We start from the raw sequence: 65305 nt of genomic DNA on the forward strand, positions 1-65305 counted from the left end.
CCAGGGACAGTGACCTTGGCTCATGTTGTAGATGCTTTCCAAAATGGGCCTTTGTCCTTCTCAGAACTGTGTTGACTTCCAGTCAGATCTGTGAACCTTCTGGATCACCACAGGGAAGTCCTCCGTTCCCTGAGAACCTCGCCTCATTCTCTTGCCCCAACACTTGGCCCTTTACCCTTTCAGGAGAACCTCCGTTCCTGAGCCATAAGGGCAAGGGACTCTTGAGTCATCTGTCAGCACGTCCTGGAGGAGAGGGGTGCAGACCGAGGAGCCCGCCCGAAGCACGTGGAGAGTCAATGTGTTCTCTGGCCCCTACAAAAGGCTGCAGGCCTTGGACCTGGGGACAAGAGAAAGACTGGGGCATGCTGACTGGGTGGAAACTGCGTGTCAAGAAAAACTACAATGGCGGAGGGTAGGGTAAGGGAAACCTGGAAAGTCTGGCTCACATGGGGATGTCCCCCCATAAACTGATGGCTCAGAAGAAGGTGAGGGGTGGGCAAGTAGCTGACTATGCCTTCCTGGGCCTCTGCCTTCCTAGGGTTTGAAGCAGCGATCAGAGAGACCAGCTGGCCTGACGCATACAGTTTGGGGGTGTGTGGGGGGCGGGCGGTGAAGCCAGAGGAACCAAGTGGCCTCCTCTGATACTCGGCAGGGGCAGGAATGGCAACTTTCCAGACGGAAGTGCTGGCGTCCCTCGCCCAGGGCCAACTGCACCCCTGTCTCAGTTAAAAATAGCCCTTCCTCTGCCCTGCCCTTTCCATTCTCCGTCCTTCAACTTTCCATTCTCCGTCCTTCAACTTTCCAGCCTCCGGTCAGATACTTCCGCTCTGGAGGCCCCATCCCAGATAACAAACACGCCCTCCCATATCCATCCGCTTGCAACAGAAGACACTTCTGCTTCTCCAGCACCGCTGGTCAACAAGGCTAAAATCACGTCTCACGTGTCCCTCCGGATGTTCTGGGTGATTACTCTCTCTCTCAATCTCTCTCTCTCTCTCTCTCAATCTCTCTCAGAAGATTCTTGTCACTGGGGTCTGCCCCAGCAACCACTAGGATTCCTGGGTCCCCGACTCAAGCTTGACCATCATCCTGCCCCACGGATAGGGGTGGGGGAGACCGAGCCTAGACCATCACCTTCTCCCAGGGACTAGCTCTGCCACTGCCTTGCTGAGTGACTGCAGGGAGGGAGGGCTTGACCTCTCTGGGCCTCAGGAAGTTCGTCCATCATGGGATTAGGGACTGGACTTGGTGATTCCTTTTTAAAGGTTTTATTTGTGTATTTATTTGAGAGCGGGAGAGAGCAAGAGAGCACAAGTCGGGTTAGGACAGAGGGCAGAAGCAGAGGGAGAGGGAGAAGCAGACTCTCCGCTGAGCAGGGAGTCCGATGTGGAGCTTGATCCCAGGACCCTGAGATCATGACCTGAGCTGAAGGCAGAGCCCCTGGACTTGGGGATTTCTGAAGGCTTTTTTCATATGTAATAGTCCATGTGTCGGATCTCCCAGAAAAGGCTCCCAGTGAGGTAGGGACCAGTGGCAGACAGTGTGGCAGGGTTGAGAGACAACGGCTACACAGGTAAGGCTACTTCTTACCAGCTGCACCGCCTGCCACCCACCTGGCCTCCAGCAAGACTTTTCTCTCCCCCAGCCTGTAGGGCTGCTGAATACCCAGGGGCCCAGCCCCATGCCTGGATGCAGCCCCCGCTGTCAGGCACCACCCCCCCCACCACAGTCCTAGACCCCTGTTTCCAGGACTCCTTACCTGCCCAGCCCAGGAGCCCCTGGCCCCATTCACATGGTCCTCCTGGCCTAGCCTGGCAGCTCACACACAGCTTCAGCTCCCTTCGTTAAGGTAGCCACCGCCTGTCTTAGCCCGCCCACGTCCCACCCTGACTTCCTGCCTCCTCCTGAGGGCTCCGCAGCCAACTGGGCCCCAGCAACCCAACCACAAGCCTCCAGCACCCCAAGCTTCCTGCTGCCATAGCCCCCCACTCATCAGCCCCTGGGGGGGTCCTAGAGATCTCCAGGCCACCCTCAGGGTGGCACTTGGAGCTGAAGAGAGGATCTTTTTTTTGAGAGGATCTTTGATGGAACCTCCCTCCTGTCCCCCAGGGAGCACCTGGAGAAGAGATTCAAGGGCAGCCTTTATACCCCAGTGAACAAGGGGCAAGCAGGCAAGTGGCACTGCTGTCACAGTCTGAAAGCGGGGTGACCCTCTCATCACAGTCTAGAGGAGGCAAAGGTAACCCCACTCCAGAGTCAGAGGAGAGAACACTATCTCTGCTAATCAGCTGGGGAGCTGAACACCCCATGGTAGGGTCAGAGGTCAGGCTAGGACGGCTGCCCAGCGATAGTCATGTCATCTCAGGGCAAGAGTCAGAGGGTAGCTAACACCCTTCTGAGAGACAGAATGCTGGACAGCAAGCTGTTTAAGGAAGCAGGCAGGACAACCCTGTGGCTTCAAGACAACCGAGTAACAGCCCCTGTTGGGGGCAGGAGGCAGGATAACACCCACTCATCAGGGCGAGACTTCTCATTCAGGGAGAGGCAAGCCACAGCCCCTGCTAGAAATGTCAGGCCTGCCATCATCTCCTGCAACAGGTGGGAGACAGACAAACACTCCTGCCCGGGCACCCAGGTGCAGGCAGCTGGCTGGCAGGACTTTCAGTCAGAGACAGGAGACAGGAACCTTGTCACAAGCAGTGAGCAGGCCAAGAATCTTCCCTTCCCCTGGGACCAGGCTGACGGGGTGGGGCCATCAAAGGCCAGGTTCCAGGTCACCGGTGTTATGAGGAACCCTGCATGGCTCTATGAGGCACCAGAGCTGGGCCTGCCCCCACCCCCCCACCTCCTCACCACCCCAGGAAAGTATAAATGTGTCACAGTCCCCACCGCTGGAACTTACACTTAGTGTGCAGGCTGGGGGAGGGGAGCCCACAGAGCATTGTTGGGGTTTGTGAGGGGGAAGCTGATGCTCTGTGTACCTCAGCTGCAGAGGGAAGGGGGAGACAGGAAGTGGGTGGAGGGAAGAGGAAGCCCGAGCTGGAAAGTCAGACAAAGCCTGTACTACAGAAACAAAGGCTGAGGAGGTGCAGTGTTTAAAAACCTACAGAGTGACCCAGAGCCCTAGCAAGGTCCATCTCTGGGCCTCCACACAACAGTACTAATACCACTCGTGATGGCAAGGATAAGCAAGAAAGAGTTCATGGGTTTTGAGTGTTTGTTTTAAAGATTTTATTTATGTATTTGTCAGAGAGAGAACATGAGAGAGAGCACAAGCAGGGGGAGCAGCAGGCAGAGGAAGAAGCAGACTCCCCACTGAGCAGGGAGCCCAGATGCAGGGCTCAATCCCAGGACACTGGGATCATGACTGGAGCTGAAGGCAGACGCTTAACCAACTGAGCCACCCAGGCTGCCCAGTTTTTTTGTTTGTTTGTTTTTGTTTTTGTTTTTGTTTTTTTAAAGATTTTTATTTATTTATTTGACAGAGAGAAATCACAAGTAAGCAGAGAGGCAGGCAGAGAGAGAGGAGGAGGCAGGCTCCCTGCTGAGCAGAAAGCCCGATGTGGGGCTCGAACCCAGGACCTGGGATCATGACCTGAGCCGAAGGCAGCGGCTTAACCCACTGAGCCACCCAGGCGCCCCCAGGCTGCCCAGTTTTGAGTGTGGTCTTATTTAAGACATCCCCAACTACTGTGGAGTAGAAGTAGCATTGTAGCATTTTCAGTTGAGAGGTAAACAAACAGCTTCAGGCTTAAGGGGCCTTCTCAAGGTCTGGTGGAAATGCGTGATGGAGGGGTGCCTGGGTGGCTCAGTGACCCTGGCTGCCTTCAGCTCAGGTCGTGATCCCAGCGTCCTGGGATAGAGCCCCACAGCCAGCTCCCTGCTCAGAGGGCGTCTGTTTCTCCCTTGGCCTCTCCCCCTGCTCGTGCTTTCTATTTGTCTCTCTCTCTCTCTCTGACTCTCAAATAAGAAAAAAGAAAAGAAATGCACAGTGGAGCTGGCTTGGAACCCCGGTTTCCGGGTCCTGCATTCTTTAGCTGCCTGTGGAGCTGTCACCTTCCGTAGGGGTGATTCAGGACTTCAAGTTCTTGCCCAGTTCTGAACTTGCTAAGAGAGGGAGACAGAGCTGGAGCTGGGAAAGAGATGGGATCCATCTGTTCGCCTCTACCCCCAGCCCAGGACTTCTCTCCTGTAGTGGAAGCCCTGGCCCCAGCTACAGACAACAAACACACAGCAACCTTGGGCCCGAGTAAATAACTGTGGAAACCTTGATGGGAAGCACAGAGGGCCTTTATTGAAGAGCCTGGGGGTGCGTGAGCTTCTCCCCTTCCTCCAACCGCCCCTCCCCTAGGGCAGCAGGGGTGACAGGATGCTGGGGCTTTATGCTCCCAACGGAGTGACAGCCCCCCAACCCTCCCATCACCCCTTGCCAGGTGCTAGGGCCTTTGAGGTCTCAGGAGGCCCGCAGGTGCCCCTCAGCAGAGGGTGAAGCGCCGGGCACTGATGTTCATGCGCGTGAGGCCGAGGTGCCGCAGCGGGGGCGCCAAGGCTAGGCCGGCCCCCGGCTCCAGCTCCAGCTCCAGCTCCGCCTCGTCCAGCAGCTCTCGGTGCAGGTGACAGGCTTGGTCCACCTTCAGCCGGTGCAGCTGGGCCCGCAGCTGAAGCAGCTGCCCGGCCAGCTGCTGGTCCTGAGCCCGCATCTCCTGCTGTGGCCGAGAGGGGGCGTAAGACCGCTGTACCGGTCCACAGCTGCTCGCGTCAGTCTTCCCTTCCTGTCAACACCCTGGGTCTTTGCACAGGCTGTGTCCTCCCTACCCCCTCTCGTCCCAGCTTGATCCCTCCCCGTGGGTCAGATCCTGCTCTAAAACTAAGGGGCGATTGTTAGACAAATACAGGTGCCTGGGGGCCTCACCCCAAGTCGACTAAACTCCAGTCTCTAATTTAGAGGCTAGACATCTTTTTGTTGGCACATATGGGGTTAAGAGCCACCTGCATAATGCTGGCCTCCTCAGCTTCTGCCTACAGTGTGGTCAGTGCCTCATTTTGTCCTTCACTGCATCTTGGAGGTATAGCAATTCTCAGGTTCTCAGGGTAGGGGAGGCCATGCCCCCCAAAGGGCAAGGATCTGTCCCCCCAGCCTACAGAGCTGACTACAGGAGTAGTCGGCAGTAGGTAGATTGGATGGAAACTGCTTCAGCAAGTCTCCCTGAATAAATGATTGGACAAGTCCTTTCATGACTCCTTAGCCTCCAGAGCCACAGGAGTGGGGCGGTTGCTGGAGGTGAGGGCTGTCCTTGTCCCTTCCCCAAGCCCACGGTTCCTGGGTCCCAAGGATGACTGTCCACCCCACCCGACTCACCAGCTCCCGTCGGAGCCACTCAAGGGCAGAATCCATTGAGTCGAAGCCGCAGAGGGCACCGGGACCCCCCATCCCAGGTCTGGTTTGGGCCCTGCGCCACGCCTGGCTCTGGACCCGGGCCGTCCACTCCAGGTATGAGGGCCGCCGCGTCTGCAGCCGCAGCTTGGCCGTCAGAGCCTTGACAGAGTCCAGGCTCTCTTCCTCCTCGTCCTCTTCAGTTTCTTCACCTACTGCCTGGAATTTCAGCGGCCCTAGGGACATGCTGGCTTTGGGGTGAGTGACGGGGCAAAGCTACAGCTCTGGGAAAGGCTGGCAGTATGGCTGGGGGGTGGCGGCGGGAGCTGAGGGGGACAGAACTGTGCCAGGGAGTATGTGATGGGGACTGTCCAAGGTGGGTCAGGGAAGCCGAGTGTGTCAGGGTGGGTGAAGAAGAGGTATATGAGGCCGACTGTGCAAGGGCTGGGATTTTCCTGGCCTGCTAACCCGGGAGCCACGTGATGCCATCCGGATGGGGGCAGGAGGAGTCCTGCTTCTCCTGCCCCTTGGATGAATTTTATTGTCTTTGCCCAAATCGGAGACACCCAGTTCCCAGAAAGGAAGTTGCTCCAGGATGAGAAAGGCATCATCCACGCTAGAGTCTTGGCCTTCTTCCCAAGACCCAAGTTAAGGGGGGGTGGGGAGTGGATAGAAGGTTGATGAGCTGCCCTCTGTCCTCATGACATTTGGACAAGTCACTGACTCTCTGTTGGGACAGATCAGTGATTTCGAGCTGTACTCTAAGGACCTTAGGTTCCCTTGGAAATCCCTCAAGGACTGTGTGTGGGTTAAAGGCAGAGCTGTAGATGGGCTCCTAGACCCTCCCTCTCCCTGCCCTTCCCAGGGCTTCAACCAGAGCTCTTCCCTTTTTTAAACTTTGTATTGAAATATAACAGATCCACAGAAAACTTTGCACATCATAAATAATGACATGCCTTGCTGAATTCTCCTGAACTAAGCCCACTTGCTTACCCAGCACCCAGATGGAACAACAGAACATTCCCAGTGTCCAGGAGGTGCCCCTGGCCTGTCACTGCTCTCCCAATCTCTGACAGCAGTGATTAGTTTTGCCTTTTTGTGTACTTTCCAATGGTTCTCAAACTTTAGTGTGCATGGGCATCTCCTGGAAAATGTATTTAAGGCGATACATGGGGGTGGGGCTGACAATTTGCATTTCTAACGAATTCCCATCCCAGCTGGTCTGGAATTTTACAATTTGTACTCCTTTATGTGTGGCTACTTTCACAGCTCATTCCGATTTTATGTTTGTATTATGGGTGTCCACCTATGATTTCTTTTCTTTGTGTGTGTGTGTGTTTTAAAAGAAGGACTTTGCATACATGCATGTGCATGTACACACACACACACACACACACACACACACACGCAAGCAAGCCTGCAACCTAGTGGACCAAACGGCCCTTTGAAGGCAGGTGTCGGTCTTATTCTACTTAGTAATCACTGCTTAACACAGTGTAGGCATCAGTGTTTAAGGAATGAAAGAATTAAAAAAACAAATGAAAGCGTAATTGAATGGATTCATAGATGGATGGATGGGTCCTCCAGTAAATCCTTTCACCTCTTGTGGTTTACCAGCTTAGGTGTGTCTCTTGCCAGCCTGAAAATCCTAATGAACAGAACCTTCCTCAGTCATCCTTGGGTCCCCTCACCAAATACAGGGCCCAGCTCCGTGTGTGGGCAATTCATATTTGGTTGAAGGATGGAGTGGTAGAAGACGGGGCTTCCGAGGGCAGGACTAAGCCAGAAGCAGCCCCCATAGAGGGCGCCTTCAGGCAGGGACTTCCAGCTGTGGTGGGGGAGGGGCGCCAGCTACACAGCTGCTTGCTTTTAAGGTGGACTAAGGGATTTCCCCCACCCAGTCTCAGCGGTAGGGGGAGGAAGCAGACAGTTTCCAGTTTCACGCCCACCCTTTCCACCCTTTCCACCAGGGTACAAAAGAAGAAATGGTAATATTTCTTTTTTAAGTCAGCGAGAGTGAAGGCACCTAGGTTAAAAAAACGTGTTGAATGCCACCTGAGACCGAGGCATGAGGTAAAGGGCTTTAAGCAAGATTATTCTCCCCATTTCACAGATGGATGAAATTGAGTTTTCCTCAACAGGGTCTGGCTGGGGTCCTCGCTCAGAGGTGCTGGCAGTAGGATGGGGAAATTCCTGTGAAACTGTTCAATGGCTTCTTCCAAGGGGCCTCCTTAACAGCTGTCCTGCCGGCGTCGCCAGCTGCCCCGCCAGTTCCTGTCCCTTTCCGAGCCCGCGCTCGCCCCGCCTGACGCTCCTGGAGTCCGCCCTTCTGCTGGGCCCCAGGCCCACCACAGGCGGAATGGAGTTCTCGGAACTGATCCGCACCGGCCGGGCCCAAGCCAAGCTGCTGCGGGGTCCGGAGGCGCCCCCACTGCGTGGCACGCTATGCGTCACCGGCCACCACCTGCTGCTGTCGCCAGGGCCTCCGGGGGCTTCAGACCTGTGGCTTCTGCTGTTGCGTAGTGTAGACTCCATCGAGAAGCGGTGAGACGTGGCGGGGGCGTCCCCGTAGTTGCGAAGCTCGCGGCTCCGCAGAGGAGGGGGAAGGGCAAGCGCAGCTGGAACTGGTGCCCCCTTGCATCACGTCCAATCCTGATAAACTCGTTTCTCCTCCCCTCGTGGGGGGCGGGGGATTCTAAGCCGAAGCCCGTCCATCCCCAGGGTCTCCGGTGACTCCGGCACCATCACGCTGCGCTGTAAGGACCTGCGAGTGTTGCAGCTGGACATAGAGGGCGTGGAAGCCACGCTGGACATCGCCCGTTCCATCGAGGTGCGCCAACGGTGCTCGCGAAGCCCTTAAGTGATCCCTATTTGGTAATGACGGGAGTAAACGGGCTCCTGCGCGAGGAAACTCAGCATCCGGTGTTATCCTGGCACACAGCTAACAGCGAGGGATGCAGGGTGGTCTGGAGTACGCGCAGAGGAAGGAGCTGCGGAGCGGAGGGGCTGGGAGGGCGCGCGTGAGACGATTCCGACTTGGCCCAGATCCCCCGACTTCCTCCCCCAGGCGCTGTCGTCCTTGGAATCGGTCATCACTTCCTTTCCGTTCTTCTACCGTCCCAAGGGCTTGAGATTGGGCGACGCCTGGCACTTCCACCCACCCGAACGCTACTACAAGCGGGTAGCTCGCGAGGTGGGTGCGGTCGTGGGGGCCAGCGGTTGTGCGAGCACCGCGCCTGGAAGGGGCGTGAGGTCCGGGCGCTCACGGAGTGCCCTAACCCGGCCTTCCCCTCTTTCTGCACCGCAGACCAACGCCTGGAGGCTGAGCGAGGTGAACGAGGACTTCAGCTTGTGCCCCAGTTACCCCCGCGCCGTGATCGTGCCTCGCGCTGTAGACGACGATGCCCTGGCGCGATGTGCCCGCTTCCGCCAGGGAGGCCGCTTCCCTGTGCTCAGCTACCACCACGCTCCCAGCGGAACCGTGAGCCCGCCCCTCCCCAGAGTCCGCCACTAGGAACAACTGAGGCCCTTCTTGGCCCTTTTCTGCACCGGCCGGGCCAGTTAGCCGCGCGCTTGCAGCCCAGGCTCCTGCCCTTTGTGGCCGCGCTCCATCCTCCCCTCCAACGGGCCCCGCCCCCTCCGTTCCGCCCGCCCTCCCCGGACTCAGACCCCGCCCCTCTCCCCGGCTGAGGAGTCTCGCGGATCTGGGCCCGGTCCCCGGCCGTTCGGGTTCCTGGAGTCTAGTAGGGTCTTTGTCAACCCTGGACCTGCCCACTGTCTACTCTTAGGGTCCCTTTCCCCTTCGGCTACACCCCACCCAAGCCCGGGCCAGCGCCTTGTGAGTTCCGCCGCTAGGGGACCCTGCCCTCCAGCCCGCACCTGCCAGCTCGAGACCCGCCTTCGCCTTCGTGTGTAGACCTTCCCTAGGGGCTCCCTGAGCGAAGTCCCCCGGCCCGGGCTGGGTGTCTATGGCTTCTGGAGTGGAGTGCCCATCCACAGGTGCTGCTGCGTTCCAGCCAGCCCCTGACTGGTCCCCAGAAAAGGCGCTGCGCTGAGGACGAGTTGCTGCTGCGAGCCGTGCTGGCGGGAGCTCGCCCTGGAGCCCCGGGCTTCATCCTGGACACGCGCTCCGCTCAAGCCGCCAAACAGGCCCGTGTGACTGGGGGTGGCACCGAGGCCAAAGCCGCCTACCCTGGCTGGAAACGGCTGCACCGGCCCCTGGAGAGGTGAGAGGTCTTTCAGTCCTCTCCTGGGCGCTCTCCTACCGGACCCTTCAGGGACACGTGTGTGTAGGGGGGAGGCAGGAGGAGTAGGGGGGTGTCTTCCAGGAACCTTGGGGACTGTTAGGCATTTCTGGGTAGCCATCCTATCCGGTAAGCATCCCCACTTGCACCCCCCCCACTGACAGAGCTCATTCCTCTCTAGGCACCCGAACTCTGCCTGGAAAGAAAAAGCGTCTCTTTACATTAAACTGACACTTGTCTTTGTCTTCCAGGAACAGCTTCACCACACACACACACACACACACACACACACACACACACACACACCTCAGCTCCCCATGGGTCCCAGTCCTCCCCTGCAGCTCTACCTGCACAGCCGTGTCTATCTAGGCAATGGTAGTACCAAGAGCAGGTCCTCAGGGAGTTTCTGTGCTTTGAGGAGAGTGGAATACAAAACCATTTATTCCTTTATTCAACCAGCATTGACTGAGCCAGGAGGCGGAGACCGTGGGCAGCCCAGACCTGGTTGCGAGATCAGCAGTATGAGGGCAGTTAGGGTCCGGTGTGACAGAGCTGGTGCCCCTCTCCTGTGTGTAGGGAGTGCAAAAAAAAGTTTCCCTGAGAACTGGAGGCCTTAGCTGACACCTGAAGAGGAGGAAGGGCCAGAGAGCAGAAGGGCGTTCCAGGTGGGAGGAACAGCCAGTGCACAGGAGCTGAGCCTCGGGTCATTTGTCCTGTTCGGGGAGCTGCAGGCACTTCGGAATGGTGGATGTGTAGAGTGTGGGGTAGAAGCAGAGAGAGCTGGGGCTAAAGGGGAATAGGGACCAGAGCAAAGGTCTTGAATGCCATGATTTTGAGCTTAGACTTTATCCTAAAGGTGGGGGTGGGGGAGTGAATTGCAGGCTTTTACTCAAGGCTAGAAAAATCTCCATGAGATTTTCGGGCAGGAGGTCACATTGGTGATCCTGAGCTGAGCAGTTCCTGGGAAGCAGGAAGAGGGACCAGAATTCTAAGAGGGTTGTGTTTCTCTTGTCGGACTGGGACTCCCCAGGGACTACCGTGTTGCTCCTATCAGACTGGCCTACAACAGTACTGGGATGCTTCCATCAGACTGGGGGTTTCTCAGGGCATTGTTTCCTAGGAGGGTTGTGTGACCACTCCCCAGGTACCCCCCAACAGACCAGGTCTCCCCCAAGGGGTCTGGGGTCTTCTCCATCAGATTGGAGAGTCCTCCAAGATATGGACTCATTTCCATGAGATTAGGTGGGCTCCCCAAAGGGTCCTCCGTCCCTCTTGTCAGATGGGTTCCTCTTTGTCTGCATTGTTGGTCTGGAGCACTTGTTCCCAGGCTGTGCTCACCAGAGTTTGGTTGGGGATGGAATGACCAGATTCCCATTTGTACAGGGGACGGCCCCTACAGGAGAGTTTCGTGCGGCTGGTGGAAGCCTGCGGGGACCTGGAGCAGAGCATGGACGGCTGGCTCAGTCAACTAGAGGCCTGCCACTGGCTGGCACATGTGAAAGAGGCCCTGAGCACCGCCTGCCTAGCAGCCCGGGGCGTGGAGAGGTAAGCCCCCTGCCACAAGGCAGAGAACAGGGCAGACAGCAAGGCCCTCAACCCCTGGGCACAGTAAGCACAGACAGCCTGGAAATGGGTCCATTTGACTCCTGGCCCGGCCACCCCAGGCTGGGAAGGACTGGCCACTGTTAACAGCCCTGGCCCACAGGGAAGAGGCCTGCGTCCTGGTGCACGGGGCTGAAGGCACAGACAGCACCCTGCTGGTGACTTCGCTGGCCCAGCTCATCCTGGACCCCTTGAGCCGGACCATGACTGGTTTCCAGGAGCTGGTGGAGCGCGAGTGGATCCAGGTAAGTGGCCGCTCAGCCCCAGCCCCGCCCCTTCATCCAGAGACCCTGCTTCCTTGTGCCCATCGCTCTGCCCCCTCCCCAGGCCGGCCATCCCTTCCAGCTGCGCTGTGCCCACTCGGCCTTCTCCCATGTCTGCCCCAAGCACGAGGCACCCACCTTCCTCCTCTTCCTGGACTGCGTGTGGCAGCTGGGCCGCCAGTTCCCGCTGTCGCTGGAGTTTGGGGAGGGGCTGCTGTTGGCCCTGTTTGAGCACGCCTATGCCTCCCCTTTTGGCACCTTCCTCTGCAGCAGCGAAAAGGAGAGGTGAGCGAAGGGGCTGTCATGGTGGGTCAGGGGCCAGGCGCAGGCCAGGCTGCGTCAGCGCCGAGGTCCCTAGAAGACATCTTTCCCTTTTGGCTGAGTTTCTCTTTGGGGAAAACTCTTGCATGTTCTCTCCTCCCCTGCCTCCACATCTCACCCCCTTCCCCCTAACTTCTGCAAACCCAGATTTGAATGGGCCCAAGGCTCATTCTTCAGACCTACCCACTCTCTTCGGAGCCGAGAACCAGTGCACCCCTAGCTTAAAAACAAGGACTGAAGGGGAAAGTTGCTGCCAAAGAAATCACTTCCGGGGCTCTCTGCCGCTCCGCAGGGTTGATTCCAGTGAAGCGAGAGTAGAGGTTGGAAATGGAGTCGAATTGTTTGGGCTTAACTTCTGGCTCCCATCACTCACCTGCTGGGTGATCATGGAAAACGTGTTTCCTGTCAGTAGCACGGAGTCTTCTAGCAGCCGGTGTGGAGGGGTGAGGGGGGACGTGTGGATTAGCCAGGTTAAAGCATGGGAAGTGCTCAGCGCAGTTTCCAGCAAGGTGGGCACCCCAGCGGTGGTGGTTCTTACAATCTGGTTCGCCTGTTGCTTATGCTCCCAAGCCCCCCAAAGCCGTCTTTCTCTCATCAATGTGACGCGAGGGAAGGGAGGGCCCAGTCCTCTCTTCACTTTTGTTGCCACCCCCCCGCCCACCCTGCCCCCCACCCTACAAGGTTGTTTTCACTGACTCCACAACTGGGTCACCCAGCTGAGAAACCGTTATCTTTATGTACCTCCCTCTCCTGTCCTCCATATATAGCCTTTCTCCTAAAACTTTCTTATCTTGGCCTTTCCTGTCAAAGGGTCCTCCTATATTAACCCCACTCCAGACCCTTCTTTCCATGTAGGCTGTGGGAACAGCCGCCACACTGTTCTCTGTCACCAGTTTAAAAAATTCACTAACAAACAGGAGAGCCCGGGCAGCTCAGTTGGTTAAGCATCTGACTCTTGATTTCGGTTCAGGTCATGATCTCGGGGTCAAGAGATCGAGCCCCGTCTTGGGCTCCTCAATGGGCTCCATGCTGGACGTGAAGCCTGCTTGATTCTCTCTCCCTCTCCCTGTGTCCTCCACACCCTGCTCACGCTTTTTCTCTCAAAATGAGAAAAAAACAGAAACCCAGCAACACTCACTTGGGCCCATTTCCACTTTCTTGCTCTTGGCCCTGTATTTCCACGCTTTTGGACACCTGGTGAACTTCTGCGGACGGAACCAGCCACGGGGCCCATTCTCAGTTACCTTTCCTCTTTCCACTTCCAGGCAGAGCTAAATGATCTCCTGAACTAGAACTTTGTCTTGTTCTACTTTATTCCAGTGCCCGGTTCAGGATGTGACTGGCAAGAACCTCTGCAGGAAAAAGGGGAGGTTGTCACTGCCCCCAGGGTGGCGGTCACCCTAACCAGGGTCCCCGGTCCAGAATCCCAGAAGGCATAGCTTGAGTCTGGAAACTCACTCCCTACAGATGCCTGTGTGAAGTGAGGACTCGAACCCACTCCTTATGGTCTGGGCTCAACCAGCCGAAAGTGCGACGGAAACTCCGGAACCCGCTCTACGTCCCCAATCCCTTGGCCATCTGGCCCTCTGTGGAGCCCCAGAGCCTGCGACTGTGGCAAGGTGACCCCCCTCCCCCACCTCCTCCCCTGGGCAGCTATTTCCTCTGCTGAGCTTCCTTATCTGTCCTCCTCCTCCTCCTCAGGCCTGTTTCTGCGCTGGATCTGCCCGCCTGAACCTTCCCAGGTGGCTTGGGAGAAGGTGTGGCAAAGACTGGCATCTAAGGAGAAGACAGACCGCTGTGAGCCAACCTCTAAGCCCCAACTTTAATTGCTGACTCCTTGGATAGTGGCTGAGATGTTCAAGACCCCTCCAGGTCCCTCAACACCTCTGGACCTTGGATGAGGGCACCTGCTACCCAGCCTAGTCCAAAACATACCAAGACTCCAGGTTTCAAGTGTCTGTAGTGTAGGGAGGTCTAACTAATAAAGATGTCCGTGAATGGTACCAGCTTGCTGGGGTGTCACTGAGAAGGGAAAAGGATGACACAGTCCCCACAAAATTTCTGACCAGAAACCACTTATTTCCAAACTAATTTATTTCTCAGAGTCCAAAACTTTCTGTGAGCCCTGGCCCAGAAACTTCTCCAGGTCCCGATGGCGATCCAAGCTTCTTAAGCCTCAAACTCAAATTCAAAGTACTGTGGGTCAAAGTAGTGGATGCGGACGTAACCATCTTCGCCTCCACTGCTGTAGCTGGAGAGAGACAGAGTCAGGGACCAGTCAGGTGTCCCCTGTGAGGGGAGGCAGGCACGGCAGGGGGCGGGAAGCAGGACACAGGAAAGGGCCAGAGACCAGACCTGGGGTGAGCTCAGTTCCCTGCACAGGACCCTACCTCTTGCCATCAGGATGGAAGGCAACACTATTGATGGGTCCGAAGTGACCCTTGACTCTTCCAAATTCTTCTTCAAAGGCCAAGTGGAAGAACCTGGAGGAGGGTGGAGGGAAGGGAAAGGTCACTCTCCATCTCCTTCCAAGGCATATTGGACGTACCATTCCCCAAAGGCAAAGCAGAAAGTGGGGAACCGGGATGAGGGAGAATGAATGTGAACAGAACAAGAGGAAGGTAAGACTGGACCCAAGTGTCTGCCCGCAGGCCTGGCTAACACTTCCTTACTACGTGCCGGGCAGCGAGTAGGAACTCATGCACTAAATGTGCACTATTTTAAAAGAGAAGCCTACTACTGCTGTCCCCAATACAGAGTGGAGGAAACCAGGCGCAGAAATATGAGGATGGGTCCAGGGCCTCAGAGGGAGCCCCAGTTCATGCTCGTAGCGGCTGTATTACACACTTGTCACAGGAAGGTCACAAATCTGACTGTAAGTCCTAGCAGGCGATGAAATAAGGAAGTCTCCTCAGGTATGTGGTTTGTGTCCATCACGAAAGATACTCCGTGGGGTTTCAATTTTGAAAAGCCCCTCCTTTTAAATATTTTATTTATTTGACAGAGAGAGAGAGAGAGAGTACAAGCAAGGGGAGCAGCAGGCAGAGGGAGAGGGAGAAGCGGGCTCCCTGATCAGAGCCCGATGCGGGACTCGATCCCAAGACTCTGATATTATGACCTAAGCTGAAGGCAGACACTTCACCCACTGAGCCACCCAGGTGCCCCATCCCCTCTCTTTACCTGGCTTCAAACTTGCCAATCCTGGTGGAGGTGGTTGTTACGTCCATGGCTTCCTGACCACCGCCCAGCACCACCTGAGGAGAAGAAGAAACTCTACCCGGGCCCAAAGGGCAGGCAAGTCCATTTTCCATTTTTTACCCCCACCCCATGAGATTTTAATACCTCCTACATCAGACCAAGAGGATTCGAAGGGCAGGGCCCACACAGACCCTTCAGCTACCTCCTGCCCTGCCCTCTGTGGCTTCCCTATCTTCCAGCCTTCTCATTGCTCTGGCAATCTCCCCTCTACCTGACACTATTTCCCAAAGAGTTCATATCTCAATTGCTAGATGAACATCTAGATCCTGGAAGCCTGGGTGGGGTCCCCTTACATGGTCATAGTTGGGAGAGAGGGCAGCTGAGTTGACTGGACGTTCCGTCCGGAAAGTCTTCTGGTGTTCAAGAGTTGTGGAGTCAAAGAGCTAGAGAGAGAAGATGGGGGAAGAGGTCTGTAACAGGAGTCTTTCTGAGGCAAAGCCGGGCAAGAGGAAAGCTTTGTAGGGGGTGGGAGCAGCACCCCCCCCAGACTCCTCGCCCAGGCTCACCTTGGCCGTGTTGTCCTTGGAGGCGGTGACAAACATGGTCATGTCCCTGGATAACTGGATGTCATTGATCTGCCGGGAGTGCTCCTTGACATTCACCAGGACCTCTCCAGACTGGGGAAGGCGGAAGAATGAGGCTCCAGGCGGCCCAAGCTCTGCCAGCCCCACTGCTCCGCTGGGGTTTCTATACAGCTCCCTGTCCCGGCTAGGGGTGGCGAGGCAGGAGTGTCTGGGTGGGTTGGCCTAAGTATCCCCTGAACAACATTCACCCCCACTCCCAAGCCCCCATCCCAACCTGGCCCAGGTGTACACACTTCATCAACACAATTAGTCAGGCTAGGAAAACACGGGCTGATGGGAACAAATCTACGGGCCCAGGAACTAATCAGCATGTTACACTGGTAGAGCCGTTTTCCCTTCCTCCTTCTTTCAACACAAAGTCCCCAGATTGTGAACGGTCATACTCCGCCGAGCACTGTGCCATGTGTTCAACACCTGACTTCATTCATCCTCACAATGACCCTATGAAGTGGGTCTTTTTTTTTTTTTTTTTAAGATTTTATTTATTTATTTGACAGAGAGAGATCACAAGCAGGCAGAGAGGCAGGCAGAGAGAGAGGAGGAAGCAGGCTCCCTGCTGAGCAGAGAGCCCGATGCGGGGCTCGATCCCAGGACCCTGAGATCACGACCTGAGCCGAAGGCAGCGGCCCAACCCACTGAGCCACCCAGGCGCCCCATGAAGTGGGTCTTTTAAAGGCCATTTTCAAAGGCAGAAAGTAAGGTTCAGAGGGGTGATGTGACTCGTCGGAGTTCCTGCAACCTGCAAGACGCAGAGAGCTTGTGCTCACCCCCTGCCCGGTCAGGGTCGGGGTCACAGTCCACCAGGACTGCTGCCTGTCCAGCTTTTTCTAGATCGTCTCAAAGGGCTACTTCATCTCCTGACTTCCCTTCCGACTCAGCCACCTGCTAGCCTGTGCAGCACAAAGAGCAGAGTCTGCGAGTCTGCCCTCAGAAGCACCTCTTGCTACCTCAATTTCTCTCTCTGGAAAACAAGAGGACTAAAAGCCTACCACTCAGGGTCACCGTAGGGATACTGGGACTGTATCTCATCTGACTTTGTTGTGACCGGAACCTGGCCTATATCCTGCAGACACTGGTTAGATGATTAAAAGGCCTTGTGGGCACTGCGCCTCGCACACAGGAGACCCTCAGAGAAGTTTTTTTCCCCCTTTCCTCAGTTATTTTTTGTTGTTTTCAAGTAAGCTCTATGCCTATCGCAGGGCTTGAACTCACGACCCCAGATCAAAAGTCGCATGCTCTACTGACTGAGTCAGCCAGGTGCCCCATTCCTGAATTATTTTAACTCCTTGTGAGAAGCATGTATTTTTGTCTTCTCCATCAGTGTGGACACATGGTAGAGCCTATCTGGCTTCTATATTTCGGGGAGTAAGCACTAGCTTTGCAGTCAGGCCTATCTGAAGGCACAGAATAGCTCCACTATGTGCTAGCACCCAGCATTATGTATGCCTTTGACCTTGGTTCCCATTCCCTTCCTGCGGGCGGGTCTGGGGCGGGTCTGGGGCCTAGAGGACTATAGTTCGTGTTTGCTGAGTGACTGACTAACCCTTATGGTAGTATGCGCCAGCCCTGGCCAGGAACCCAGGCACCCAGATGCAAATCCAAGACAGGCCACGCTTGACCCTTTCCTTACCCCCACCTTATCAGTCACCCCTAAATGTCTCTTGACTCTGTCCGGGGCTCCACATCCCCAGAGCTACTGCCTCATTCAGGTCCATTCTCTGAACTAAGCCCGCAAAAGCTTTCTAAAGAGAAAAATCTGATTGCCAATTGCCATTTAAAGATTTCCTCCTGGGAGCGTCTGGGTGGCTCAGTAGGTTAAGCGTCTGCCTTCAGCCCAGGTCATGATCTCAGGGTCCTGGGATCGAGTCCCACATCAGGCTCCCTGCTCTATGGGGAGTCTGCTTCTCCTTCTGCCCCTCCACTCATTCTCTCAATCCCTCTCTCAAATAAATAAAATCTTTTATAAAAAATAAAGATTCCCTATTGCCTAAGGAAAATCATGGTTCCTTATCTTCCAGCACTCAAAAAAAAAAAAAAAAATCTAGTCACTATCCACTTCCCCCAATACTGTGTCCCAACCCCAGACTCTCTTCTCTTCCTGCCTGAAGCTCCATTTATTCTCCAGCGTTGATGTCCGGGCCACCTTCTCTGTGACCGAGGGCACTCTCTGTACTTGGCTGAGACCTCTACGGTGGCAGAACCCACAGCCCGGCTCCCGTGCCAGCTGTCTGCCAGTCTGTCTCCCAGGGGCAGGGCCCACGTCTGATTCAGGTCTTTGTCCTCAGAGCCCAGCGCCAGGCCTGGCACCCAGTGGTGGCAGGGAAAAGGCTTCCTTGTGATCACTCTGAACATATCCTGAGTACTCTCTGACAAGTTTTTCGAACGCCTGATGTCATTGAATCCTTGCAACGTTTTACAGAGAGATGGGCTCAGGGGAGTAACTTGACTGAGTTCAACTAACTAAAAAGTGGTGATCTCTGTATCTGAACCCAGCCCTCGCTCTGCACTACTGTGCTATCCTGCCTTGTGAAGGGACTCATTCTGCTGGGCTCGGCCCGCAGCCTCCTCCTCACCTTGGCGCTATACTGGTTGAGCTCCCCGCCTTCGTGGCCTGCGATGATGCACTCCCCCAGGGGTCCCCAAACAGCACTGGTGATCTTGGAGTCGTTGCAAGGGATCTTCATGTAGGGCTCATTGTTGTCTGTGGCAGGGGGAGAAGATGTCAGGCCCTGGGCTCGGGAGCCGCGCCCCTCACCCCAGCCACAGTCCCAACCCCCACAGCGCAGGCTCACCGATCTGGCTCGGATCCCGCAAATCAAAGAAGCTCACAAAGCACTGGTAGCCCATCTGCTTGTCCGTGGAGAACATGATGATGTTGCCGCCAAAGTCAAAGCCGCACGTGCGGACAGCCGAATTGGTCTTGAGGAGGGCCAGCTGCTTCCCTGGGGACAGGCAGAGTCTGGGCTACCCCTTGCCCGACAGCATCGAGGGGAGGACACTCTCTATCTTCCTGTCTGCTGTGTCTCCAGCTCTAGGGACCGTAACCCACCACCGCCGCCTCCTCACTATGCTTCAGCTCAAGATTTTTAACTTCCGCCCCACCATCTCTCCTCAGACATCCGGTTGCTCGGGCATTGCTCCTAGTGCCTGTAATACCTCTGTCTTCTCCTCAGGATGCCTTTCTCCAACACAAGGATCTGCTCTCCTTTCTCTGCGTGTCCCCAGAACCCAGCAGCAACCCAGCACAGAACTGGGTGCCCAGTAAATATTTGCTAGATGGGGCAGCTTAATAGGCTCCCATGTCTTTCGTCTGTTCTTCCAATATTCCCCACTGCTACCTGAGCTCACCAAAATGAAACATACTCTTCCCTGCTCAGGGACCTCCACAGCATGCCAAGTCCTATGGAACAAAGCCAAGCCCTTGAGGCTGAAATTCGAGGCCTATCCGGACCCTAGCCTGCCTCATCTTCTCTCCTGACTGTCTATTTCATCCCCCAAGAAGCAAGAGCTCCCATCAGATCAGATGACTTGGACAGGACACTCTGCCATGCGTTCATTCCAGAATGTGCCAAAGTGGTGCCTCTTGCTCATCCTTTAAGCCCCAGCTTGTATGACATTTACCTTGGGAAACTTTGCCGGGTTGTTCCTGTCCCCGTTCCAGGCAGTCAGCTGCCTCCCTCTAGCCTTCCACAGTGCTCCGTGCTTTCTCTCATGGGCCTTCTAGCTTACTGTACTGCTTCTTTTCTGGTCTCTTCCTCTCCTTGTCTCTTTCTCATTCTTTATAACAGGAGGCATCTCTGGGTTGATCTTTGTTTCCCCAAAACCTGTTCACCTAAACAGGTGCACTGTGGGTCCTCACTGTCTGGTGAAAAGGCACATGTTCCAGACTTACCTGTTTCACAGTCCCAGAGACGACAGCTGTTATCAGCTGAGCCGGTGAGAACATGTTTGGTGTCCCCTGAAGAGGGTGTTAAGAAACATGACCGAGTTCACCTGAGCCCTTGTCCACCTGGAAAACCAACGGACTCACCTCCCCGTTCAGCCCCAGACAGCCTTTCTTCCTCCCTCACCTCAGAGCATTCTAACCTCCTCGTCTAGAACTGGCACTTGTCCTGAATGCTCCCCCAAGCAGTGAACGAACCAGGGATTAGGAGGTAGGCATCATTCCCAAGACCCACAATAGCATCCCAAACTCCCAACTCCCAAGTCGGCAGCCTCTCCGTTGCTGGCAGACCCGGGGAGCACAGACTCAGAGCAAAGACAAGGATACAGTCAGCATCTACACACCACACAGCTCCAGTATGGCCCATGTAAGTGCCCAGCCTCTCACCGTTCACAGAGTACCACACATTGACAATCTGGAGGAGTCAAAGACAGTGTGACAGGTGGTAAACATCCCAAGCAGAGCAATGGCCTCCTCCTTGGAGGTTCCCCAGGAACCCTCAGCAGCCTCTAGCCAGGCTAGATTTTGCCCTCTTCTACTCATCTCTTGGGAACAGCAGCTTGCCGATAAAAAGAACAACTTCTGGATTTTCCTCCTTCCTGCAGTTAAGTGGCAGGGGAGTGAGGAGGCTTGCAAAAACATCTCCATGCCATTGTCCCGGTCCTTCCCGAAACCCTCAACTACACTGCTTCTCTCCTCTGAGCTTATTTTCCTGTCTGTAAAATGGACACAACAATAATGCCTTCTTCAAAGGGTATCTGTGAGGCTTCAATAAAATGATGTCTAAGGAATTTAAAATGTAAATGACTAACAATTCTCCATTAATATGCACGAGGTACTAACTATGCTCAGCTCCTTACTTGAATAACCTCATTTAACCCTAAAGACAACCCCACGAGGGAGGTACTATTAGTACCCATAATTTATAAAAAAGGAAACCACGTTTAGAAAGGTTAAATGACATGCTCAAAGTCACACTGCTACTCGGATGCAGGGGTCAGGATTCAAGTCGGGTCTGCTGACTTCCAAACCCCCAGTTTTAGCTACTAAAATTAATGTCTTCCATAGGGAAGTGTCTCAAAAGGCTGTACTGTGAGGGGCTGTTCGCACTCTGTGAAAAGCAGGATGGGGCCCAGAACGACCTACTGAAATGAGACCAGGGACACCTCCAGTAAAGCAGTCCTCTGTTGCCCCTCACGGCCCACGGATCAGCCTTCCTCTTCTAGAGGTGGTCTGTTCCCTGACCCTGGAAGAATAGTCACCCTAGTCCCCGTTCCCCTTCCTTTTTTTTTTTTTTTTTTAATTTATTTGTCAGAGAGAGAGGGAGGGAGAGCGAGCACAGGAAGACAGAATGGCAGGCAGAGGGAGAAGCAGGCTCCCTGCCGAGCAAGAAGCCCGATGTGGGACTCAATCCCAGGACGCCGGGATCATGACCTGAGCCGAAGACAGCTGCTTAACCAACTGAGCCACCCAGGCGTCCCCCCGTTCCCCTTCCTTAATGGTCTCTTGCTTTTTTCCTCCCGGCCACTCCTATCAACAACAGCCTCTTTCGCGATATAATGCTCTCGCCCACCTACTCCCGGCAAAACGGGCTTGTGCACCTGTCGCCCTGGCAGAATGAACTCGCCCCCTCCCGGCGCCCCCCAACCCCCGCCAAGGTCCCGCCGGCCCGCCCTCTGCCAACGCTCACAGGGTCCTTGGCCACCGTGAAGAGGAGGTCTCCCTCGCGGTTGTACTTAATCTGCGTAATGGATCGCTCATGGCCCTGCAGCAGGATCGGCTTCTGTGGGGATAGGACAGGTGTGTCGGGGCCCAGGCTCGGCCCCCACCCCAGTCCCAGACCCCCAAGTTAACAACCCAACTCAGGTGAACTCACCATCCCGGCGCGGACGAGAGGAAAGAAGCAACGTGAGTAGGACCGGAAGAGGTTTGGCGCCACTTCCGGATTGTGGGTCTCCGCCCCTTCGTTTCCGGAAGTGGACGGGACCGGCGTTGCCATGGCGGCGTCTCTAGGTGGGTAGGCGGCCCCGCCCCTCTAGGGGCTTCCCAAACCTCGCCGGGAGTACATTTCCCGCTCCCTCTCCACCACCTGACCTTGACCCCTGCCCGAACCCCAAACTCCGGCCTCCCGGGGTCTGTCCTATCCGCCAGTCCCAGCCGGGGCGTCGGAGAGCGGGGGAGGGATGTAGGGGCGGCTGGCTGGGGAGGGGAGGGGAGGATCGAGGAGGACCAGACCCGGCGAGCGGCCGTTTTTTTGGAGGTGAGGGTTACTCGCATCTCCATCCAGGACAGGTGCTGGCTCTGGTGCTGGTGGCCGCCTTGTGGGGTGGCACACAGCCGCTGCTGAAGCGGGCCTCCTCTCGCCTGCAGCAGGTTCATGAGCGGAGCTGGGCTCGGCAGTTGCTGCAGGAGATGAAGACCCTCTTCTTGAATACTGAGGTGTGTCGTGTATGACCCCTTTCTCAAACATAGCTGCTAAAAATTTGGTCTCTGGAGTCAAACGAGTCTGGGTCAGAATCTGCTCCCCACCAGCTTACTCGCTGGAAGCTCTTGGAAGAGTCAGTTTTCCTCCTTGAGCCTCAGTTTCATCATCTGCAAAATGGGAATGTTAATGGTAACCACCTCATAGGGCAGTTGTGAAGATTCAGTGAGGTAAGGCACCTAGAGCACTTAACATTGGGTCCAGTACATAATTAGTGTTCAATCTATGGCTGGTATTACTAATATTTTATTATGGTGATCCCTCCAACAGACCTTCCTAGGGAGGACTTGGGGCTTAAATTGACCCTGGAGAGGGAGGTTAAGGAAGTATATGGAGAACTACCTCTGACCCCAGTGCTGCCAGTCTAATCTAGTGGGAAAGAGAAGACAGAGACACAACCACGTCTCAGGGCTAAGAGCTGTGAGAGATGTACAGATTAAGTGCTTCCTGAGTTCACAGGAGAGAGGCTGGACCTAGGAGCCTATGGGAATGCTTCTTGGAGGGAGTGACATTGGCGTTCAGAGACTTGCAGGATGGGGGTGGGGTGGGAACTAGCAGGGCGGAGGGAGAAGCATTCAAGGCCGAGACATGGAGTTCAGTCAGTAACTTGCTGCTCACTCTGGAAGGGTCCTTTTTAGAAGGCTAACCACTCTCTGGACCCTTATAGCTATAAGGAAGCTTCCTTGGAGCTTCCTCCAAGGAAGTGTGTATCTAGAAGCTCAAAGAAGTCAGTGCTTCTCACTCAAGCATCATACTGATGCAGATTTCTTCTGTTTCCAGTACTTGATGCCCTTTTTCCTCAACCAGTGTGGCTCCCTTCTCTACTACCTCACTTTGGCGTCAACAGGTGGGTCTCTGACTTAGAACTGCTGTGCTCAGTGGTGGAGGCCACCCGGAAGAGTCACTTGGGGAGGGGGCCTGAAACACCCTGTTCCCATGAGTGAAGGAGACCCCACCATCTGTGATTCCCTCTTTGCACCCTCTTCTCTGAGCAGCTGGGGGCACAGTGGGCTGTTTATAAGTATGCTGCCAGGCACTGGGGTTGGTTTGAAGCCTGGCGGTCCTGTGCAGCAGCGGAGGAAGAGGGAAGAGGGAAGGCCGGCAGCTGGCCTTGACACTTGCTTCCACGGTGTGCCACCTGCCTGACCTTGAGCGAGTCTCTTGTTTGAGTGTTGTTTTTACAGGGTGGTTTTTGTAGCACTGAGAGATTACATTCAGTGTATGGAAAGCGTCTAGCCGAGTAGCTGATGTACCCTTATAGGAGCTCAGCAAGCAGCTCCTTGTTTCCTTCCTCTGTGATTGTTGACTGTCCTCTGCTGCGTCAGATACTGTGCGAGTTTTACACACTTTGTAGCTGTACCGCGGAGATACTACAGGTTTGGTTCCACACTACTGCAGAACAACAAATGTTGCAGAGCAGATCAGATGAATTTTTTTGGCTTCCCAGTGCATATAAAAGTTATGTTTAGTAGTGCCCAGCTGGCTCATTTGGTAGACATTGCGACTGTTGATCTCAGGAGCATAAGTTCCAGCACAGGGTTTACTTAGAAATAAAATAAAAACAATGGGGCACCTGGGTGGCTCAGTCGGTTAAGCAGCTGTCTTTGGCTCAGGTCATGATCCCAAGGTCCCAGATGAAGCCCCACGTGGGGCTCCCTGCTCAGAGGGGAACCTACTTCTCCCTTTCCACCTGCCTGCCGCTCCTCCTGCTTGTGCTCTCTCTCTCTTTTTCTGTCAAATAAATGAATAAAACCCTAAAAATAAAAATAAAAAAAGCAAGTGGGCGTGTGTGTTGTGTAGTTGGTTAAGCATCTAAACCCTTGGTTTTGGCTCAGGTCGTGATCTCAGGGTTGTGAGATTGAGCCCCGCATTAGGCTCGTGCTCAGCGCAGTCTGCCTGGGACTCTCTCCCTCTCCTTCTGCCCCTTCCCCCCTACACTCTACAATAAATAAACCAATCGATCTTTAAAAAAGAGAAAGAGAGAAGTGCAATAAAACGAGTCAGGCCTGTATTTGATTCTCATCATGGCACTACAGAGCAGACCTGATGATCTCCATGTAGGAGATGAAGTTAAAGAATTTGGGGCAACTTACTTCCCTTCTCCAAGGTCCCAAGCATGTCAATGCAAAAGGATTTGAAGCCATATATTACTTAAAGTTTATGCTCTTGAGGTTTACTATGAGAAGTCTCCCTTCTGTGGTTTCATCTCTCCTGGAATCTCAGCCAAGCACCCCGGGAACTTGAGGGGAGTTTGGATCCCCAAGAGCTCTGGGGCACCCCTTGGAGGCCATGGGAGGGTGAAGAGACAGGCCAACCTCCAGAGCTGCCCCCTTAGCTTCAACTAGAGGCACTCCATGTTTCTCTCTTTTGCATTTGAGGCTTCTCATAAGGCATCATTTAAAAGAAAGTTCTGGGGGCACCTGGCTGGCTCGGTCAGTAGAGCACACCACTCTTGATCTCAGGGCCATGAGTTCAGGCCTCATGTTGGGCGTGGAGATTACTTAAATAAAACTTAAAATAAAGCTTGGAAAAAGAAAAGAAAAGAAAGTTTGAAAACTTGGTGCTCCCTGCTGCCCAAGAATGCTGAATGCTCTGGCCAGCTGACTACACTTAGCCCTTTACCAAGTTTTGAGCAAATGGCAAGATTCGGGTCCTGTTATGTCATCGTCTGCCCCACCTCCATCCTTTAGCATCTGCCTGTGACAATAATCAGCTACAGTGGCCACTATATCAAGGATGTATATACTCAGGGACTAGACATATGACCGTTTCACTGTATAGCAGCCCTGTGGTACGGAGATGCTCTCACCTTGCTAGCACTGGTGTAGGGTACAGTGAATGAAGACCTAACCAGGGTCACATGGAGACCTCTGCTCTTCCACTGCCCCCTGCTGCTTCCTTTCCCCATCTACTGTCTCGGACCAGTCTTTAGCAGTCACGGCGTGCCATGGAAGGGGTGTAAGCCCAGGGGACCAGCTCTGAGTAGGTAGGAGTTGTGGTCAGTTTCTTGGATGGGAAATCCCAGCTGTGGTGGAGACTCTTAGGGGATGAGAAGCAGGACAGTTCTTCCTTTTAGTCCTGTCATATTCAAGTAATTCAGTGTCTGATTGGTACTTCTCTTTTTTTGGTATGTGTGTGTGGTAAGAACACTTAATACGAGGTCTATCTTCTTAGAAGATCTTTTTTTTTTTAAAGCAAGCTTTACACCCAATGTGGAACCTGAACTCACAACCCTGAGATCAAGAGTCACATGCTCTACCGACTGAGCCAGCCAGGCGCCCCTATCTTCTTAAAAAGTTTTAGGTGTGGGGGCGCCTGGGTGGCTCAGTCTGGGTTAAGCCTCTGCCTTCAGCTCGGGTCATGATCCTGGGGTCCTGGGATCGAGCCCCAAGTCAGGCTTCCTGCTCAGCAGGGAGTCTGCTTCTCCCTCTCCCTCTGCCATTCCACCTGCTTGTGGTCTCTGGCTCTATCTCTCTGTTTTTTAAAGATTTTTATTCATTTGTCAGAGAGAGAGTGTGTGCACAAGCAAGGGGAGCAGCAGATAGAGAAGCAGGCTCCCCGCTGAGCAAGGAGCTGGACATGGGACTCGATCCCAGGATTCTGGGATCATGACCCAAGCTGAAGGCAGACGCTTAACTGACTGAGCCACGCAGGTGTCCCTGCCCCCCCCCAAAAAGTTTTAAGTGTACAAAATTTAAGCATAACACATTTTAAGCTAACCCTGTTAACCAGATAGGTCTTTCAGGTTTGTTTATTGGGAATCAGTCCCTTGGAACTTCAAAAGTAAGGGACCGATCCTGGGTTGTCCCCTACCTAAGGCCCAACCCTGTGGGGCCTATCCTGAACATGTACCTGACTTCCCTCAGGCTCCATGTTTCGAGCCCGAGCTGAAACAGAATCAGATGTGCTTCACGGGCTGTTTTGTTTGTCCACCTCTCCTTAGTTCAGTCAGGACATAGGCTTTGGAGTCAAGCAGCCCTCGGTTTAAGTCCTCGATTTGCCTCAATGTACGTGTCTTCTTTGAGCTTTTGTTTCCTTTACACACGGTGATAATGCTCTTTTCGCGGTGCTGTTGTGAAGACTGAAGATGTGTACACAGGTGGCACTTAATAAATGGTGGCTGCGCTGTTGCACTCATCTACTGCATCCTCTTGGCTTTGGGGCCTATCTGTCCCAATATTCTTGCGATCTCAGGAGCTCTTTGAGTGCAAAGACCTCATCCTTAGCCACAAACGAGGGTGGTCCCAGACCACCTTATAGTTTGGGTCTTCGTGCAGGAGTGGAGGGAGCATAAAATTGAGAGTCAGGAAACATGGTTGGAATCCTGAGCTTTGCTGCAGTTTCATCAGGAAAATGAGATACCCTTTTTTTCTTTTTTAACAGGCTGTCTCGATAAAATGTGTTTTGTGCCTAGAAAGACCATTTTGGGGGGCACCTGGGTGGCTCAGTCATTAAGCATCTGCTTCGGCTCAGGTCATGATCCCAGGGTCCTGGGATCAAGCCCCTCATTGGGCTCCCTACTCACCGGGAAGCCTGCTTCTCCCTCTCCCACTCCCCCTGCTTGCATTCCCTCTCTCAGTGTATCTCTCTCTGTCAAATAAATAAAATCTTTAAAAAAGAAAAGAAAAGAAAGAAAGATAGTTTTGGGGCATCTCAGAGATTTTTTTTATTCTGATCATTCAGATCTGACCCTAGCCGTGCCCATCAGTAACTCTCTGGCCATTGTCTTCACACTGATTGTCGGGAAGTTCCTCGGAGAGGATATCGGTGGGAAAGGTAAGTCAGGCCACTGCACGTGTGGGTAGGCGCCTGTTGGGCCTCCCCACCCCAATCAGTCCTTCCCCAGAGCCAGCTCCTATGGGCGGGAGAGAGGAGACTCTTTCCCCATCCATCCCCTTTCCTCGGCAGCTCTCCTGCTTCCTTATGGCCATCCGAGTTTCCTTCACCTGGGCATTCCGGGGACAGACTCCCTCTGCACTGGTCCCTCAGCCCTGCACCAGCTCCTCCTAGCATGGCTGGGCTCAGCCCCTTGATTTCTGTCTGTCCCCGCAGGAGCATTCACAGGCATGGTGCTCACCGTGGTGGGGATTGCACTCTGCGTCACGAGCTCCGTGAGCAAGACCCAGGAACAGCTGTCTGCCCTTTGAGGGGACCCACACCACCCTCCAGCCCTGCTGTGTCCAGGAAGCCCCTGAGCCGGGAGGTGCAGCCAGGGAAGCAGATGGACCCAGCACCTCCCGCTCTGAGCCTCGACACCCTCACCTCTTCCGGGGCTGGTAGCTACCTCGAGGCGGCTCTCGCAGGAGAACCGCAGCGAAAGAGCTGTTCGGCTGCTTGGATTTGCCACCAGAGACCTCATACTTCCCCAGCAACCCTTCTGCCGCAGCAGCTCTTCCCGTGCTGTCGTGTCAGGCCCCCAGCCCAGTCACTGTCACTACAGCCTGATCCAGACTGTTCCAGTAGCAGAGTCCACAGACAGCGCGGAGACGGCCACCGGCTGAGCGAGATGCAAACAGGATGCATCAGGGCTGTCAGCGGCCTTGGCTGGCTGAAGCGGGGACCCAAGGGGAAGAAGGGACAACAGAACGGCAGGTGTAGAGGACACGAGCAGCCTGTGGCCTGGCTTGGCCCACCTAGGAGGTGGGTGGGAGTCCTCAACCGCCTGCCCCCTTCAGACAGACAGCCTGGGTCCCCCACCCCGCGTCACTTCTGCCATGTGTCATGGTGACTGGTGAGGCATAGCCTCAAATAAATCTGCACGGAACGGATGGAGGACAGCGAGTACTCTTCTATCGCAGCACGCCTGCTCCCATGGTTGTAGTCTCTCCCCCAAGCTCAGCGCACTCCTCCTGTCTCTGGCTGGAGAACCCCATGGGAACAAGGCCTCCACGGCTAGGGCTGCCCAGCTCAGAAGGAAGAGAAGACCGGGCTGTAGGTTTAGGAGCAGAAGAGTGGGGCGGGGCCGAGGGGGCTGCTGGGTATCCTGTGAGCCCAGGGGTGGTGCTGGGTCCCCTGGAACAGGCTGCAGAGTGGCCGCCCCAGTTCCTGGCCGGAGCTGCTGACTCCCAGGATGGCAGAGACAGGGTTGAGGCTGAGACTGCTGTCCCAGTCCCAGGCTGCTTTTCCAGGCCCAGGGCCTCGTCCACCATCTGTGCTGTCCTCTGGAGGAGGCAGAAAGCCATGCAGACCAGAGCATTAGCACCCCTTGTTGCCTCCACCCTCGGCTGAAGTTTCTGACCCGTGGAAAGGAAGAGACTTTACAACTTCAGATCTGCCCACTCGCTTAACCAGGTAGGAGGTTGGGCTTGGAGAGTTAGATCGGCTCACAGTCCCAAGGGGAAGCTCTCCTGGGACCCCGGGCTGCCATTCTAGCTCTTCGCCCCTGAACCAACATACTGCTTCCGGCCCCTGCCCACCTGATCCAAGGGTTCCTCCGTGCAGGTGTCTTCATCATCTGCCACTTTCTGGGCCCCTGCGGTCTCCTTCCTCGGGTGGGGAGCCTCATACACTCCCTTGACTCCTGATGAGAGAGGCAGTGTCAGCGGATGCCCAGCCCGAGGAGCCCTTGCTCTTCTCTCCCAGCCCCTTCCCCTCCCCTGAGCCTTGCTCCACGGTCCAGACTACCTTGGAGGCTGGCAGGGTAGCTCCGAGGCAGGCCTTTGGCTCCCATCCCTTCCAAATCCCACACTTAAGTCTCCCTGTGCCTTGTTTCATATTGCCAGCTCCTTCCACAGCAGTCAGGGACGATGTGTGCCCATGGGGCAGCAGGAAGGATCTATGCTGAAGTCAAGGCCAGCTCTGCCCCTGGGCATTCTGCCCCCATAGACCTCTCCCATAGCAGGAGCCATTTTGTGTCACCGTCAGAGGGTGGGTGAGAAAGGCCCAGGGTCCCCTCACCTGATGGAAACAAGAGCGTGGGGAGCCTGCTGCTTGGCTGAATGGCCTGCTGGGGTCTGGCATAGAAGGCAGATGGCTCAGTGGGGCTTGGCTCCTTTGGAGAGGGCTGGGGCACCTGCGCCCTATGGCCCTGGGCCTGTAGAGGGCATACTGGGCTTGGACTCTGGGTGATGATTGTTCTTGTCTTCTCTCCTGCCAGGCCAAGCTTGAATGCCCCAGGTGCTTGTGGGAGCTTGGGAGAGATGCCATCTGTCTTCACAGCCTGTGTCCTTCCTCCCGGCTCCCTCTTCCCATCAGGCTGCCTTATCCAGGGACAGAGCTGCTGGTGCCCGGCACCCAAGAAGCCCAGTGAAGCCAGGCTGTGTCCCCCAACCCCCGCCCAGTGTTCAGTGGCTCATTTCTTGGGAGGGCTCAGGCCTGGGATCAGCTGGGGAGCTGGGCCCTGCTATGCCATAGGCCAGTTCGCTCTCCCAGTGTCCTGCCTGGCCAGCAGAGTCCACAGGTCTTTGTCGAGCCGAGTTGAGCTGTCTCTTACACCAGCTTCTGGTTTGGCCCTTGCCATTCAAGACCTGTGTCACCCTGAGCAGCTGACTTCACGCCTGTGAACCTGTCTCCTCCGGGAAACGGGAATGTAACCTCTGTTCCACAAGGTGTGTGGTGAGAGCCTGAGCTGGAGGAGAGGCCAGCCAGTCACCCCTCTCCTGTCCTGCCTTGCATGGCCTCCCCCATCACCTACCTGTGGCTTGTGGGGCTTAGACTTTGGGTCTGGGGGTTGCCTGCAATGAAGAAAAAGGGCTTGTGGTAAGCAGAGCAGGCATGGGATCCGGGTGGCTTCCTCTGTTTTACCCTGCTGCCCCCCGCCACCCGGCCACCTCACACGTCCATACCAGCAGCCTCTGGGCAGAGAGGGGCTGGGCACCAGCAGCTCCAGATAGGGGAGGGCCTTGAACTCCTCCTCTCCGACCGCCACATAATAATGGCCATGCATCAGAGCGTCTCTTGCTGACAGTGGGAGCCCCTCCAGGGTGCAGAGTCTGGGGGAGAGACGTAGTGGGTAAAGGCTGGTGGACAAGATGCCTCTGCATACTCGGCAGACTACACCGGGCTGGGCACAGCTACTCCAAGGTACCCGTTGGCTGCTGACCCTCCGGGCACCTGGGCCAGTCACCTCGGCTCTACCCTACTCCAGGGGCTCAGTGGAGGGACCCCTCCCTGTGGCACAGAAGGAAGTCCCATTTGGGGAGGCACAAGGACAGCCGAAATCAGCAGGGAGCCTCCCTCCATGGCCCCGGGGGCCTCCCCAGGGGCCCGCACTCACTTGCACACAGCCCCGGCCCGAAGCTTGGCCTTCTCAGTCAGGAGCTTCAACACGGCTTCCCAGTCCTCGCCAGCAGCCTGGGGCAACTTCAGGCTAAATGGGGGACTTACCAGGTCCCCGTTCCTGAACACACTGAGACAAAAAGCAGTCTGGTAAGGTGAAGAGACCCCAGAACGCCCCACACATGAGAGGAAGAAGGGCAGCACAGGGCCGGAGATGGTCTAAGAACGGAGGCATTGGTCCGTTTTCACCCATCAAGCATGCTGGCACTTTTTCTATCCCCACCAGTGACCAGGGGCTCCTGGAACAAACCCACCCACATTTTCTTGGTCTTACTGAAACAAAATCTGTTTCTGCTCCCCAACACTGGCACTCACCGAATATAGCAGGGGGAACGTGCAAGTGGTCGCGGTCCAAGGGTCCCGTCCCCTGGGTAGTGAGTCACAGGAGGACCCTGAAACCCAAGTCAGGCCCTCAGATCAGGAGAGAGTTGAGGCCTTTGGCTACGGATGGGTCAGTCCAAGTGGGTTGGATGAGTGAAGGAGGGGGCAAGGAGGGACGGGATGAATCACACCTTTCACCAAAAGAAGCTTCTACCTCTCCAAAGTTACATTCTGCCCATCCCTTTGCCCCCATATGTTTTACAGCTTCCTCTTTCCTTTGGGGACCACAACCTGGAGATAAAGTAACAGGCTGGGTGAGGAGCAAGGGGTAGTCTTGAAACCCTGTACCCCAGGGAGGGTAGCAGCTGGCTCCAGAGTGGATGTGGAGAGTACCCCCCCACCATGGACCTGACAGATCCTGTTGTTTCCAGAACCCTTGGCTTCCCAGACGAAATTGGGGGGCAATCCCAAGAGGGGTAAGAAGACAGAGGGCTGGAGGCCAGCCTCCCCCAAGACTCACTGGTAGTCTGCTGCTCTTCCCACCTGGATCCTTCTGTCCGGGGGGTAAATAGCTATAAGGACAGAAGGGTTACAGGTCATCTGGGGGAGCCTGGGACCGTACCCCACTGGTAGCTGCCAGAGTGAGGGTCTAGGGTGCAGCTTACCAGGTATTCCTTCCCACCTGGATAGTCTCAAGACATCTGTCCAGAAACAGATGCTGGCCCTTGAACCTGCCTTAGGGCCTGGCATCAGGCTGACTATCTGGATCGGGGGCTCAGACACAAGCCATTAAGGTAAAGGGTCAAGAGAAACTAATTCACTCAGCATCATATTGTAGCTTAGAAATTCTCTCATTCATGAGGTTTTATCTCATTTTCTGTGAGATGGAGAAAGTTATGAGCCTACAGTAACACGGAAGTAAGTGACAGAGCCCGGATTCTAAGTCTCTCTGGCTTCCCACCCCTTGCTCCTTACGCTATCACAAGGAACGCCAGGGGACAGCTGAGTAGCACCTGGAAGCCAGATCTGAGTTGGAAGCTCAGATACTCAAAATTCTTCTCCATCTTGGAAGGCATGGCTGCACCCCGCAGAGGGGGATGACCCCGCCTGGGAGAGCACAGGATGATTGATCACAGCAGGGAGGAAGTGAGGGATGGAGTTAGCGTTTGGTGATGGTGGTGGTAGAGGAACCAATCAAGAAGAGCCTTTGGGGGCGCCTGGGTGGCTCAGTGGGTTAAGCCGATGCCTTCGGCTCAGGTCATGATCTCGGAGTCCTGGGATCGAGTCCCGCATCGGGCTCTCTGCTCAGCAGGGAGCCTGCTTCCTCCTGTCTCTCTGCCTGCCTCTCTGCCTGCTTGTGATCTCTCTCTGTCAAATAAATAAATAAAATCTTTAAAAAAAAAAAAAAAAAAAAGAGCCTTTGGGAAAAGGGGCTCCACCTGCAGAACATTCTTGCAGGCTGGTCCTGGCTGTGATGGGCATAAACATCGATGTCCTGCTTCGCCCAGAGCTGTGGCTCCGCTATTTGTGACTTGTGGACTCTGAGGCAGGTTACTTAGCCTGTCTTGATTTCCCATTCTAAAGAGCGGGGGTAAGACCGCGCCCTGTGTGGGGCTGCTGCCTTCCAGAAGGGAACATGCACGGTGCCTGCACATGCAGCAACCACTGAGCACGAATACGACCGAATATGACCCACCCTGGGCCACTCACCTTAGCTTGCGGAATCTTTCGAAGCCGGCAGCCACATACTGCCCTCCGTTCTGCAGGTCGGCCAGGTCTGTGACAGGGTGGCCACCCTGAGGCGTATAGAGGGCCCGCACAGCCACCGGGGCCTGCACAGTCGAGGTCACCTCGCAAAGGAAGGTCTCCAGGGTGGGGAAGCGGCGTTGGCTCACCACCAGCTGGCGACCTGGGGAGAAGGGGTCCCCGTTCCGGTATATCACCACCCTCTTGGCTGCTGGATTGCTACCACCCGCCATCGTGTGCCCTCAGCAGGAGACGCGGAGCCGTTGCCAGGCAACTGAGGCAGGCTGGGAGCAGTGCCAGTCAGAAGTGGAGTCCTGCCCGAACCTTCACCAAGAAAGGAAGGGAGAGACTGCAGGAGCACGTGTTGGCCTTCAGGGTCTCATCCAGCCAGCCCTCGGCCCTCGGTGGGGCCTCGCTGAGAGCTGGGTGGGTCTGATCACTATACTGGGAGGAAGACAGCGGGCCTCAGTGAGAAAGTGGTGGAGAACACACTGAATCACAGATGTTCTAATCCTGGATAGAGGGAAGATCCTCAGAAGCTCCCTGCCACTCTGCAGCCCAAGGGCTGAGCTCAAAAGATGATCAGCTTTGGGGACTGTTCTCAAGGATGGCCCATCTGCCCCCTGGACTATGGCTCCCAGCCTGCCCTGGGGAAGATGCCGCATGCCAGCAGGAAAGGAACAGGAGGGCCCCGTTCTACGCTGAACAGAGGCAGAAGATGAATGCAACCAGGTGCAGAATCCATGAAAAACCTTTATTCTCCATCAGGCTCCCTACGTAAGTTATCCCAGGAAATTCCCTGTCCCCCAAACTGGATTAAGCCATAGGCGAGGATAAAAGAATGTCCTTCTTCCTCCCCTCCCTATACTGGAGCAGCTCTTCGCTCCAGCTTCTCTTGGCCCCATTAGCCGCCAACAGCCAAGGGCAAAAGGAAGTGCTGGTACCAGGGAGCAAAGATGAGGCCCTGCCTCTCTCAACGCCCTTCCATAGCACACCCGGCTTTGGAACCTGGTCTTTCCCTGGCTGCCCAAGGCCTAGCCTGGTGGTCCTGTTTTACACGGCCTGCCACTCCAGTGGTCCTCTCCTATGTAGGATGACCCTGTCAGAGATGTTTTCTCAGGCGGCATTCATCGCCATGGTACAGTCCTCTAGTTTTTCCCTTCCTTGTGGCTAGGTTCATTGGAGGTTCTGTCCCTAGAGAATTCTCTCTAGGGAGCTAGCCATTAGGTGGTTTAGTCTTCCAGAGACCCTGGCCACCACGTTCTGCTGAGGTCTCCTCCCAGATGCCACGGTCCTCTGAGAAGTCCAACTTCCGTGGCCTAGCTCTTTGGCAATCAGGCTCTCTGTGTTCTGACCTCCTGGGAGACTTGTCCTCAATATCTGGGTCTTCACAGAGTGTGGGCACCTGGGTCCTGGCCTTTTCGGAACAGTAGCCCCTAGGTTTGAGGCCTTTGGGGGTGTGGTCATCCAGAACAGTCGTCAGCTGTGGGCAGGTCCGTCCAAACATCTGCTCCCCATGGTCTGGCTCCTTGGTGAGCCTGTTCCCTAAGGCCTGGTTATCTGATGGTGTGAGCAGCTGTGGCCCGGCCGTCCTGCAACATTGGTCCCTGTACTTGACCCCATCAGCAGTTTTATCTGTAGTGGCCAGTCTTTCTGGGCACTTGTGTGGTGGGGATCTGAGCCTCCAACTGTCATCCACATGGTCTGGCTCACTAGTGGTTCTGTCTCGGTAGGACTGGCTTTTCAGTGGCGGGCTTGTTTGTGACCTGGCCCTCTCACAGGTCTGTGCCCTGTGGTCTGAGCACACGCTGGGCTTGTCTCTGGGCTGGCCGGTCTCTGGGGATGTCAGTGTTTGTTTGAGAATCAGGTACTGTTGGGGAAGAGAATAGACACTGTACCAGGCAGGACTGCTTGAGGACAGAGCAGGAGGCTTTTCCCTAACCCCCACCCTTGACAAGGCTCCAAGGGAGTGCCTACCTCCTTACGGCTATTGATGGCCTGTTGTAGCCACAGCAGTTCCATGGCCAAGTGGTTGTGGTGGTACTGGAGCTCCTGGAGCTCAGTCTGGCTGTGGGGCAGTCCTGGACCCGCAGCTTCTGCGAAGGAGGGAAGAAAAAAGGGAGAAGGCTTTAGGGATACACACTAGGCCTGGCTACCCTTAAGCCCTGGCACCCTCCCTCTGTCCACCCCTGAGTTGCCCTTAACCAGGCACTGGGAAAAAAGAGAGGGATGCAGCTTATGGAACACAAGCCTTTCACTTTTCAGATGGGAAAGCTGAGGCTCAGAGCAGGTCAGGGGCTTGCCCTGAATCGAGGCACAGAGGTACCTGGGTTCTCCATCCTTGATGCCTCTCTGATCTCCCTTTGGCTAGGATTCCTGTCTTTCCTGCTGTGCTCCTCCTGAGGCCAGGGGCTGTCACCTCTGCAGAGAAGGCTCCCCGAGTTTGCGGAGCTCTCTCCTGACTTCTTCAGCATCACTTCCCCCAAGATAGCTTCTCTCTCAGGTTCTGTACATAAGAAGCTGCTCCGCCGTTCCTGCTCTGGATTTGGTGCCCTCCCTTGCGGTTTCCGGTTCCGATGGGATTTTGCTTTCTGAGAAATCATAAGTATGAAAACCTCACAGCTAAACCCTCCAAATATGTGGGTGCCAAGATTTAGCATATAAGGTGGTAAGGATTAAGGATTAGAATGTGGGGAGTGGAGTCCTCCACTGAGAAAAGCTTGTCAACAGGAAGGGTGGATTCTACCATTTCCTTGAAGCCCTTCCCCAGGTCCCTCCTACCCCTCCCTTTTTCCACTGGGTGTGTACTACCTCTGGGAGGAACTGGGGCCTGGGAATCCAGCCCTCTGTCCATTGAAGCGTGCCCAGATCACCCTCGATTTCTCGTACAGCAGCCTCGTACTCCTCTCGCAGACTCTGGAAGTGGCGTCGGACCAAGAAGCCCCGGACGCAGGCCTGGCGTGGAAAATAAAGGAGAAAGAAAATGCTCATCACTGCAGAAGTGGGGGCATTTTGAGGATTTTCCTGGAGAGGTCGTCTCAGTGACTACGAGGGGATCTGGACACGGGAAAAGGAGAGGTGACGCTGTGCGTCAGGACAGTCCCCAGGGGTTCAAGGAAGGATGCCGGACTAGCTCCCCCTCTCGAATTTAAGGCCCTTCCCGCCACTTCCTGGATCCCTCAGGAGCGCATGGTGGGAGTGGAAGGCCTGTGGGGGGTCCGTGGGTCCCACCATCCTTCAGGGTGGTGGGGGTGGTTCGGTAACTCCAGAGGCGGGCACGAGGGTAGGTGACTGAACGTAGTAGCCTTCTCTCGTTCGAAGGTCCCAATCCGAGATCCCGTGCTGCGACTCGTGCGCCCCGGGCCCGCTCCGCACCTGCAGCACTGACACCCTCCGAATCAACCGCTCCCGCTCCATCCCGGCGCCAACAGACCCGCCGCTGACCAGCGCCTGCCAGTTGCGTCACTAGTCCGCGCCGCGCGCGGCCCCGCCCCTGCCGTCTCCAAGGCAACCATCCTCCTCCCCGGCATCTACCTGGTCGCGGGTTCCCAATTCCCACTCCCAGAGCCGCGCTGGGAATTCCAGCCCCACCCCCCGCCACGCAGAGCGGGACCGTCCAAACCGGTGTGTCGCGCAGGGGTGACTCCGGGTTCTGGGGGCCTTCTCCGAGTGAAGGCGCAAAGAGGGGAGGAAGCACACGGAGCCGGTGTCTTTTTCTGATTTAATTCCATCCAGTGCCCCCCTCCCCCGTAGCACCTGGGGGGCCGTGGAATACCCGATCGAGTCCGTAAAAAGTCACAGTTTGAAGGGGATGGGAGGAGCAGTCTGGGCCTGGGTCCGACACCTATACAGCTGACTGCTCCTCGGGTTCGGCGTTCTCGGCCAGGTGCAGCTTCTGTCTGTGCCAGTCAGTCAAGGATTGCGATGCTTTGGACCCCAGTCTTTCCAGCCCTGTCTGCCCATCCTGCATTGGCTTAGTTTTCCGAACCGCACAAAGGGGCGGGGCCGGAGGACTCGGGGTGATTCGTGGTCCAGGTGGCAGTCCACACCCGCCCTTCTTGCTAGATGGCTTACTCCCTTCTCTTTGGGTCTAGATGGTGCAGGTACGTGCACTCGCACTATTTCTGGCTGAGACTAACTGGGGAGATAATCTAAATCAGTGAAAATAATTATTCAATGTCAAAAGAGTAGGAAGACAGCAGACAAGCTTTGCCATGGATTGGTGTGAGCTAAAGTACTGGCAAAGATTCTCTTTTAAAGATTTTATTTTGGGGGCGCCTGGGTGGCTCAGTCAGTGAAGGGTGGGACTCTTGATTTCTGCTCAGGTCATGATCTCAGGGTTGTGAGATGGAGCCCTGCAGGGAGCTCTGCCCTGGGCATGGAGCTTGCTTAAGATTCTCTCCCTCTCCCTCTGCTCACCCCTCTAACTCTCTTTAAATTTTTTTTTTTCACTAGTGTAACTAAAAAGGTTTTATTTTTAAGTAATCCCTGCACCCAACATGGGGATCGAATTCACAGTGCTAGAGATCAAGAGTCTGAAGCTCTACTGACTAAGACAGCCAGGGGCCTCGCTTGCAAGGATCTTCATAAGTAGATAAATCACATTCCCTATAACTATCTTTCTCCTGATAGTCGGGAGAAGTCTGCGTGGGAGGCAGCTTGTGGCTAATTCTGCTTCGGTAGGACAGGAAGGGGGAGATGTTGGTTTTATTGTAAATACTCCTAGAGGGTGGTGGGGACAAGGAAACGGATTTTATCTGTGGGAGGTGTGACTGACACACACACACACACACACACACACACACGCACACACAGCAGGGTCCCCCTGGAAAGGATACATAGAATTACTAAGATCTTCCAGCTGTCAACAGAGAGGAAAGGAGGTTTCTGTCAGGAGATGCGCCAGGCCAAACCTCAGATGCTCTGTGAGGCATCTTCTGGTGGGGGTTGGCACTCCATGCACCCCCAGTTTTTCACCCAGGGGCCAGGAATAGCCTTAGGATCATGTACCTTCCCCACCCTCTCGTGTCCCCAGGAACAGAAGCCCCCAGCCCTGACCCACATTGCTTAGCAGCTGGTCCAGGTTGCGGTCAGCCATCGTCTTCTTCTGCTCCTCAGGCAGCCCCTCAGTGACCCCGTCCTCTTCCTCCTCCTCCTCCTCCTCCTCCGCACACACGTCCAGGCTGAAGTGCAACCGGGCCAGCTTCTCCTGCATCTCCCGCACGTGCTCCAGCTGCTCAAAGGAGCATTCCTTCCCTGGACAACACCTGTCTGAGCCCTGGGAGCAGCTTGGGACCCTGGCCCCAGCCGCAGCCCAGGGACCAGGCCCTCCAGCCCCACACACACACACACCCTCAGTCCAGCCCCTGGGACTCACCAAAGGCCTGCAGCCGGCCTGAGTGAAAATCATTGAGCAGGTTCAGCAGTCCCCCCTCCATCTCATAGACGTCGGTCACCTCGGTCAGAAAGGAGTGCTGCAGGGGGGTGCCTGCAGAGCCGCCCCCACTTCCGGCCAGCACGGGGCGACATTTCTCCTTGCCTACCCTGGGTGGGGTGAGCATGACCAAGGAAGGTCACAGGGTGAGGGCGGCCAGATACTGAAGGTTTTCATGCCATCGGACTATGCACTAATTCACCTTCCTATCTACTCCCAAACAGAAATGGATGTTTGCTCTTCTGGCCCTGCCCTGGGCACCAGGACTGGGAAGTGGGTGAGGAGGGGTAGGGAGAAGAGTCAAAGGAAGTCTTTTTCTTCAGGTGACACTCAGCCAGAACTGGGGCTGGAGCGGGGGCTTTGGGGCTTCCGTCCAAGCCCTGCCCTCATTCCTCCCATGACCCTGGGGGAATCACTCATCCTCCCTGGGGACAGTTACTCCTTATTGCCATAACAGCCATCTTACCTCTCCCCAAAATATCTTTCCACTCCTCTTCTATTTCAAAACGGTTTTGAATTTTCCACTGTCCCCAGGATAACCCTGAAGGACCTTTCTCAGCCTGCCCCCCCTTTCCTGTTGCATTTCCTACTGGTCTTGCTCCAGCCCTGGGCTTCAGCGACACCCCCCTGCAGCCGTCCCCAGACGGATCTGTCGGGCAGATAGTGTGCAAAGCCACAGGGAGGCACAGTCATGGGAGAAAGAACACCTTGTGTTTCATGGGAAACAAACATGGAGACCTTGTACGGTAGAATGCAGATCCCCAATCATTTAGAAAAATTAAGCAAAAATTCAGATTGTACATCTGGGTCTCCCTTTACCATCTCCTGCTCCATGACACTCGAGGGCAACAACCACCTGTGGTTCTGGGAACCTCCCAGGCTATATTTTTCTTCCATACTTCTGTCAGGCAATTTCTTCAGCTTAGACATTCTCTCTCTCTCTATCTATCTCCAGTGCCCTACAGCCTCTCTTTCTGGCATCGCTCACTGCCTGTTCTGAGGAGATCCCAGTCACCCATCTGGCCTTTCCCCTATACCTGAGGACAGAGACTGGGGCCGAGGCATCTCTGAGTTTTCTCTCAGCGGCCCGTGGGGGCAGCCCCAGGAAAGGCATCAACTGTTGCTAAGGCTAAGGCTTAGGCTAAGGCTGTCTTTACCTTCCCACAGGGCTCAGCCCAGAGTTGGGGTCCCTCCCTCCTTGCCCTGCTTTCCTTCTGTACCCACCTCTTGAACTTGGCCCGCTGCTTGGGGGACGGCAGATGAGGGAGTCCCAGGGCCAAGGTGCCGCTGTGGCTGGTGGGCACGGCAACCCTTCGTAATGTGCCAGGGGCCTGGGCTGGCTGGGTCAGGCAGGGCTTGGGACTCCTTTTCTTCTTCTTGTCCTCCATTGGATCCCGGCTGGACCTCAGGTCCCACTGAGATAGTGAGAGGCAAAGCCATCACTTCACCCGGCCACCCCTGAGGCTGCAAAGGAAGGGCCCTGGGACCTTCCCACCTTCCCCTCATAACTGCCAGGGTCTTGGTCCTCTCCTCTGTCCAAGATGGGCAGGGCCCGGATGCCAGTGCCTTCCTGCTAGGGTCTTGGATTTGTATTTGAAGGAGCTTCCAGGGCCCACCCCCGGTCCCCCACCTGCCCTCCAGCCCTGGCCTGAAAACCTGGCCCCTGCCTGGAAGGGCTGGACCAGACACAATTGTCCTGCTGCTGCTGGGATTTCCTGTCCCAGGAGCTGTCGGGGCGGAGCTGGCAGGGGAAACGGAGAGGGAGGGAGAGTGGACGATTAGGGGTGTCTTAACTAGGTTCTCTTGTGTTTAATCAGCTGTCCAGGCAGATGCTGACAAATCCCATCGGCAAGGGAAGTGACCGAGGTGTGGGTGGGGGCGCCTGGGAAGACTTCAGTGTCAGGCATTCACCACCAGAGGATGGGTGATGGGGCTCACTGTGGGTACCCTGCCACTCAGACGCCAGCATCCCTCCTCTTCCGCCCACCCCAATCTCAAACATCAGGCAGTTCCCAGAAGTTCTCTGGGATGGGCTTCCCGCCTCTTCCCCCTCCCTGGTCAGAAAGGCCCCGCTCCGCTTCAGCTGCAGCCGGAGTTGGGGGGCTGGGTGGTCCGGCAGCTGGCTGCCTCGGCCTCCAACAATGGCTGCGCCTGTGGCTGGCACTGCTCGGCCTCCAGGCCAGCTCCACCCCCAAGCCTCAGGTCGGCTGAGGTCCTCCTGGAGGAGGCCCTTCCAAGGGCTTTCCCAAGCTGTTTGCTCCAGGCTGCCACCACCAAACCTCGGTCTGTGCTCTGGGATGGTGGGGCCACTGGGGGCAAACTGGCACCTGGCTGGCCAGCCCCAGGGGGGTGTGGTGGAGGGGGAGACCAGAGCACCTCCTCTGTCTTGCATTGCAGTGGCTTGGCCCAATTAGGGACTTGATAGAAGAAATGGAGCAGGAGCCTCTGTTCCCCAGGAATGGCTGGGGGCCGCCTGGGATCTATTTCCCAAGCTCAGTCTTCAAAACCGCATGCCAAATGGATCGCTCAACTGGGGAGCCAGGATCTGAAACGCAGCCTCAGACCCGGGACGTTCCGCACCCCCGACACACACCCTGGAAGGGGGCAACTGACCTGGAGGTGTGGGGTCTGGAGTGGGGTTTCCGTGCCGTTCCCTCCGCCCTCAGCACTCTCCTCCTAGGGAACTGAGCAGATGGATGTAGAGCTAGCGGGAGGTAATTTGCATTTAAAGAGAAAGTGACCTTCTTTAGCAGTTGGGATACGGAAGATGGGAGGAGCCTACGACAATTACTAGGCTGTCGCTCTCACTTGACGTTACCTTCCCAGCTGAGCTAAAGTGACTAACGTTGGTTGTGTGATGGCAATCTAAAAACCTCACTTTCCCATCAGTTTGGGGAGAAGCTACAGTCCCTTACAAAATGGTGGTGGTTTTGTCAGAAGGCCAGGGTGGGGAGATAGGGATGCGGGGCAGAAAATTTAAATAAGCATATAAGCATACGATATATATATATGCAGCAGCAGCAGCAGGAAGAAACTGCAAGAGAAGACAACCGTCTATTGAGTCGAGGTCCCCTATTAAGCACTTTATGTACATTTAATCCTCATAACAATCCTGCAGGAACATACTGTCATCATCCCATTTGCTGAAAGTAAACTATATTTTGAGGGTAATATCACTCATCCCACGATATCCAGACACCGGTAAGCAGTGGGGGCTATGTTCAGCTCCTGAGGAAGTGATGGGACCAAGCCTCCTCCCTCCCCACCCCCAGGTCGAAGAGACACGTGTGGGGAGCATCAGGTCAGAGGGACATCAGTGCGATTACCTGGTGCTTGACCCCAGCCCCCAGGAGGGAAACCTGAATGCCACACGGAGACTGAGCCAGCACTGCCCGTGCTGCCCGGGAGGCCAGATCAATGGAGCAGCTATTTAAAGACCTGGCAGAGGCTCCTAGCTCCAGTCCCCAGAGAACCATCTGATGCAACAGGGGACAGGCTTATCCTTGGCCGGGCTGCCCTGCAGTTTCAAATAGCTGCCCCAGGGCAACGTGCACAGCACCTTGGACCCCTTTCCCTCCCATGGTCAGGAGCAGCTTCCCGGTACCTGGGCCTCCGGATAAGTTAGGGAGTGATGGGCTGTTTCCACAGGCACCCACGCAGGGATCTTTCCCAGGTGCTTCCAACACCCAGACTGTTTCTGAAGGGAAGGCATTAATTCAGGACTTTTTCAATAACTAGAGGCTGGAAAGAGGGGTCTGCAGAGGCAGAGAGGACAACCTGTAGGCTGCTCTCTTCCAGTGCCTAGAGGGCCACCAGGGCTCTTCCAGGAAAGTGGTGGTGGGTGCAGGAGCCCCCCTAGGGTGAAGCTATCCTCAGAAATGCATGGCTTGGGAGTTTCAAGAGTTGGGGTGGCCTCCCTGGACTCCTTCCAAAGGATCTTTGACTGGGGTCAGCCCTGAAAGGTATCAACCTGTTTAGACCCTGATCAGAAGGAGCAGAGGCTCCAAGGAGACCATCACAGCCAGTGTAAACACAGCTGCTTGTGGATGCCTGGAGGGAAGGGCCCTTTACTTGTCTCTGCTGTTTGTTGGGCACTCATGTATCATCCTTTGTGCCAGGCCCACCCAGGCTCCAGAGAGAATAGGGTGCTGGTGCAGGAGCCCCAACTTTTGCACCTAGGCTTGGCAGGGTGAGCAGGAATGTCTAAAAAATCAGCCCATTCTTCAGAATTGCATGCAGAAAGTGGTCTTCTCAAGGAAGGTACAAAATCAAAGGAATTCACAGGTAGGCCAATGCCAAAGGGTGCTGCCCATGGCAGACAGCCCTGAACAGCAGTGATCCAGGCATCTAATTTTGGGCCTCAATTAGCCTATATCTAGGTTTCTGGTCTCCTTACCTTATACTTTCTCACAGATCTTCCTAATGCCCTATTCGAACACCTTCAGTGGTTCCTCCCGTCCTCTGATCTAGCCCAGGTTCCTTAACCTGGCACATGGACTCCTGGTGACCTCCTCCCCCTACCTCCTGTGCACCTGCATTTCTAGGTGAACTACTTTGCTACTAAATCAAGTTGTCAAACTTATACCTGCTCTTTGGGTCATAAGGCCCGTCCAGGTGTCCACCCCTAGCTCCTTGCTGAAGGAGACAGGGCTTCCTTCATGGTTCCACAGCACCACTGCTGTTTATCTATAAGTATCTTCTGGGGGCTCAGATGGTTAAGTGTCTGCCTTCAGCTCATGACATGATCCTGGGGTCTTGCGATGGAATCACATCGGACTCCTTGCTTGACAGGAAGCCTGCTTCTCCCTCTGCCTGCAAGTCCCCTTGCTTGTGCTGACAAATAAAATCTTAAAATTGGGGCGCCTGGGTGGCTCAGTGGGTTAAAGCCTCTGCCTTCGCCTCAGGTCATGACCCCAGGACCCTGGGATCAAGCCCCGCATTGGGATCTCTGCTCCTCAGAGAGCCTGCTTCTTCCTCTCTCTGCCTACTTGTGATCTCTGTTAAATAAAGTCTTTAAATATTAACAATGATAAAAAAATAAAAGTATCTTTCTCCAGGGCACCTGCTGGCTCAGTCAGTAGAGCATGTGAATGCTTGATCTAGGTGTAAATTCAAGCCCCACATTGGATGCAGAGACTGAGACACGCAGGCACCCCACAGAGATCATTTAAAAAAAGAAAAAAAGTATCTTTCTTTATCACTAGCCTGACCCTTCATGGGGCAGGGCCAACTTTTCATTGAATGAAAGAAATCTGATGCTTCTATGTATATGAGCATCATGCCAACTTTGCCAAGGGCTCTGCTTAGGCAGTTCCAATGAATTTGTGTGTGACTTGGCAGCTGGGCGGGGGCACTCTGGAAGATGCCTGATACAGCATAGCCAAAGGCTCCGGAGCAGATCCAGATGAGTCAGTGATGGCTAGATGGATCCAGAAGCACCAAATGACCACAGAGGTCAGGACAGAAACCAGTAAGGCAACAGACTCTTTATTTAATGTGGTTTAAAATACATCAAAATCAAGTCCCTGGCTGTTGTGAATACCAAAAGGAGAAAAAAAAAAGCTGTCAGTACAGCTTTAAAACAAACCTGGGTGGCCAGGTTGGGCCATATGGGAAGCAGTTACAGGGACAGAAGGTAGCACCCCTCCCCCAGGCAGGTGCCTGGCTGTCCCTGGGGTGACTGCCTCTGTGCTGCTCACCTGGGGGTGAGCTGGGGGGCTGGGGCGGCAGCTGGAGTCAGCTCAGCAGGCTTTGGCCCTCCCCCCCAGCCACTAGGGCAGTTCCACTGGCCTCTGGGTCAGCCCTCAGCAGGGCCACTGTGATGGGAGCGGTGGAGTGGAAATAACCATCTTCACAGACAGAACATTCTCTTACAGAAAGTGCCTGAGCTCAGCCCATGGTCCAAAAACCTCATGGAAAACAAAATTAAAACGAAGTGCAGCCGATAGCGCTCAAGAATCTGGTGTATGTGAGGCTCTCAGCCGGGCAAGGTCCAGAACACAAATTATGGTCAGCAGGGCCAAGGGCTCTGGGCGGTGAGCCTCACCAGCAATGGTCCCCTGGAGGAAGCGCGAGCAATCTTAAGAATCCAACACAGCTCTTGGTCCTAAAACTGAGGTCATGTGCATGGGACCTGCCCTGGAGAGGAAGGCATTGGCCTTCATCCAGTTAGGCCACCTTCCCTGCATGGGGCCCAGGCTCATGGCTGGCGAGGGCAGCGCCCAGGCACCTGGGCGGACTTTGGGAAGCAGAACAAGCAGAGCAGCTCTAGTGATTAGTGTGTTTTGGTCAAGGGAGAGAAGAGGGACAGGAAGAGGGAAAATGGGATCCTCATCCGTAGGCTGACCCGGACACCTAGACATGGCTGGAGCTGAAAGCAAAGGTTCTACTTGCCCAGGGCATGGATACAGGATCTGGGAAGCCTGGCTGGGCCACCTTGCTCACTACAGGCCCACAGTAACTAGACCGGTTCTCTGTGGGTGGCTGTGCCGTACAGTTGGGACCCCCCACACCGCCACACTGGGCTCCCACAGCCAGCCCCTCAACCCCATGGGCTCTATGAGGTAGCTGAAGCAAGGCAATCGCACGGGCTACACTGCAGGCCTCCTGCTCTTTCAGCCAGACAGGCAGAGGCTTGCTCTTCCCCGCGCTTCCAGAACCCAGCAAACCCTGCGCGGGGCTGGCAGTTCCTGTGCGTCTCAGACTGACACAGGGGCTGGGAGGGTGGGGCGAGGAAGGCCTTACTGGGAAAGGAAAAGGCAGGTCCGCGGACCACTCCGGAGGGCAAGATCTTAGGGAAACACTTCTCCACAGGAGAGCAGGATATACTAGGGATGAGCGGGAAATACTCAGAGGCCAATCGATGGTAGCTGCCATGGGGCCAGCGGAACAACGGTGCGCAATGGTGTGCCGTTCATTTGCCATCTCTGGTCTAAGTTGTAACATGTTCAGGAGCCCTTTGCACTCTTCGTGAACCTGTTTATGGGAGGGACTGAAGTGAAAGGCATGGAGAGCCGGCTGGGAGTTGAAGATGAAGGGACCTGCAGGACACTGAACTAGCTTCAAGGAAATTCAGCAAGAAACAAAAGCTCCCCCATGCTGTGCCTCCTGGTCCGTGGCTCCCTCAGCTACACTGAAGCCAAGGCCCAGGTAGAGGTGGGGTGTAGTACCTCAAGCCCAGCTGAGCCCAGCTTCCCAACCCATGCCTCATTCTGTTGTTCCAGAAAATTCTTCCGTACAGACTGGTGAATACCCTGGCAAGTATGCAACCAGTAGAACCTTCAGGCCAAAGTACCAAGTACTAGGGTGTGAGGGGGCCACCAGACGCAAACATGTCAGCCATTCTGTGGATTTCTGAGGCTCATCAATCGTCAAGTCTCACGCTGTCCCTCAGGTGTCAGACAAGAGCTGGGGGCTCCCACACAGGAAGTGAGATGTCAAGGTCATACTCCAGCTTATTCCTTAGGCAATGGAACCAGGGCAAATCTCAAGGATTGCACATTAAAGGTGGGGTCAGAAGCAGAAACAGACTCCTAAGCCAAAGGGACAGTTGGGCACAGGGCCCAGCAACTGCTCCATAGACAGCGGTGATGGGCATCAGCAATGGCCTCCCAGGACTGAAACACACAGGCAAGCTTGTGGTAAAATCACCAGAGGCCCTTCCCTTCCTCCTAACCGCAATCCAATTTCACCAGACAGGAAAGCTCAGCAACAACGTGGCAAAGATACCAGGTGGGGCGGTGAGGCTGGGGTGCACTGGAATCCAACTGTGCCAGCAACCCTCCTCCTTCCTCAGATCAATACACACACTGTCATGTGCAAAACAAACAAAAAACACAAAAAAACAGAAACCTTCAGAAAGCATCCTTTGGGTGGTCTCGTCATTTGTGCAGGCTAGAGAGGCACCTGTGAATGATAAGGCTACTGAGAAGCATTGCCGGCCTGGTCCTGGCACCACCTGAGGGCTCCCTAACCGTGTACCAGCCCACAGCCACTTTCTCCAGGTCCCCCGTCCAGAGCAGGATAGCAGTTGGATCCCCAGCTCTGCGGGCCCTGCCCAGGGACCCCCTTCTCCAGGTTGAGAGAAGTAAAGGAGCCTCCAGGGCAGAGGCTCTAGGGGAGCCAGAGTTGCCCAAGCCCTGCTAATGGGGGAAACGCAGTCAAGGCCCAAGTGTGTCACTTGTCACAAGCCCTGAAGGGCAGAAGGGGGGGTAGTGTCTGAGCCTCAATCAGGCAGGGGAAGGCTCAAGTCACTTGTCCTGCCAGCTCACTGGGACAGCAGCTACAAATGGCAGCTCCTCTTTGAGACTCTTCAGCTCAGAGAAAAGTCAGTGACTTGACCCGTACACACCCCCACCTCCAGTGGAAGCCCATGTTCCGCAGAGAGAGAGGAATGTAGGAGGCCTTGCACATATGCCATATGTATGTAAAACTGACCCACAGAATCCAAAACTGCAGAGTGTCAGATGTCAGCCAGGTCGGAGCACCCTGGGCCTCAGCACCGGACTGCTGAGCGATGGGAGCCCTGCCTGGGCTAGGCCTGGCTGGGCCATTCGCTCCCTTCCCAGCACGCCCCCCGTGCCAGGTTCCCTAGGCGGTGGTGGAGGTGGGCTCCTGGGGCCCCACTTGGCCAGGTGTTTCTGTGCTCGCTGCTCCTGGGCAGCAAGGAGCTTCTGAGACCCTTGGGGAGCTCGGTGACTGGGCCCCAGGACCCTCACAACCCTGCTCCCTGGAGGCAGTTGTGGCTTCTGGTCTTCGCTCAGGGCCGCTGTCAGGGAGGGAGCCCTGGCCACCAGCACTCAGGTCCTGTACCCTTTTGTTCAGGTCGTTGCGCTCTGTCTGCAGTGCCCGGCACAATTTCTCCAGCCGCTGGATTTTCACCTGTAGGCCCTCCAGCTCTTTGTCCCGGAGTGTTTTCTGGGGAAAGAAATGGGGCCAGAGTCATGTGGTAGAAAACATTCACACTTGAATGACACCGGGGGCAGATCAGAGCCCAAAGCTGGTTCCTTCCTAGTGAAACAGCCATGATGTGTGCCAAGGCCTGCTGCTGGCAGGGGGTGCTGCAGTGGAGAAGGGCGTGCCTTGAAGACAAAGTATTTCTCCATTTATCCACCAGATGACACTAAGTCCGACCTGGCTTTTGGAGCCTATTTCCTTATCTGTTAAAATGGACTATGAGGGCACCTGGGTGGGTCAATTGGTTAAGCATCCAACTCTTGATCTGGGCTCAGGTCAGGATCTCAGGGTTGCAAGACGGAGCCCGTCAGGTTCTGTGCTCAGCAAGGAGCCTTCATGAGAGTCTCTCCTCTCCCCTCTGCTCACACATGTGCCTGCACACAATGTCTCTTTCTCTCAAATAAATAAATCTTTTTTTTTTTAAGGTTTTATTTATTTGAGAGTGCATGCACGTGTGCACAAGGGTGGGGTGGGGGGAGAGGGACAGAGAGAAAAGCAAACACCCCGCTGAGTGGGGAGCTCAACTTGGGGCGATCCCAGGACCCTGAGACTGAAGTCAGATGTCAGAAGTCAGATGCTTTACCAACCAATCCACCCAGGTGCTCCTAGACAAATAAATCTTAAAAAAAAAAAAAAAAAAAAAAAAGGGACTGCTGACATCAACTTCACAGATCTTGAGAAAGTTCAATGAACTGGCATTATGTAAGACAGTCAGAAGGGTCTAGTATATAGTAGCTACTCCAGCAATTAATTCCTTTCTTCTGTATCTCAGACCATGAAATCAAATTACCTAATTTACTCTGCATATGAACGGTATGCATCACTGGTACCCCTTGGTTTTTTGGTTCTTGAATTTCCCATTTGTTCTCTTTGCTTCTACTGCAGACCTACCACTTGCTCACCATCTCCCATGGCGATGCCTTTGGACCTGGACAGATAGACACGAGTCCCAGCTCCATCTCATGCCAGCTGCATGACTTACTGGTAGAATGTGGAGGGGAGGGCCCAACATTAAAAAACTGCAACCCCGTCCGCCATCTCTCCCCCCAGCTGCAGAGCACATTCAGCCCACCTCCTCAGCCATCTCAAGCAGGGCCTTGTTGCTGCTCTCCCACCGGGACCGGTACATGGTGGTTTCTTTCTCCAGCTTCTTGATCTTCTTAGTCATCTGGGTTATGGGACAGACAAAAGGAAATGGTCAGGCGGCCAGACCATCTGTGTATCCAAGATGGGGAGCAGTCCCAAGGGGGCAAGGTATTATAGTGCCTCCAGTGCAACCGCAGGACATCGCAAGGTAGATGCCACCACCACCAACAGGGAATGACAAGGCTGCCCCTTCTCTAGGACAACCTGGAGGACGCACAGGTCAGTGATGCTTCCTTCAGAGGCGGGGTGAGGCTCTGATCCCTCCTTACAGGCCATCCTTGGTATCAACCACAGTTCGTGGAAACAGCTCCCTAGGAAGCACCCCAGGGGCGGGATCTTCCCCTGCAGCCACACCCAGCCTGGACACTGTTACCTTCTCCATCTCCTGTTTGAATGTTGTGAACACCTCACTGCTTTTGGAAAGAGTGTTCTGGAATTCCTCAAACTTCTCTGTGTACAGGGCCAGCTGGGTGAGGAAGAAGCCCAGAGATAAGATTAGGCCTCTCTGGAGGGCACTTCTGGTTAGCACAGTCAGACCCATCCATGGACCTCTGACCCAACAATTCTATTGAGATGCCATTTTTCTTTTTTGTTTTGTTTTTTTTTCTTTTTTTAAAAAATTATATGTATTTCACAAGGAGAGTGAGAGAGCACAAACACGGGAGTAGGAGGCAGAGGGAGAGGGAGAAGCAGGCTTCCTGTTCAGCAGGGAGCCTGACTCGGGGCTCGTTCCCAGGACCCTGGGATCATGACCTGGGCCAAAGGCAGACGCTTAACTGACTGAGCCACCCAGGCGCCCGAGATACCATTATTCTTTAAAACAAAACAGTAACTATGTTGTTGGAAGGACAGAATCCAAAATGCTAAGCTTAGAAAGCAGGATTTGGGATGACTTATATTTTGCCTCTGTGTTTTCAAACTTTTCTTCTAAAATTAAGTACAATTAATGTAATTAAAAAACAGCCGTTCCATCCCTGCCTCCTCAAAAGCTGCACGACACTTGCAACTAGGAACAAAGTCCTTCAAGCTCACCTAGCCACCTGGTCACCACCACAGCAGCTGGGCGGGTCCAGAGAGAACAAAGGCTCAGCAAGGTCACACAGCAGTCAAGGTGGTCCTAGAATGAGGGTCCCCATTTCCCTCCCCCAGGATGGGGCCCAGCAAGCGGACCTCAGAGGCACAGGGTCAGGACCCACTCTGTCTCACCTGCTGCTTCAGGTGGGTCTCCTGCTGCTTCATCAGCTCGCACATCCTCTGGGACTCCACTGCCTCTTTGAGGAGCTATTTCCAAGACAGGACCCCAGATCCTGTCAGAAGCCCCTGAGGGGCTGTTTGGCCTTTTTTAGCGTATGCCCCAGGACCCACTGAAGCATGCTGCTCTGACTGAAGCAGCACCCTGGTCCGGCCAGGAACCAACCCCTCCCTGACAAACCTGACTATGAGCTGTGCCAGAACCCAACCCACCTCTTCCCAGACGCCCCACCCTCAGGGCCCGAGCCTCACAAAATCCTTCTCCCGCTGGTGCCTCTCCTCTGCCTCCTTCAGCATCTCCTGGGCCTGCTGGAGCTTGGCGTCCACCAGCTGCTGCTGCAGGTCCTTGTGTTTGAAGACTTTGTCGATATGCTGCAGCAAAGCATGGTGGGAGGGCCACCTGTCAGCAGCTCCCTTTTGCAGGGAGGTCTGGGGGCTGCAGGGACGACCCATCTGCAGAGACCCGGGTCCCCTACCCAGCCTCCCATCTCATTCTGACATGCTGGACTCCGCGTGTTCCACAGCACGTGGGCCCCACATCTCTGGAAGGTCTACTTCCCAACCTCACCTTGTTTCTCTCCAGTCAGTCCTGGGTGTGCAAAGGGATGAAATCGGCTCCCAGAAAGCCAAGTAATAAATACACTCAAACCTCCGACCCCAGTAGATCACTCTGCGGGACTAACAACCCTCACTTTTGGAGCCCAACTCCCTTGTAAATGGGAAGAAAGGACAAAAACGACACCTGCACCAACACAACAACTTAGCCCCATCAGCGAAGATCTGCCCCACCTAGAGACCAAGACTAGATGTGCGGATTTCAAGGCAGTCCTGACTGCTGGAGGGGCCCTGGGAGCCAGAAGGAATGGGGAGGAGGTGGTGGACTCAGGGTGGCTTCAAAGGTCAAAGCAGCTGAGAAAAGGCGCGTGGAGACTTCACCTACGTTCTGGAGAGCAAAGGAGAGGTGGCCGGAGCGAGTGCTGGCCGGAGCGGCCCCTCACCTCCTCCCGCAGCTCGTACTGCTCGATCAGCTTCTTGAGCCTCTCCGCCAGCTCCATGTTCTCCTGGCGCAGCTTGGAGTTGCGTTCGTTGTGCTGTTCCATCTGCAGCTGAATGTCATTCAGCGTCACCTGGAAGTGTGAGGTCACCTCCTTGCGCTTCTCCTCTTCCTCCCGGGCCCGCTGCACGCCTTCTTCCTGGGCAGAGAAGTCAGCCCTGGCTTCATCACCTGCAGCTCCCCAGTCAGCCAGGGTCTGTACCGACAACCCTCCCTGCTCTCAGAGTGAGGAGCAGCCAGGTTCCAAGATGTCACGCAATACGGGCCCCCAACGGAGCCCGTGTCTACCAGGGAGAGATTCTCTCCCTAGAAAGATGCAGACGTATGCTTAAGTGCCATTCTAGAGGAACCTGGATCTCCCCAAGCCCATTCGTTCAGACTTCAGGTTAAGCAGTCTTGTTTCTGTGCTTTCATTTCTCACCTCTCCCCCTCCACTCCCAACTAGTTAAAATTCAGTAGCGGCCAGGTCGGTAAGACTATGCAGGATTAGGCATGCAGACACTACTGGTGGGAAAGCAATGTGGCACAATCTATGAAAATTTACAACGTAAATTTCACTTCTGAGGTTTATCCTCTGGGTACCTTGTGTACACTGAGCTGGGGATATACAGGAGAACTTCCACTGTAGCTCTATGGATGCAGGAGTGTAAACTTAGAAACCACCCAGCAATTCCTTCACTAGGGCGCTGATAAAGTAAGGTATGTGAAATCAACGATGCTGTCAAACAGAATGAGACAGCCCTAACTAAACTGAGGGGAAAGACAGCTAGGCATTCTGGGAGTGAGAAGCCGGGACAGGATGTGAAACGATACACAGACGGCGGTTCCGTTTAGAGGACCCTGTGGAGAATCACGGACAGACACAGTTAAGTCTGTAGGCTGCACTTAACTCACGTGTAAGAAGGTGTACTTCTACTGGTTTCTGCTGGACACTGGGATTGAGGAGGGGGGGCAACTAACTGTCACTTTGGATTTGCTATACTTTTGTCACCTTTGAATCCCTCATACCTTGTTTATGGTAAAGTTGAAATTTGTCAAAGACCAACTAAAAATGAGCAAAATGCGTGGCAAAATACCATATATTTGTTGACCCAAATATGTAGAAAATAAAGGATCCAGAGGTCATAGCAGTGACTGGGCATTAACCAAACTGACCCCCACCCAGGAGAAGAGAAAAGACCCAGCATTCCAGACCAGGGCCGGGAGAGGAGCCACCCACCCGCTTTCTGAACAATGCGGAAGCCCTGCCTCCGGGGCTCCCTTTGCACCTCAGTCCTCACCTTACCTGAAGTAAGTATGGGGCAAGTGGTAACAAGCAGTTGCCTCCAAGGTAGGGTGATCCTGGGGACATCTACATCTCTGCCAAAAGCCCACCAAAGAAAAGTGGAAGTCAAGGGAAGCCGCGTGGCAGGAGCCAGCCCACCTTGAGGGAGCGGTTGTGGCGCTGCAGCTCACGACACAGGCTCTCCAACTTGCTACGGGCCAGCACGGCCTTGCTGTGCTCCCCGCGCAGGTGGTCCTTCTCCTGCACCAGCTGGCTCTGCTTCTTCTGCAGCAGCTTCATCTGCTTCTGCGAGTTCCGATGCTCCTCCAGCTGAGGACGGGGACTCAAGTAAGTGCTGCGCCGCACTCTTCCTCAGGGACCCTTGCCCTCTCCCAACTCCAGCTGTCGACAGCCCCCACTGGACACCATGCGGGTGCTTTACACACTTCTCTGATAACCCCAAGGGCCCCAGTGCAAGGATACAGAAATGGGCACTTGGGACAGGCAGGGGTGCAGAGGCTGCAGGCCCCAGCTTCTCTGTGCTCGGACTCCAGAGACAAAGTCTGCAGGGCTCTCAACTCTTGGGACACTCATGCCCTACGCGGAGACCCCCTACCCCCCCTTCTTGTACTCAACAGACCCCCATCACTCCCACTCGCTGCTCCGGGACTCAGCATCAATTCTCTCCTCGGTGTGAGTGCTGTTAACATTCTGGCCTTTTTCATTACGGTTAGATCTTAGACTTCTCCTCAGACCCTGCCCTCTCCTCCAGCTCAGCTACCCTCCTGCAAGCCCATTCAACATGGATACAGTGCTACTCGATGATGTAATGACAGCTCTTCCAGAGGCCACATTAAAAAGGTAGAAAGTAGATGAAATTGACACTAGTAAAATATTTACTTAATCTAATATCTGAATATTATAATATTCCATCTGAAATCAATGTAAAAACTTTTGAGTATTTTATTCTTTCCCTTTCCTTAGATATCTGAAATCCAATGTGCACCTTAGGCTCAGAGCACATCCAAATCCAGACTACCCACATACATTTCAGCGGACTAGTGGTTACAAATATCCTGGACAGTCAGACCCAGATTTTGTCATTACCCAGAAGGACACACACCTCCATTATCTCATCCCAGGGCAGGACCACTATCAACTGTCATTCTCGCTTCTTCCCTCCATTATCTGTGGTCCCAGAAAGTCTACCATACTGGACCTCCAGCCCAATGACCAACCATCCTTTTGCTTTCCTTAAACTCTCTTTTAAATAATCACTGATCTTCTTATCTGTCTTAGATTTCTTACACCCTTAGCTCTCTTGCCCCTTTCTTATGCCCCTTTCTACCAACAAAACTCCAACCCTGATATACCAGCCTTATGATTCCTCTGCGCCAGCACTGAAGCAGACTTGCCTGAAGCATCTCACTTTAAGCTCATGACCACCCCTCTGGGGCAGACCCTTGTCAGCCACGTGGCCCAACTATATTCCTTATGCTAGTCACACTCCTCTTCCAGAGAACTATTTTGTCCTTGTCCTCCGCCACCTCAACTCTCCTCTCTTCCAGCAACAACTATCTTTCTCATTTCCCTGAGAATGGAAGCAACCAGAGGCACAGGGGCACAAGCCCCGCCTCTGCCCAACTACCTCCACCTGCCCTCTCCTGCAGTCACCAGGACCCGGCCGTGCTTCCTACCACAGCCCATCCTCCGGCTCAGGCCCCTACCTCATCATCTACTGGAGAGTATCACTCTGGCGACTTAGCTCCTCCTCTCTTCATCAGTCTTTCCCTGGCTCATTCTGAAGGGGTGGTATCTTTTTCACATCCTGTCCCTTATTTAATCATTATAATAACCCCATCAGGCAGGTATGATTTCCCCAATTTTACAAATGAGAAAAATTCCCTATAGGAGAACTCCAGCTAATACACGTGAATGGAGTGAAAGAAGTTAAAAATAAGTAGTCAGGAAATGACCCTCAGTGGAGAAACACATTCATTCAAATTCTGATGGCAACCTGACAAGGGAGGAACCTGGCTGGACCCAGGTTTTCTCAATGTCATGAGAAAAAAGTTAGCAGTAAGATAAAGACTATTTTGGAGTAAAAGGAAAAAATGTTGTAAGGACCCAATGCATTAAAAGGACTTCCTCTAGACCCTGACACTTTAAAAAACCGGGGAGAGGTGTGTGTTAGAGAGTATCACGTGATCAGCACCAATCATAAGTATGAGGACGGCGCTGTGCATTTCCACGTTTTGGGGAGATGCACACTGAAGCACACAGGTGTGAGATGACGTGGTATCTGGGACTGGGGCCAGGAGCAGGGTTCTACCACTGGAATGTGAAGGATCTCTTTTTATAGTCGGCCTGGAAGAGGCCAGCTGGGACCTGACTCCCCAAGTGACAGACAGGGAAAAGGCTGAGAGAGAGGCTGAATAGTAAGTAAGCCACCCACCTGCCCCTGCACCCTCAACCCCATGCCAGGTGGCCTGCTGACTTTCCGAGGCAGGGCGGGTGCAAGGAGAAGGGGGAGAACTGACCAGTTCAGCATACTTCTTGCAGAGAGCTGCCAGCTTCTCCTCTGGGGTGCTCAGCGTGTTCAATGTCTGCATCAGCAAGGTGATCTCCTTCCCTGCAAAGCACAGGGAGCAAAAGCATGTACCCCCTTCTCTGGGGAATCTCCCCAGGCCTCGGCCCACACTCTTAGGGCCTGAGGCAGCCCTCCACCACTATACTTGATCTTGTTTGTTGAACTGGCTGTCATCCTGTCAAACCATGTGCTTCATGAGAGTGGCCGCCAACTCACTTCTGCCTACTGCTGTGGCCCCAGTGCCTCCCAGTACTGTCCCTAGTGCCCACTGCAGAGGACGTGCTCAACAAACCCTTGACAGACAAATGACTCAGGCTATGTGGACACTCCGTGGTGAACACTGGGGGTAGGTGAAAAAAACTGCCTGCTCTACCAGCTGGGGAAAAAAAGACATCCCATTGGCCAATTAAGTGCTACTGTGTCGATGCAAGGAAGGCCCTTCTGAAAGAGGACAGATGCAAAAAAGGAACAGGTCTTGCTGGGAACGACTAAACTCTTGTCAAGAGAGGGAGCCAAACAGTGAACTTTATTTATTTGTTCTCTCCCAACCACTGAACTTTAAAATGACTAAACCTTCCAATATTTGATCCCAAGATTAAGAAACAAAAAAAAACAAACACACACAAAACCCTCTTCCAATTAGAATGACCAGCAAAGGGTGCGGAAATAACGACTAAGACATGGGTATAATATCACTTAACTTTGATTCTTTAACATTCACACCACGGCTCTCCCCCACCCCCAATAACTTTCTCTATCTGTGCCTTAGTCAAGGGCTCTTCCTTCTGTCTCCCTGGAGGGCTGCTATACATAGTACAGCACCAAGCTCCTGAAGTGTCAACACCAAGAGGCTCGAAAGATCAGTGTGGAGATTGCAAGCACCAGCACACAGGCCAGATCCAACCCCACACGTAGGTCTGTTTGGCTCCTAGCATGTTAGTTGCCAACTGTTAAAAATCCAGAGAGATTTTATGTAACTCTGCATAAAAGAAAGAAAGGGGGAAAAAAAAAAAGGCTGGCTACACTTAGCCTGTAGTGTTACATGCTATCAGCATGCTGGGACCAGATGGCAATCACCCCTTTGGATGAAGAAGGCCACGTCTTGTCCATATAGGGTCCCCTGCCTAATTTGGCTTGAGTCTTCAACCCCGGTCTAGTCCAAATCTAACTGTAGAGAAGTGAAAACTAAGGACCAGAAAGGAGAAAGGTCTTTCCCAAGTTCACAGAGCAGGTTAAAAAAAGTGCTGGCTGACACAGGAGCCCACTTAGGCCCCCTGCTCTCCATTTTTTCAAAGATGGACCAGGCTAGATTCCGGTTCCCATCTACTCCCAAGGCCAGAAGCCGCTGTGCAGTGAACAACCTACATTCTCTGAGCCCATAACCCTGGCTTGGACCAAACTAATGTGACTTGCTGCTCTGAAGAGTAGTTTCCTCTGAATCCTGGCAGAGCAGGTTAGCCCAAGGAATGTCAGGTCCAAACTCCCCTGCCTCACCAGCCTTGCCAGTAGCTGCCCTCTGCTCACCCAGACCCTTGGCTTTCTTCTTCTCCTGAGGCCTTCGGTGATCTCGGTCTCCAACCTCGTCACTTGCCCGGATCTCATCTGTGCCCGGCTCCCCCTTGGAGGTCTCCTTCTCACCATTGACTACCGGGGTCTCTGGCTCAGGCTCCCCATTTCGTGAAGCATAGGTCCGGGATTTGTCTGCATCTTCGGGCTCAGCAGGCTCACCCTGTGCCCCATCCTCACCTGGGCCCCCCTGATTGTTGTCCACACAGTATGTACTCAGAATGTCTTCCAACTGGCGGCTCAGCTCCTCAGAGACATCACGGAGAGCCCCAGACTGAGCAGTTTTGGCCTGTGCTCCTACAGCAGGGCAGGATGAGGGGCAGAAGGAGAAACAAGATGGTTATTCCATTGGCTGGGATTTTCCAGGCCCGAACTTACTTGTTCGGGTTAAATGCTGCCTACCTTCTTGAAGCCTCAGTTCATTCACCTATAAAAATGATATAATTATTTTCCATGACTGCCCACCACTTCTGTCGTGTGTGTGAAAGATATCAAGGAAATAAAGCATCCAGCACATAGGGATGGCTTGTACCTGCAGTTCAACATCTAGCCCATCCCCTCCTCCTCCCCGCAAAAATCATTCCTGGCTATTAAAAAAGTTCCAGGAAAGCCTCTGATGTGAAGAGCAATTACCCATTGGTGAATGAGGCTTTCTAACCTGGGCTGGCAAGTTGAGTGTCTCATTTGACTGCCACCTCATTTTACCCGGTAAGAGCTTTCCTTCAAGACTTCCTTCCTGTGCTTAGAATGGGCGGCCCTATCAACACCCCCCCACCCCGGGAAACGGGGATCGAGGGGTGGCACACACTCAGCGCGGTCCTCCTCTCATCCTACGGTTCCTCCTTCCTTGGTAAACAGCGGCAGAAGCCTCTAACTCCAGAAGCCACCCAGGCACACCGCAAACTCCTCCCCCTGCCCGCTGGAAAGCAGAGCTGGCACACACCCTCAGTCTTCCCCGGAGCCTGGCTGGAGGAACCTTCGGCTTCTGTGGCAGGAGCCGGCTGGCTGGGCTGCCCCTGGGTTCCCTCTGGTCCTGCTTCCGCTTGCCCCGGGTTGCTTTTTGGGTTGGAAGAGTTGCCCGACTGCTTGGCAGTCCCATTCTTTTTGTCTTGGTTCTTCATTGTGGTCCGCAACGCTAGGCTGGGAGCAGGTCCTATAGAGACACAAGCACACTCGCTATTTTCCGGACTTCGAAATTCTTCACAGCTTGGAGCCGAAATCCCAATACCGGGTGCACAGAGCTTCTCAGAACACACTGGCCGGCCTTCACCGGAGGGAGCCAACAACGGTTCTGTCTCTGGCGGGTCAGGGAAGAACGGCGCGCCCAGGCAGGTTTTCGGGCGCCGCTCCAGAAGCGGGGCAGGCAAGGCCTCCCTTTTCTCCAAGCCGCTTCCCGGCACTACAAGGCCCCCTCACCACAGGCAGAGCGCGGGATAGGCTCAGGGACGGAGACTGACGTGGCGAGACGCTCGATTTTCATCCCTCCCCCGGCCCCCAGGCCCCACGTGGGCCCCCCCCAAACCGCGCGCGCTGCCACCCACGCCCCGCGCGCCCTCCAGCCGCGCGCACCGCCCGCCCGCGCATGCGCACAGGCCCCAGCTCTGCCCCCCACCCCCGCCCCGCTCCCCCCACCCCGTCCCGCGCCCTTGCGCGGAATCGCCGTGATTCTCCCCACTGGCCGAGAGCGTTCAGGCCCACAGACCTTCTGGTCACCTCGTCCGCCCACCCTTCGGGACACGCACCTCACCACCAACCTCCCTACAGCTTCGCCCGCTCTGGCCTCGCACCGGAAACCCTGGGTAACCGCTGCCGGCCGAGCCGCCTGCTCCTGCTGCAGCCAATCAATAGCCGGCGCTCTCGCGGGGCTTGCTGGGAAAGATGAAGCGAAGGCGGCCTCTCAGGCGGGTGAGTTAGGAAAGCGGGGGAGGGAAAGGACTACACCTCCCGGCATGCATCGGGGCTGACACCCCCGCCCCCAACTCCCAAGGTGCAATAGAAAGGACTTTAGTTCTGAGAGCCGGATACCCACAGGAGGTCTGAAAGGAGCTAGTCATTCTGCACAAATGCTCGAGTTCATCTCGTTCCTATCATTCGTAACTTATGATTCGGGTCCAAAGCCCTGCGACTGGCTGTTCTCTCCTGCACGCCCCTACAAGGGATAGAATATTGGGCTGGGAATGAATTCCAGTCCTAGCCTCATTGCTAATTTGCTGTGTGACCCGGCATTCTTTTCTCTCCCCGGGCCTCATTTTCCGTATTCAAATGAAAACTTCATATCAGTAGTAGTTCTTTGAGCGCCAACGGTGGGCTTTCCCATCTACTAGCTTAACCCTCGTAACTGCTTATGAAGATTAGTACTATTTGTCATTCCCATTTGCATCTGAGGACACTTAAGTCAAAAGTTACTTCTCCCATCACTATTGAGTGGTATGAGCAGGGATTCAAAACCAGGAAGTCTGGCACAGTACCCATTTTAACTCCTGGACTACCGTGCCTCGTACCCAGAAGAAATGGTAATTTGGCTAAATTATTTACACCCCCCCCCCCCATATTACCACCCTGAGTCCCTCTTTGGAAGGGGCTGAGGGAGCTCTGCAAGAAGTTTGGCCTCAGCAGATTCCTGAATTTTTCTCTGACTGACCCACCCTCTACAGTCAAATTCCAAGTTGTACTGGGGCTAAAGACGGAAAACCCAAACTCTCTCCAAATGTGGTATCACAGTTCTTTACTCAGCTGCCTACGGATAATGGAATAATAGCCAACAACCCATGTGCCTGAAATTCAATGTGTAAATGGTTTGGCTTGTTTCCAGCCAACCTGCCCATGCCCTCTTTTTTGTTCCTACTATACTTTTATTATTTTCAGGATTTCCCAGTTTTTTTTTTACAGGTGCTATTCCAGCTTCCAAAATGCCCTAACAAAAACAGTATTTCGGGGCGCCTGGGTGGCTCAGTGGGTTAAGCCTCTGCCTTCGGCTCAGGTCATGATCTCAGGGTCCTGGGATCGAGCCCCGCATCGGGCTCTCTGCTCAGCAGGGAGCCTGCTTCCCCCTCTCTCTGCCTGCCTCTCTGCCTACTTGTGATTTCTGTCCAATAAATAAATAAAATCTTAAAAAAAAAAAAAAACAGTATTTGGAGGTCCAGCACAAAGGTCACTTCAGAGCCTTCCTAGTGCTCAGCAGTCTGTCCCAGCTCCCTAGGTCTGGATAGAGCTCTGCAACAGCATTAGTAATGAGATGTTGAAATCATTTGCTTACAAGTCAATGAACATTACAAGAACTATTGGCTAAATTGTAGTTCTAAAGCTTAGCATCATTCCGGGGCAGTGAATGAAATTGTGCAAATTGAGCACTTTTTCGGTTCTCCTAAGGATGATCAGTATCTTCCCCAGTTAGACTTAAGGATAGTGCTCTTCCCCAACCCTTAGTCTGTTTACCAGGTAACCTTGAAAATCTGGTATTAAGAGTACAAAGATGGGACTCAAGCCAGACATGTTTGGAATCCAGGTGTCTCCAGAACTAAGGCCCTGATTATTTCCAGAAAAACATGTTGGAAATCTCTTGAGGTAACATATAAATCAGGCCTTGATGGCTTCCCATTTTAAGAGGGTGTTCTAGGCAGAGATAAAGAAGATAGTAAGAACAAGGCCTTTGTGGGGTAAGGGGGTGGAATTGTATAGCTATAAGGATCAACAGTGGCCTACAGGGGCATGGCAGATAAAATTTGAGAAACATGGGTTAAAGGTTATTTTCTCCTCTACTGTACAAGAAAATCACAACAATATTAACATTTTCTAGTCAGCTGGGGAGATCATTGGGAAGGGTGGGAATTGTGGTAAAATAGAGCTCTCTTGCAGATTGTTTTCAAGCAGAAACTTAGGTCCAGTAGTGCCAGAAATTTTTCAAGTTAGATCTTTTAAAAAATGTTGGCAATGAATTAATACTCTATCAGCCAGCCCAAGCCTTCCTTTTAGATTGAACCACCTTTTGGCTGGTTGTTTGTAATCTCTTGATTTAGGAATTGACCTAAATGGTCAATTAGGAATATGACCCCAGTGGCTGAAAGGGCTGTAACTGAAACTGATAAAATGATGTCAAAATCGTGCAGAGATACTCTAGAAAATGCAAACTAAACAATGTGACAGAACATGTATCAGTGGATGCTGGGGGTTTGGAAGGAAGGAGGGACTCCACAGGGGCAGGTAAAAACTTCTGGAAGTGATGGGTATGTTCACTATCTTGACTGTCGTGATGGTTTCATGAGTGGATATGTCAAAACTTACGAAACTACATTTTAAATATGTGCCATTTACTGTATCTCAATTATATTTCAATAAAGCAGAGTGAAAAAAATTCTTGGGGTGCCTGAGAGGCTCAGTTAGCTAAGCGTCCAACTCTTGAGCTCAGCTCAGGTCTTGATCTTAGGATTGTGAGTTTGAGCCCTGTGTTGTGGTGGAGCCTACTTAAAAGAAATTCTTGGGCTGCCTGGATGGCTCAGTTGGTTAAGCATCTGTGTTTGACTCGGGTCATGATCTCAAGGTCTTGGGAGGGGCCAGATGTTGAGCTCCCTGCTCATTGGGGAGTCTCCTTCTGTCCCTCCCCCCCAGCTCATTTGCACACTCTGTCTCTTAAATGAGTAAATAAAATGTTAAAAAATCTTTATAAGCAGGAGCAGGCTGCTGCAATCCTAATTCCACTGTTAGGCCACACGTTTAAACACTCTTACCTCATTCGCTTCCAAAAAATCCAGTTAGGATGATTCGAAAAGAAGACGATTTAGAACTTTGCAACAGGTTTTTTATTTTTGCTTTATATCTAGTACAGTGTTTGAAACCTAAAGAAATACATTTTCTCTTCAAATTTGGATGTGTATATAAATATCATTTGTCTGGACTCAGCACACTCAATGCCACGGTTTCTTGGCCTATGTCTGCTCTGAAATCATCAAGCTTTTCTGTCTACCCAGGGGCCCTGAGAACATGGAAAATAGCCAGAGTTTATAGTTCTTAGAAAACTAAAAGCAAATGGACTTGGAAAGAATAAACCAATGAGGAAAAAGTTTTGATTCACCTTCCTAGGGTCTTTAGCTGGGAACCCAAGCTGTTTTGAAGGACATCCAGTCTGACCTCGGTGGCTGGGACCTCATACCCACCCTTTACCTAACCTCCTTAGCTTCTTTAGTCATCAATCAAAGGCAGATCCCATGGAAGCTGGCTATAGGAGACAATATCTGACTCTAGGGCCTAAGGGTTCTGGTAGAGGTGGGACTCTTGAATGACATCCTGAGTCAAGAGGCTCCCAGCCAGTTTCAGTATCTGAGCTTTGACTTCCTTCACCGGCCCCAGGGCATGGCAGAGTTTTCTCTCCCCAAACCAGGAGCTGAAAATCTAACTTACACAGGGGAGCAGGGCTAGTGTTAGGAAAGGGGTTTAGGTATGTGCCAACAAGGACATCAGCAGTCAGGCTGGCCAAGAAATAGCGAGGTAGGCCCAAACCCACTGGAGACCTTTAGGACACACTACAGAAACCTTTTTCCTGGGTGTTCTGGGCCCAAAATTTAATGTTACCTCCCACACCCAGTTTTGGTTCTGCACATACCCCAGGTCTGACGCAAAATGCTCTCTCAGAGGAAAATAACAGCTTTAATTCACAGACTTGATTGGTATTGACTTCAAATTCTTCCCTTGTCATGGTCTTAAAGTGGGGATGGGGCTAGTGGGTAGACAGTGGGATGACTGAATCATTTACAAAGGCCTTGGCCAAAGAGCAGCTAGTGCCTACTACACGGATCCCCTCAGGGCCAAATTCTCAGCTGGTTGGCTTAACAAAAGTCTTCGAAAGTTAAGACACAGAAAAAATACTGGACAAGATTGGTCTAGAATGTGCAATCCTAAACGGCTGTGGAAGAAACCTACTCTGAGCAATACTGCAGTCTCATACTCACTCACTTCTAGGACAGTTTCTAGGACTTCTAGCCATTTCTAGGAAAGTCCTACCTAGAAGATGTTGCTACTGGTAATGAGTACTTCCTATGGTTCAGTGCAGAGCCTCACACCTTTCCCCAGCCTGCCAGGGAGGCCTCCAGCCTTCCCGTCCTCCCTATGGCTCCCCGCCTTCAACTGAAAATCCAGAATCTGAGCTCACAGACGAATCTACTGAAGAATCCCAGATGAGGAAACCAAGCTGAGTGAGTCTCAGGGAGAAGAGGGAAGCACTGTTAGGCATTCATCTCCTTCCCTTTTAGTTTGCTAGAAACAAGTAGCTCTAGGGCAAAGAGGGAAACACGTAGACGTGAGAACATGGAAATCTAGTTCTTTCTGCCAGATGGTTTTCATTTTAAACTAGTGTGACTTGAGAGAAATAGAAAAGTGTGCCTGAGAGCTTTCTTTTACTCGTCCTTGACCAAGTACAGTAGCAGCTATGATCTGTGCAGTTTAGCTCTAAAAAATAGGGTTCTTGGAAAGTGGCTTCCAGGGCAAAGAGTAGAAAGAATAGATCTAAGGGTTCTAGGTAAAGGGGTGGGTAAGAGCAAGGGTCCCTGAAAGCTGAGGTCATCAGTGCCTGCTCCTCAGAAAGGTCATTTGTCCGCACTGCCCCAAGTAACCAGGCCAGCCAGCTCAAAGTGGAACCCGTGAGGTCTCATTGGAAGGTGGCAGCCAACGCCAAGGCCACACAGTCACCTGGGAACAGCTCAGAATTGAAGGCAGACTTGTAACACCAGAGACTCTATTAGTACTAGAGAAGATGTTGGGGGTGGGATAACCAGAGGGGCTGGTAATAAAGAATGGCTGGTACCGTTCCAACAGTCCTTGAAGACTTCAGCTAAGACAGAGGCTCCTTATCCTCGAATCCACACCTAGATACCTCCAGCTCCAGCAGAGATCTTAAAATGGATATAGCAGCCGTGTGCCAGCATGTGAAGAATCCAAAAACATGTCTTTTCAAGCTATTCCCTACAAGAGGCTGCAGAGCCCCTTCATCCCTACAACATCCATTCAGAAATCTACCGGGAAGCAGACTTTGACCTCACTGAGGCCAGAGTCTGATGCCCAGATGGAGGCTGCCCATGAAGAGTGGCTGTCAAGGTTGGGCTACAGAAATAATGTTTTCGTTTCCAAGAGAACCAAAGGAGAGGAGGAGGAGACACTGAAGGTAATGTTACTGCCCCTGGGGGCTGGAAGAACCTCACCTGTGGACTGAAAGAGGGGTCAAAGGAAATAGTGGGAAAATATAGTCTGAGGAAGACGTCAACGAAGGAAAGCTCCTAGAGGCCACTTTATGAGAAATCTGTCCTCATGCTGCACCCTGGGAGACTTCAGCCTTTCAAGTCCTTGGAGAAAACTGGCTCTAAGCAGCACACAGACGATCAAAAAAGCGTCTTCCATCTGGTATAGGCCCCAGATCTGAAGTGCAAGATTTTAGAGGAGTAGCTGTGAAAAGCAGGGTGTGTATGTCTCACAATAAAAATCTGGCCCCAACGACAGGGACTCAACTATTGCTTGAGATGTACAAAATAGGTCCTACTAAAGTGCTTTGCCCTTGGGATAAGGACAAGGGGGTAGGGGCAGGTGGCTTTTCTTTGAACTGTCGGGGAAAATTTTTTAATGGAATCAGTGGGCCAAAGTGACAGAGGTCCCGCCCCTTGCCTCCTTGTGAGCCAGTATTTGTCATTCCTAAGCTGAACAATAGCATCTGACATACTAAGGTCAGGGTACTAAGGTCTGATGTACTAAGGTGGCACAGCACTGGTGTAACTTTTCAGGGATAACCGTAAGCCCCACACCACCTTCCTCAGCAAATAGTTCTGAAGTTGGATCTCAACACTAGGAGAGGGCAAATTCAAGACCAATGGCCGATAGTGAGCACCTGAACTTTAGATCTGTAAGCAGAGGGGTAGGGATTTAACCTGAGCCAGAAGGGATGTGCAGGAATGGGAGTAAGAATGGCACTGTCTCTGGGGAAGGGCAACTACAGCTCAGCGCAGGCACGGGACTGACCACAGTGGGTAAGCAGGGGCAGGGCAGACTGTGCCCACAGCTCCACAGTTGGTCTACACTTAGCCAGTAACTTTCTCCACTCCTCTCCCCAACAACTGGACTTTACTCTCATGTAATCCACCGAAGCGTAAGCAAGCCACTGAGGCATCATACTAGCTTTACTCAAAGAGAAAAGGCATTAGGATTATAACTGTCACAAGGATAGGAAAAACCCAAACCAGGTCCAAGGATCCCAAACAAGGAAAGATACCAATAACTCTCACAAAAGTCCCAAGGCTGCTAAGTTTCTGTGACCACTGGAGAGGCAGCTGTGTGTGACGTGGCCAGGGCCTTTGAGACTGAATCTGAGAAGGCAGACTGCTTTCTAGGTTTCCTGATATAAGCAGGATGCTTAGCAATAAGGACTAGAGTGGTAGACTTCTCTGGGCCCCGGGGCCATCCTTGCTCCCTTCAGGTACTGGGACTATCAGACCAGGCTGACCTGCTATATAAAGGTTCCAGAGCTAAGGGTTGGTCCCAGGTGGTGGCCCAGAACCTGAACAGAGAGGAAAAGGACCAAGCTCAGGCTCCCTGAGCGAAGCGGCTTTCCCTTCTCTTTTTGGTCTTCCTCACAGTATCCTACTTATAGAAATTACAGACAGTTCTTCCTCTTGAGACCAATTAAGATTGACCTACCTAATATATAGAATATAAAAAAATACAGAACTTTTTGACATTCTCTCCTTTGGAAGTAAAATATACATGATCCAACTATGGAAGAAGAGGAGGAAGAAGAAAGGCCAAAGGCAGGGATCCCTGGCTATCCCAATACATGACACTCTCACTCCACACCTCCTCTGCAACTTATGGGTCACCAGAGCAAGGACTTTCTCCTCAGGAGAGAGGAAGGACCACCGCCCCCTGTCTCGTACTTAGGAGAAAATACAGCTACCTCAGAGGTTCATTCAACTCCGAGGGGAATTTTCAAGTAAACAAATGAAGTTGGGTCGCACCATTGGAAGGTGGATAGGAAACATGGGATCAGTAGCGACACATGGGAAGCCTCATCTGAAGGCCTGTGCTCCTCCCCTCCACTCCCACTGGTGTACTTGCCCCTGGAGGGAAGGAGTTCTCCCAAACTAAAGAGTCTGGGAAGGGGTTAGAGGGAGGAAGGAACCTTTTTCTCATAGTGACCTCCCCCTCAGCCTCCAGTCCCAGACCATGCTGGCAGCTGGGATTCCTAAAACCAGGAACTCATGGCTCTTGGAAAGAGCAATCTTAATACAAGAAAAATGTGCAAAAGAAAAAAAAAATTAAATAACTCAATCCAAGCATACAAGATTAATATTCTGTCAGAGCAAGAACACTTTGTTTTGAATTTCTCCCCTCCCCTCCCACCCCCCACCTCTGGAATATTCCATCTGCTCAAGTACCCAAGATAAGAGTTACACAGATCAGGGCAGAGAACTGGGAAGGATGAAGGAAGATAAAAGGGAAGGAAGTCACCACTAAAGGAAAAAACAAAAACAAAAAACAAAACAAAAAAACAAAAACAAAAATTAAAAGGTGCAAAATTGATTACCTCAGTCCTCCTTTGTCTACCCCTGGGCTCCTGGGTTAAAGACATATGTGCAGCCAAAATATAGTGTAAGGAAG

The 65305-nt window shown here is 53.7% G+C and overlaps 9 protein-coding genes and 1 long non-coding RNA gene across 20 annotated transcripts in view; 3 read left to right on the plus strand and 7 right to left on the minus strand.

Annotated features, from left to right (window-relative positions):
- Positions 1 to 4272: 4272 nt before the first annotated feature.
- FAM167B (family with sequence similarity 167 member B) lies at positions 4273 to 5835 on the minus strand. 2 transcript variants are annotated; one of them, XM_047728779.1, is made up of 2 exons: positions 5360 to 5835; positions 4273 to 4772 (listed from the first exon to the last, which is right to left on the minus strand). In XM_047728779.1, the coding sequence occupies exons 1-2, from the start codon at positions 5618 to 5620 to the stop codon at positions 4476 to 4478; spliced, it is 558 nt and encodes a 185-aa protein (XP_047584735.1). In that variant the 5' UTR covers positions 5621 to 5835; the 3' UTR covers positions 4273 to 4475. The 2 variants fall into 2 exon arrangements, with proteins under 2 accessions (XP_047584735.1, XP_047584736.1); XM_047728780.1 differs by having other exon boundaries at positions 4273 to 4706; positions 5360 to 5825.
- A 1578-nt stretch (positions 5836 to 7413) lies between these two features.
- LOC125097217 (myotubularin-related protein 9-like) lies at positions 7414 to 13807 on the plus strand. 4 transcript variants are annotated; one of them, XM_047724849.1, is made up of 11 exons: positions 7428 to 7447; positions 7598 to 7918; positions 8096 to 8204; positions 8442 to 8567; positions 8682 to 8855; positions 9374 to 9600; positions 11002 to 11163; positions 11324 to 11465; positions 11548 to 11768; positions 13272 to 13423; positions 13506 to 13807. In XM_047724849.1, exons 1-11 carry the CDS (start codon positions 7443 to 7445, stop codon positions 13628 to 13630), a joined length of 1764 nt encoding a protein of 587 aa, XP_047580805.1. In that variant the 5' UTR covers positions 7428 to 7442; the 3' UTR covers positions 13631 to 13807. The 4 variants fall into 4 exon arrangements, with proteins under 4 accessions (XP_047580804.1, XP_047580802.1, XP_047580805.1 ...); XM_047724848.1 differs by having other exon boundaries at positions 7414 to 7918; positions 11608 to 11768; XM_047724846.1 differs by having other exon boundaries at positions 7422 to 7918.
- A 73-nt stretch (positions 13808 to 13880) lies between these two features.
- EIF3I (eukaryotic translation initiation factor 3 subunit I) lies at positions 13881 to 21603 on the minus strand. Its single transcript, XM_047724853.1, has 11 exons — positions 21466 to 21603; positions 21280 to 21372; positions 19917 to 20004; positions 19539 to 19604; positions 18439 to 18588; positions 18220 to 18347; positions 15569 to 15679; positions 15356 to 15445; positions 14985 to 15058; positions 14195 to 14287; positions 13881 to 14055 (listed from the first exon to the last, which is right to left on the minus strand). Exons 1-11 carry the CDS (start codon positions 21586 to 21588, stop codon positions 13974 to 13976), a joined length of 1098 nt encoding a protein of 365 aa, XP_047580809.1. The 5' UTR covers positions 21589 to 21603; the 3' UTR covers positions 13881 to 13973.
- TMEM234 (transmembrane protein 234) lies at positions 21554 to 27848 on the plus strand. The gene is made up of 5 exons (XM_047724855.1): positions 21554 to 21602; positions 21877 to 22028; positions 22852 to 22918; positions 26755 to 26847; positions 27124 to 27848. Exons 1-5 carry the CDS (start codon positions 21587 to 21589, stop codon positions 27216 to 27218), a joined length of 423 nt encoding a protein of 140 aa, XP_047580811.1. The 5' UTR covers positions 21554 to 21586; the 3' UTR covers positions 27219 to 27848.
- A 12-nt stretch (positions 27849 to 27860) lies between these two features.
- Positions 27861 to 33005, minus strand: DCDC2B (doublecortin domain containing 2B). Of its 2 annotated transcripts, XM_047724851.1 has the most exons (9): positions 32380 to 33005; positions 31190 to 31241; positions 30664 to 30740; positions 30287 to 30418; positions 29856 to 30002; positions 29705 to 29744; positions 28969 to 29104; positions 28488 to 28591; positions 27861 to 28232 (listed from the first exon to the last, which is right to left on the minus strand). In XM_047724851.1, exons 1-9 carry the CDS (start codon positions 32646 to 32648, stop codon positions 27861 to 27863), a joined length of 1329 nt encoding a protein of 442 aa, XP_047580807.1. In that variant the 5' UTR covers positions 32649 to 33005. The 2 variants fall into 2 exon arrangements, with proteins under 2 accessions (XP_047580807.1, XP_047580806.1); XM_047724850.1 differs by having other exon boundaries at positions 29705 to 30002.
- LOC125097224 (uncharacterized) lies at positions 28221 to 31880 on the plus strand. Its single transcript, XR_007126521.1, has 2 exons — positions 28221 to 28362; positions 29168 to 31880. It is a non-coding gene; the product is annotated as an uncharacterized LOC125097224 (long non-coding RNA).
- A 143-nt stretch (positions 33006 to 33148) lies between the features above and the next one.
- On the minus strand, positions 33149 to 35985 carry IQCC (IQ motif containing C). The gene is given in 6 exon segments (XM_047724852.1): positions 33149 to 33634; positions 33637 to 34285; positions 34393 to 34511; positions 34742 to 35006; positions 35227 to 35370; positions 35791 to 35985. Coding segments are annotated over 6 exon segments (1311 nt in total). The 5' UTR covers positions 35833 to 35985; the 3' UTR covers positions 33149 to 33542.
- Positions 35986 to 36128: 143 nt separating this feature from the next.
- CCDC28B (coiled-coil domain containing 28B) lies at positions 36129 to 40610 on the minus strand. The gene is made up of 6 exons (XM_047724854.1): positions 40463 to 40610; positions 39074 to 39264; positions 37793 to 37959; positions 37478 to 37671; positions 37254 to 37276; positions 36129 to 36314 (listed from the first exon to the last, which is right to left on the minus strand). Exons 2-6 carry the CDS (start codon positions 39235 to 39237, stop codon positions 36260 to 36262), a joined length of 603 nt encoding a protein of 200 aa, XP_047580810.1. The 5' UTR covers positions 39238 to 39264; positions 40463 to 40610; the 3' UTR covers positions 36129 to 36259.
- A 2710-nt stretch (positions 40611 to 43320) lies between these two features.
- On the minus strand, positions 43321 to 57554 carry TXLNA (taxilin alpha). Of its 4 annotated transcripts, none has more exons than XM_047726492.1 (11): positions 57418 to 57554; positions 56619 to 56828; positions 55634 to 55972; positions 54060 to 54151; positions 51679 to 51849; positions 50200 to 50394; positions 49454 to 49573; positions 49157 to 49231; positions 48324 to 48416; positions 47877 to 47972; positions 43321 to 46765 (listed from the first exon to the last, which is right to left on the minus strand). In XM_047726492.1, the coding sequence occupies exons 2-11, from the start codon at positions 56794 to 56796 to the stop codon at positions 46439 to 46441; spliced, it is 1686 nt and encodes a 561-aa protein (XP_047582448.1). In that variant the 5' UTR covers positions 56797 to 56828; positions 57418 to 57554; the 3' UTR covers positions 43321 to 46438. The 4 variants fall into 4 exon arrangements, with proteins under 4 accessions (XP_047582448.1, XP_047582446.1, XP_047582449.1 ...); XM_047726490.1 differs by lacking the exon at positions 57418 to 57554 and adding an exon at positions 57092 to 57191; XM_047726493.1 differs by lacking the exon at positions 57418 to 57554 and adding an exon at positions 56932 to 57085.
- Positions 57555 to 60448: 2894 nt separating this feature from the next.
- The window catches only part of KPNA6 (karyopherin subunit alpha 6), a 60198-nt gene continuing 55341 nt past the window's right edge, over positions 60449 to 65305 (minus strand). For all 3 annotated transcript variants that reach the window (XM_047727324.1, XM_047727323.1, XM_047727325.1), the window contains one exon: positions 60449 to 65305. This exon is cut by the window's right edge and continues 426 nt beyond it. The gene's annotated coding sequence lies outside the window, so the exon portion shown is untranslated.

Source organism: Lutra lutra, chromosome 4, assembly GCF_902655055.1.
Source record: "Lutra lutra chromosome 4, mLutLut1.2, whole genome shotgun sequence".
Classification (NCBI taxonomy): domain Eukaryota; kingdom Metazoa; phylum Chordata; class Mammalia; order Carnivora; family Mustelidae; genus Lutra; species Lutra lutra.

Bases quoted from the DNA above. Each gene is read 5' to 3' on its own strand.
- FAM167B (XM_047728779.1), bottom strand. From the start codon at position 5,620: ATGTCCCTAGGGCCGCTGAAATTCCAGGCAGTAGGTGAAGAAACTGAA. The intron at 4,773-5,359 runs GTGAGTCGGGTG...GGGTGTTGACAG, and splicing joins AGTGGCTCCGACGGGAGCTG to GAAGGGAAGACTGACGCGAG.
- LOC125097217 (XM_047724846.1), top strand. From the start codon at position 7,488: ATGGATGAAATTGAGTTTTCCTCAACAGGGTCTGGCTGGGGTCCTCGC. The intron at 8,568-8,681 runs GTGGGTGCGGTC...TCTGCACCGCAG, and splicing joins ACAAGCGGGTAGCTCGCGAG to ACCAACGCCTGGAGGCTGAG. The intron at 11,769-13,271 runs GTGAGCGAAGGG...CACTCCCTACAG, and splicing joins TGCAGCAGCGAAAAGGAGAG to ATGCCTGTGTGAAGTGAGGA.
- TMEM234 (XM_047724855.1), top strand. The intron at 22,029-22,851 runs GTGTGTCGTGTA...TTCTGTTTCCAG, and splicing joins CCCTCTTCTTGAATACTGAG to TACTTGATGCCCTTTTTCCT. The intron at 26,848-27,123 runs GTAAGTCAGGCC...CTGTCCCCGCAG, and splicing joins AGAGGATATCGGTGGGAAAG to GAGCATTCACAGGCATGGTG.
- EIF3I (XM_047724853.1), bottom strand. From the start codon at position 21,588: ATGGCAACGCCGGTCCCGTCCACTTCCGGAAACGAAGGGGCGGAGACC. The intron at 18,348-18,438 runs GTGAGCCTGCGC...CCCCTGCCACAG, and splicing joins GCGGGATCCGAGCCAGATCG to ACAACAATGAGCCCTACATG. The intron at 15,680-18,219 runs GTGAGGAGGAGG...CGCCTTCCCCAG, and splicing joins TCAACCAGTATAGCGCCAAG to TCTGGAGAGGTCCTGGTGAA.
- DCDC2B (XM_047724850.1), bottom strand. From the start codon at position 32,648: ATGGCGGGTGGTAGCAATCCAGCAGCCAAGAGGGTGGTGATATACCGG. The intron at 30,003-30,286 runs GTGAGTGCGGGC...TCTCTCCCCCAG, and splicing joins CGGGCCGGGGCTGTGTGCAA to ACTCTGCACCCTGGAGGGGC. The intron at 28,592-28,968 runs GTGAGGGGACCC...CTCTCTCATCAG, and splicing joins CACGCTCTTGTTTCCATCAG to GAGTCAAGGGAGTGTATGAG.
- CCDC28B (XM_047724854.1), bottom strand. From the start codon at position 39,237: ATGGAGGACAAGAAGAAGAAAAGGAGTCCCAAGCCCTGCCTGACCCAG. The intron at 37,672-37,792 runs GTGAGTCCCAGG...GGTGTTGTCCAG, and splicing joins AGGCCGGCTGCAGGCCTTTG to GGAAGGAATGCTCCTTTGAG. The intron at 37,277-37,477 runs GTGGGTCAGGGC...CTCTGTTGACAG, and splicing joins TGGACCAGCTGCTAAGCAAT to CTGGAAGATCTTAGTAATTC.
- TXLNA (XM_047726490.1), bottom strand. From the start codon at position 57,155: ATGAAAATCGAGCGTCTCGCCACGTCAGTCTCCGTCCCTGAGCCTATC. The intron at 48,417-49,156 runs GTGAGACAGAGT...TTCCTCACCCAG, and splicing joins AGACCCACCTGAAGCAGCAG to CTGGCCCTGTACACAGAGAA. The intron at 47,973-48,323 runs GTAACAGTGTCC...CCCATAACCCAG, and splicing joins TCAAACAGGAGATGGAGAAG to ATGACTAAGAAGATCAAGAA.